This window comes from Lolium rigidum, chromosome 7, assembly GCF_022539505.1.
Source record: "Lolium rigidum isolate FL_2022 chromosome 7, APGP_CSIRO_Lrig_0.1, whole genome shotgun sequence".
NCBI lineage: Eukaryota > Viridiplantae > Streptophyta > Magnoliopsida > Poales > Poaceae > Lolium > Lolium rigidum.
In genome coordinates, this window is record NC_061514.1 from 50,742,076 (window position 1) to 50,814,164 (window position 72,089).

The 72,089-nt window shown below is 44.4% G+C and overlaps 2 protein-coding genes across 2 annotated transcripts; both read right to left on the minus strand.

Annotated features, from left to right (window-relative positions):
* Positions 1-10,348: 10,348 nt before the first annotated feature.
* LOC124671334 (probable LRR receptor-like serine/threonine-protein kinase At1g56140) lies at positions 10,349-15,366 on the minus strand. The gene is made up of 18 exons (XM_047207718.1): positions 15,193-15,366; positions 14,230-14,538; positions 14,052-14,131; positions 13,900-13,971; positions 13,733-13,804; positions 13,579-13,650; positions 13,406-13,477; positions 13,254-13,325; positions 12,617-12,688; positions 12,449-12,523; positions 12,282-12,356; positions 12,088-12,159; positions 11,947-11,982; positions 11,791-11,850; positions 11,376-11,420; positions 11,214-11,278; positions 10,720-11,099; positions 10,349-10,631 (listed from the first exon to the last, which is right to left on the minus strand). Exons 1-18 carry the CDS (start codon positions 15,364-15,366, stop codon positions 10,413-10,415), a joined length of 2,022 nt encoding a protein of 673 aa, XP_047063674.1. The 3' UTR covers positions 10,349-10,412.
* Positions 15,367-26,855: 11,489 nt separating this feature from the next.
* Positions 26,856-33,979, minus strand: LOC124678971 (probable LRR receptor-like serine/threonine-protein kinase At1g56130). Its single transcript, XM_047214810.1, has 24 exons — positions 33,783-33,979; positions 33,075-33,267; positions 32,912-32,983; positions 32,751-32,822; positions 32,574-32,645; positions 32,379-32,450; positions 32,185-32,256; positions 32,032-32,103; positions 31,362-31,433; positions 31,193-31,267; positions 31,015-31,089; positions 30,834-30,905; positions 30,676-30,741; positions 30,516-30,575; positions 30,138-30,182; positions 29,968-30,032; positions 29,488-29,867; positions 29,210-29,408; positions 28,827-28,988; positions 28,619-28,737; positions 28,137-28,347; positions 27,819-28,050; positions 27,589-27,736; positions 26,856-27,496 (listed from the first exon to the last, which is right to left on the minus strand). Exons 1-24 carry the CDS (start codon positions 33,874-33,876, stop codon positions 27,143-27,145), a joined length of 3,054 nt encoding a protein of 1,017 aa, XP_047070766.1. The 5' UTR covers positions 33,877-33,979; the 3' UTR covers positions 26,856-27,142.
* Positions 33,980-72,089: the final 38,110 nt, after the last annotated feature.

Below are 72,089 nucleotides of genomic sequence, written 5' to 3' on the forward strand. Positions count from 1 at the left end.
GTTCTACTACTTCTCCAAAAGCTTCGGCTTGGACTTCTTCCAACCTTTACACAAAATGCGTGTACTCGGTAAACGTGGGCTGTCTGGGTCATACGGGTAAAGAACACAAACCTCTCGAGAGTGAAAAATCTGAGTACTTAGCCGTGTCCCCGGTTACGGACAGTTTGAGCAATTAGACTTGGAGCTATGACAATTTCTCACTCATCCCTATTTCATAATTACTAAAATTTGTGGTTGAACAATTGGGTAGGAGCACCTGATGTCTATCAGCGTGTCCATGTTCTGGTTTTGAAAATAAAATTGTTTTATAAAATGATAGGATAAAACTATCGCTTTATGCAAATTTGCCTTGAACTCTACCTTGCCAAATAAGCACCCTTGCCAATACAATTCCAAAATGTATTGACCACTCGTGGCTGTAACCTTTTATGTTGCAGGTTATTATTCCGAGTGATCGACTAGGTCGCGAGTCTCCACTCAACTCGTTTCGCCTCGTGGCGCATTGAAGGATGGAGCCTCTTTTTACCGTATTTGCTTCCGTTGTTTTGATACTCTATTTGAGCTAGCTTTATGCTATGCAAAGTTGTAATAAATGAATATTCTAGATCATTCGTTAATTAATGATGCACTTGTTACTTTGATACCTATGGAAACTCGTGTGTGCCGGTGAACCGATCCAGGGATTAGCACTATACACAGAGACACTCAACCTTATCAGGTCGTGTCGCTTCGGATGGTATCGGAGCAGATGTGTTGACTCGTAGGATCGCGACCTTAGAAAAATGGAGTAGACATTAGGAATTGAAAAAAAATTCTATCTTCTCCACTTTCTTTTTCTTGTATGTAGTGTTCTCTATATCATTTTTCTCACACTCTCGTCTATTCAAATTAGTAGATGGTTATCCCCCATTCCAACTATGAAGTCTCAACCATGACGTATCAAACCATTTTGGACTACTTGCACCTTCGACTACTTCTTTCGGGAAAGACGAAGCATATATGAAGACATTGAAGATTGATGATGACCCTTAGAACCAAGATTCTAATACGCTTAGTGATAGATGCGTTGAATTGTTTGATTTGTGAGTTGTCTTCTTCCTCTTGTTTTCACGACAACTACAAATAAAACTTACTTCAAAATACAAATGTCTTGAACAAATTTTCGAAATTATTTGTACTCAATTTTCAAAGGGTATTTTAAGATGATTGGATTGCTTGTGTGATGATTTCTAAGTGTTCCTTTGATAGTGCTATGCATGGGTAGTATTTCCCTTAGTCCTTTTCCATCTATTCTCATCTATGCTAGCCAAACAGATGCCTCCTCGACGTGACCCGGAGATGCAACAGATGATGACCGCTCAAGCGCAGTCGATGCAAATGATGACACAGTTTATGGCCAACAACAACAACAACAATAATCCACCGCAACAAGACCGTTTGACTCGCTTTTTGAGGTTGAACCCCCAACCTTTTCAAGCACTTCGAGCCTATCGCGGCTGATGATTGGCTCCGTACTACCAACAAGAAGCTGGATACTGTCCAAGCCCGGGGAGCTGAGAGAGTGCGATTGGCCGCACATCAATTGGAAGGTTCTGCCGCTCGAATGGTGGGACAACTATCGAGTTTCTTATCCTGATATAGATGCTATTACTTGGGATCAATTCCAAGGAGCCTTCCGTACTGCTCATGTTGCTGCTGGAGCCATGACACTGAAGAGGCGTGAGTTTCGCGACCTATGCCAAGGAACACGCACGGTGAGCGAGTATGGCGATCTCTTCAACAAGTTGGCTCGTTACGCTCCTGATGATGTGGCTACCGATGCTAAGAGGCAGGATGAGTTCATGAGAGGGCTCAATGATGAAATATCCATCCAGCTTGTAGCCATAAGGTTCAACAGTTATCAAGAGTTGCTGGATAGGGCCGTTGTTGTAGAGTCTAAGCATAAGAGCATGGAGAACCGTAAGAGGAAACACGAACACAATGGCTACAACCGGGGACCACATCAAAGGACCCGCACTTCTAATGATGGCAAGGGAGATTCGGAACACAACAATAATGGAGGCAATGGACACAACAACCACAATGGACACAACCATAATGGCCGCAAAAGTGACAACCATCACAAATCGGAGAGAGGTAATGGCCATAACCATGGAGATACCAATGGGAGGAACAATAAGGAGTATATCAAAAGGGATCTTAGTCTCGTGGAGTGCTTCAAGTGCCACAAGAATGGACACTATGCCAACGATTGCCCTGAGAGGAAGAAGGATGAAGGGAACGAGACCACTCAGCTCCAGGAAGGACATGTGAACCACATCAACATGAGGGTGGCTAGTAAGTTTTGATCAACTCTTCACAACACAGTTACCTTCCAATACTAGTGCATTTTAGTCATTCATATCAAGATTAGTCCTGGATATAAGTAATATATATCGCATCAAAAGTGAGCCCCCTTGGAAGGTGTGATGAATAAACAAAAAACTGATGCAAGGCAGGAGACCCATGAAAAATGGAAATTGAAGAAGAGACCTAGCCAAAATCCTTTTAAGGGTGGTAGCACCGTAGTCATACCGAACCTAAACCCTTTCTTTCTAGCCTTCTCGAATCTCGAGGACGAGATTCCTTTTAAGGGTGGTAGTCTGTAACATCCCAGGTTTTAGATTTAGATTTTGCATCATGCATTCATGCATAATTTGAAGAAAAAAAATCATTCTTGCCAATTGAAATCTTTCAAATAGCTATTAAGGCAATAGCTTACAAAAAATATTTCTGAGTATTTACTTTCGACAGAGAAATAGTCTCACAACATTCTAAAATAATATTTGGGATTTTACAAATATGTATGTTTTTGTTTAAATCAAATCGGATTAGTAAATTAAATTTTATAAGAGAAAGTAGAATACGAAAAAAAGAGGAATAGAAAAAAAAAGAGGAATACGACCGGCCGGCCAACCGGCCGACCGCCGCACACACGCGCGTATGCGCCAGGCCAGCAAGGCAGCTAGCTGCGTAGCAGCAGCACGTGAATCCCACGCTGCTCCTTTCCCTTTCTCTTTCCTTTTCTTAATTTTTCTCTCTCTGACCGGTGGGGCCCTTACGTCAGCACGTACCTCAGCCAGAAATCAGATGAACACGAGTTCGTTCACAGTTCGTTTCAAGCCCGATTTTGCCCAGGAAAATCTCTCCGATTCGTTCTGTTTCTTGACCCCTCCGTCACGAAAATCCCCCTATAAATACCCCAGGACCTCCTCCTCCGAAACCCTCAAAACAATCTAGCAAAATCGCCCCAGGCTACCGGATTGCGATCTCAGTTCCGCCGCCATTGGAGCTTGGTGCGAGCTCGGTTCTGTCGATTTCGACCACCTCTGCCCCTAATTCTTGTCCCAAGCTCTTGCTATTGCAGTACACCGTCGCCCTGACCTTTTTCCCCATCTGTAGAGCACCGGAGTCGCTGGGATTTCTCGCCGGAGTTCCACCAAAGACCGACGTCTCCATCCATACCTCACCGACGTTCCGGGAAGCGGAAGACGACGACCAGGACGCTGACGTGATCGCCAAGAGGAGCTGAACACCGTCATCTACTTCGCCGCCTCGGGAGTTCGCTGGAACCACCGTCACCATCGACTTCCGATCGCCACAGCCACCGTCGCCGGACATCTCTGTCTTTTCCGGTGAGCCTCTCAGATTAGATCTCGTCCATCCGTTCTTTATTAGATCCAATGGTCTGTTTTTGCTGATCCGTGTGAAGGGGTACCGTCCAATAGCATTGCGCCACGTCGCTGTCTGGTTTTCAGTTAAAAACTCGAATTTTCGCATACACTAATCTGCTAGCTGTCCAGTATTCAAAAATTCATAGAAAAAGATCTATAGCTCCGTTTTTTGCAAATAAAATATCCACGGATTCAGAAAAACATGTAGAATTTTATTATGCAATAAAATTAGAAGTTTACTGTATATTTTATTTCGTGAATTTAAAACACTCCAATAGAGTATTTTTGACATAACTATAGTTTTATAAATCCGATTTAGTTGATTCTTTCTGCATTAGCTTCTAAATTTCGTTAGCTGTGCAGGGAACACAATTGTGAAATTGTTTAAGTTAATTTCAAAACCAATCTATGTAATTCGAATTTAACCCTTAGCACTCTATAAATTGCAATCTAATAATAATCCTTGCATTTAAATATTTTCCCATGCATCATATATATTTTAATAATCAGGAGACTATACTGATACCCTTTTGGTTTTTATCAAATAATCATGCATCATGTTGTTTGCATATGTTATGGTTGTTTTGTTATTGATTGCAATATGATTACTACGTGTAGACTGCGAGGAGTGCAACGTCTGCGATTGCAACGAGTGCGTGAACAACTTCAACAACTAAGGCAAGTGGTGTTCATAAAAGTCCTATTGTTTTCCTATGCATTGTAGATTGTTTTATGTAGTTTGCATGTGTAGGAAAATTGTTTTTCCGCTTTGCTTTGCTCCTATGTTGTGTCCCCTTGTGTCACTCCTTTATCGCCATCGTTGTAGAATTGCTTAGCTAGCTCAGTAAACGGGGTGGGAGTTCATCATCAAATTTATTGAGTTGTAGCTATACTTTTCTATAATTGAAAACAACTTTAATTAATGAACTACCTAGGCGGATTGGCATTGATTGGGTCATCGAGTGTTCGTCATGGTGGGGATTGCCGCCTAGGGTATAAGAGAAATAGATTGGTGACTTGTTTGAATGCTTACGTGTGTTACCGTATGTCTGTTGATATGGGCTATGACTGAGCTTAGTAGGTTGTGGTAGTTCAAATCCATCGTGGCCAGAGATGTAGAATAGTGTAGGTTGGTACGGCACGTGGGTGGTTTGTTCTACTACTTCTCCAAAAGCTTCGGCTTGGACTTCTTCCAACCTTTACACAAAATGCGTGTACTGGTAAACGTGGGCTGTCTGGGTCATACGGGTAAAGAACACAAACCTCTCGAGAGTGAAAAATCTGAGTACTTAGCCGTGTCCCCGGTTACGGACAGTTTGAGCAATTAGACTTGGAGCTATGACAATTTCTCACTCATCCCTATTTCATAATTACTAAAATTTGTGGTTGAACAATTGGGTAGGAGCACCTGATGTCTATCAGCGTGTCCATGTTCTGGTTTTGAAAATAAAATTGTTTTATAAAATGATAGGATAAAACTATCGCTTTATGCAAATTTGCCTTGAACTCTACCTTGCCAAATAAGCACCCTTGCCAATACAATTCCAAAATGTATTGACCACTCGTGGCTGTAACCTTTTATGTTGCGAGGTTATTATTCCGAGTGATCGACTAGGTCGCGAGTCTCCACTCAACTCGTTCGCTCGTGGCGCATTGAAGGATGGAGCCTCTTTTTACCGTATTTGCTTCCGTTGTTTTGATACTCTATTTGAGCTAGCTTTATGCTATGCAAAGTTGTAATAAATGAATATTCTAGATCATTCGTTAATTAATGATGCACTTGTTACTTTGATACCTATGGAAACTGTGTGTGCTGGTGAACCGATCCAGGGATTAGCACTATACACAGAGACACTCAACCTTATCAGGTCGTGTCGCTTCAGATGGTATCAGAGCAGTGTGTTGACTGTAGGATCGCGACCTTAGAAAAATGGAGTAGACATTAGGAATTGAAAAAAAATTCTATCTTCTCCACTTTCTTTTTCTTGTATGTAGTGTTCTCTATATCATTTTTCTCACACTCTCGTCTATTCAAATTAGTAGATGGTTATCCCCCATTCCAACTATGAAGTCTCAACCATGACGTATCAAACCATTTTGGACTACTTGCACCTTCGACTACTTCTTTCGGGAAAGACGAAGCATATATGAAGACATTGAAGATTGATGATGACCCTTAGAACCAAGATTCTAATACGCTTAGTGATAGATGCGTTGAATTGTTTGATTTGTGAGTTGTCTTCTTCCTCTTGTTTTCACGACAACTACAAATAAAACTTACTTCAAAATACAAATGTCTTGAACAAATTTTCGAAATTATTTGTACTCAATTTTCAAAGGGTATTTTAAGATGATTGGATTGCTTGTGTGATGATTTCTAAGTGTTCCTTTGATAGTGCTATGCATGGGTAGTATTTCCCTTAGTCCTTTTCCATCTATTCTCATCTATGCTAGCCAAACAGATGCCTCCTCGACGTGACCCGGAGATGCAACAGATGATGACCGCTCAAGCGCAGCTGATGCAAATGATGACACAGTTTATGGCCAACAACAACAACAACAATAATCCACCGCAGCAAGACCGTTTGACTCGCTTTTTGAGGTTGAACCCCCCAACCTTTTCAAGCACTTCTGAGCCTATCGCGGCTGATGATTGGCTCCGTACTACCAACAAGAAGCTGGATACTGTCCAAGCCCAGGGAGCTGAGAGAGTGCGATTGGCTGCACATCAATTGGAAGGTTCTGCTGCTGAATGGTGGGACAACTATCAGGTTTCTTATCCTGATATAGATGCTATTACTTGGGATCAATTCCAAGGAGCCTTCCGTACTGCTCATGTTGCTGCTGGAGCCATGACACTGAAGAGGCGTGAGTTTCGCGACCTATGCCAAGGAACACGCACGGTGAGCGAGTATGGCGATCTCTTCAACAAGTTGGCTCGTTACGCTCCTGATGATGTGGCTACTGATGCTAAGAGGCAGGATGAGTTCATGAGAGGGCTCAATGATGAAATATCCATCCAGCTTGTAGCCATAAGGTTCAACAGCTTATCAAGAGTTGCTGGATAGGGCCGTTGTTGTAGAGTCTAAGCATAAGAGCATGGAGAACCGTAAGAGGAAACACGAACACAATGGCTACAACCGGGGACCACATCAAAGGACCCGCACTTCTAATGATGGCAAGGGAGATTCGGAACACAACAATAATGGAGGCAATGGACACAACAACCACAATGGACACAACCATAATGGCCGCAAAAGTGACAACCATCACAAATCGGAGAGAGGTAATGGCCATAACCATGGAGATACCAATGGGAGGAACAATAAGGAGTATATCAAAAGGGATCTTAGTCTCGTGGAGTGCTTCAAGTGCCACAAGAATGGACACTATGCCAACGATTGCCCTGAGAGGAAGAAGGATGAAGGGAACGAGACCACTCAGCTCCAGGAAGGACATGTGAACCACATCAACATGAGGGTGGCTAGTAAGTTTTGATCAACTCTTCACAACACAGTTACCTTCCAATACTAGTGCATTTTAGTCATTCATATCAAGATTAGTCCTGGATATAAGTAATATATATCGCATCAAAAGTGAGCCCCTTGGAAGGTGTGATGAATAAACAAAAAACTGATGCAAGGCAGGAGACCCATGAAAAATGGAAATTGAAGAAGAGACCTAGCCAAAATCCTTTTAAGGGTGGTAGCACCGTAGTCATACCGAACCTAAACCCTTTCTTTCTAGCCTTCTCGAATCTCGAGGACGAGATTCCTTTTAAGGAGTGGTAGTCCGTAACATCCCAGGTTTTAGATTTAGATTTTGCATCATGCATTCATGCATAATTTGAAGAAAAAAAATCATTCTTGCCAATTGAAATCTTTCAAATAGCTATTAAGGCAATAGCTTACAAAAAATATTTCGAGTATTTACTTTCGACAGAGAAATAGTCTCACAACATTCTAAAATAATATTTGGGATTTTACAAATATGTATGTTTTTGTTTAAATCAAATCGGATTAGTAAATTAAATTTTATAAGAGAAAGTAGAATACGAAAAAAAGAGGAATAGAAAAAAAGAGGAATACGACCGGCCGGCCAACCGGCCGACCGCCGCACACACGCGCGTATGCGCCAGGCCAGCAAGGCAGCTAGCTGCGTAGCAGCAGCACGTGAATCCCACGCTGCTCCTTTCCCTTTCTCTTTCCTTTTCTTAATTTTTCTCTCTCTGACCGGTGGGGCCCTTACGTCAGCACGTACCTCAGCCAGAAATCAGATGAACACGAGTTCGTTCACAGTTCGTTTCAAGCCCGATTTTGCCCAGGAAAATCTCTCCGATTCGTTCTGTTTCTTGACCCCTCCGTCACGAAAATCCCCCTATAAATACCCCAGGACCTCCTCCTCCGAAACCCTCAAAACAATCTAGCAAAATCGCCCCAGGCTACCGGATTGCGATCTCAGTTCCGCCGCCATTGGAGCTTGGTGCGAGCTCGGTTCTGTCGATTTCGACCACCTCTGCCCCTAATTCTTGTCCCAAGCTCTTGCTATTGCAGTACACCGTCGCCCTGACCTTTTTCCCCATCTGTAGAGCACCGGAGTCGCTGGGATTTCTCGCCGGAGTTCCACCAAAGACCGACGTCTCCATCCATACCTCACCGACGTTCCGGGAAGCGGAAGACGACGACCAGGACGCTGACGTGATCGCCAAGAGGAGCTGAACACCGTCATCTACTTCGCCGCCTCGGGAGTTCGCTGGAACCACCGTCACCATCGACTTCCGATCGCCACAGCCACCGTCGCCGGACATCTCTGTCTTTTCCGGTGAGCCTCTCAGATTAGATCTCGTCCATCCGTTCTTTATTAGATCCAATGGTCTGTTTTTGCTGATCCGTGTGAAGGGGTACCGTCCAATAGCATTGCGCCACGTCGCTGTCTGGTTTTCAGTTAAAAACTCGAATTTTCGCATACACTAATCTGCTAGCTGTCCAGTATTCAAAAATTCATAGAAAAAGATCTATAGCTCCGTTTTTTGCAAATAAAATATCCACGGATTCAGAAAAACATGTAGAATTTTATTATGCAATAAAATTAGAAGTTTACTGTATATTTTATTTCGTGAATTTAAAACACTCCAATAGAGTATTTTTGACATAACTATAGTTTTATAAATCCGATTTAGTTGATTCTTTCTGCATTAGCTTCTAAATTTCGTTAGCTGTGCAGGGAACACAATTGTGAAATTGTTTAAGTTAATTTCAAAACCAATCTATGTAATTCGAATTTAACCCTTAGCACTCTATAAATTGCAATCTAATAATAATCCTTGCATTTAAATATTTTCCCATGCATCATATATATTTTAATAATCAGGAGACTATACTGATACCCTTTTGGTTTTTATCAAATAATCATGCATCATGTTGTTTGCATATGTTATGGTTGTTTTGTTATTGATTGCAATATGATTACTACGTGTAGACTGCGAGGAGTGCAACGTCTGCGATTGCAACGAGTGCGTGAACAACTTCAACAACTAAGGCAAGTGGTGTTCATAAAAGTCCTATTGTTTTCCTATGCATTGTAGATTGTTTTATGTAGTTTGCATGTGTAGGAAAATTGTTTTTCCGCTTTGCTTTGCTCCTATGTTGTGTCCCCTTGTGTCACTCCTTTATCGCCATCGTTGTAGAATTGCTTAGCTAGCTCAGTAAACGGGGTGGGAGTTCATCATCAAATTTATTGAGTTGTAGCTATACTTTTCTATAATTGAAAACAACTTTAATTAATGAACTACCTAGGCGGATTGGCATTGATTGGGTCATCGAGTGTTCGTCATGGTGGGGATTGCCGCCTAGGGTATAAGAGAAATAGATTGGTGACTTGTTTGAATGCTTACGTGTGTTACCGTATGTCTGTTGATATGGGCTATGACTGAGCTTAGTAGGTTGTGGTAGTTCAAATCCATCGTGGCCAGAGATGTAGAATAGTGTAGGTTGGTACGGCACGTGGGTGGTTTGTTCTACTACTTCTCCAAAAGCTTCGGCTTGGACTTCTTCCAACCTTTACACAAAATGCGTGTACTGGTAAACGTGGGCTGTCTGGGTCATACGGGTAAAGAACACAAACCTCTCGAGAGTGAAAAATCTGAGTACTTAGCCGTGTCCCCGGTTACGGACAGTTTGAGCAATTAGACTTGGAGCTATGACAATTTCTCACTCATCCCTATTTCATAATTACTAAAATTTGTGGTTGAACAATTGGGTAGGAGCACCTGATGTCTATCAGCGTGTCCATGTTCTGGTTTTGAAAATAAAATTGTTTTATAAAATGATAGGATAAAACTATCGCTTTATGCAAATTTGCCTTGAACTCTACCTTGCCAAATAAGCACCCTTGCCAATACAATTCCAAAATGTATTGACCACTCGTGGCTGTAACCTTTTATGTTGCAGGTTATTATTCTGAGTGATCGACTAGGTCGCGAGTCTCCACTCAACTCTGTTCGCCTGTGGCGCATTGAAGGATGGAGCCTCTTTTTACCGTATTTGCTTCCGTTGTTTTGATACTCTATTTGAGCTAGCTTTATGCTATGCAAAGTTGTAATAAATGAATATTCTAGATCATTCGTTAATTAATGATGCACTTGTTACTTTGATACCTATGGAAACTGTGTGTGCTGGTGAACCGATCCAGGGATTAGCACTATACACAGAGACACTCAACCTTATCAGGTCGTGTCGCTTCAAGATCGCAGGCCCATAGGCCTTGAGAAGGAATGCAGCAAGTGCCCTTGCCAGCCCAGAAGAGATGAATCTCAAGAAAGTTCTTCGTGACAGGAACAATGTACTGCTTCCTAACAGCAGTGTAAGATTTCCGGCCTGCCTCCTTCCTTATGTCAAAGTTCTGCTCTTTATGGACACCCTATAACAACAAAATCAACAATAAACATATTGACTGGGTTGTAAGCTAATAATACTGGCTACCACTTATCAGTGAAACAGGAACCTACTTGGATATATATATCGAAAACCCTTCTCCCTGTGCTCTTCCAAGACTGACCGTCTGGGAAGTCAAACTCTGCAAATTGAAGTGTTACTGTATAGTTTCCATTTTCGAGTCCAATACCGAAGTATCTTAAGGATGAAGGTGACATCCTTGCATTCCGGAACAGTTCTGTATCAAGTGTATTCTGAAACTGGTGTGAACTATAGATTATATAACTTCCATTCCGTGAATCCATGAACCTTCCAACGTTGCTAACACCCCATGTTGGCCCTCCTGTAACATAAAATGATGCAGGTCCAAGGCTGGCATCATCAGGTTCATACACAGAATTATCTGAGCCTGATACAGATCGCATACTACCACAGTCCACAGCGAAGGAAGAAGCTGCAAGCAGGTTAAATTATTTAATATTGATATTAGTTTAGTGAACCTTCAGTTGCGAGTGTATAGTTCCTCGAATAGGTACATGCTTAAAATTTCAAAATCCAGAAGTCTCACACTTTGGAGAACCAAGAAAACGTGGTGTACCACGCTGAAGGCAACCCCACCCCATAGGTAAGACACTGCAAATGTAACAAAGTGTTTTGAACCCGAAATAAAGCTGAGAGAACCACTAATCATACTTGAAGGTGTTTAGGAGATACTGAAATATGGACGAACCTGTTGCTGGAACTATCGGCCACGAAATTGTTTGTCACCAGATTCCTAAGTAGGATGAACAACCAGAATAATTTAGAATGCATTGTTCATACTTCATAGAATATTTAGAACTTCTGTCCTATAGCTTAAATAAAATAACTCAAGTTATACATAAATAGCTGACCGATTTTTTGGCTGTAAGACTAATATCTCACTTCATAAACACTAGAAGCCGTAGGCATCTTAATTTTTTTGTAAATACTTAAGATAGAGGCACCAAAAAAGCTTTTCAGATTACCAAATAGGAATCAAGCTTATTTCATGTGTACACATAGGAATAATAAGTCAGCCCAAGAGCCTAATTGAGACGAAACATGACCTTAGTTAGGCTGGATTTGATTCGCCAGTAATGCGAGTTTCAGAATTTGGAACTTACAATTGAGAATCTTTAGCCCAAGAAGGAACGCTTCCTGAGAGCTGGTTGTAGGGAAAATCTCTACAAAATGATAGAATGAAAGCACCATTAGAAAATAAATAAATACCAGCCTGCTTTTATTGTGTAAATAAAAATCAAACCGCATTACATACAAACTTTTTAGTAATGATCCTATTGAGCTTGGAAGGCTTCCTGAAAGGCCATTATTCCCAGTCACAAACAAAATTTAGAGATTAAGAACAATGATGAAAGTCTTCCTTCCATAGAAATACACTTTCAAGTCAAGAGAGTCCATACAGGAAGGTGAGGGAATTCAGATTCAACAAGGTTTGTGGTAGTTCTCCTGTGATATTATTGAAACTCAAATCCCTATAATAATAATATAACCAGAAGGAAAAGATGTCATCAGCTAGTGTATAATTCATAGTAATGCCAAGTATTTTGCATGAAATGAACTTGGTTGTAGTTTATCATCGCCACAAAATGCTTACAGCAAATTTAAACTCGTGAATTTCGAAAAGTCTGTTGATACGAGCTTATCAGATATCCTACAGTTCCTCAGAATCCTGCAAAGAAAACATGTTACATGTATTAGGACTGAACTTGTAGATTTACTACTGTAATTTGAGCCATTAACTGAATGACATGTTACACATACAGGGTGTTCAAAGATGTCAGGTTATTGAGGAATGTCAGTGAAGAAGAGCTCCCATTTAATATATCACCAATTCGTCTGCACCGCAGAAGTAAAATATTAATTCTCCCTGCTGCAACCTTCACATTAAACAATGACATTTAGCTCTTATCACCGGTATTAGGCACTTACAAGCTTGCCAGTAGGCCCAGATTGGAAAGAGTAGCTGGAATTGGACCCTGAAAAGAATTGCCTTGAAACCTCCTACAATTCCATTGTTCTAGTTAGTCATATGAAGCATCACTTCCTCATGAATGCAGCAACTTAGTAATGAAAGTACATAAGAAAGTGTTTATCTGATACTAGCAACCGCCTAATGGATAATTGGGGAAGGAGGATGCAATGTATATCGTGTATTGTTCAACAACTGAGACTTCAAATGGATTGTTTCTTCAGAGGCCACAGATGAAGATTCAGCACGTTCAAGAAAGGCTCAAGTACTGAAAATGATACCGCTTGCATTAAAATAGTTATTACATCCGTTCCAAAATATAAGCCTTTTTAGATAACAAACTTAGCTATCTAAAAGGCTTATATTTAGGAACGGAGGTACTACTATTTAAAATGAATCTCCCACTCCAACGGCAATTTATGTTTTGCACAAACTAAAGCTCAGCTTGTAGATAACTACAGAAAACTGCAATAATATTGTTTCAAACCTCACTGCAGATAAATATTCTTTGAAACTGTATAAACAACATATCCATATCATTTGCAGTATTTTTTTTAGAGATCAAACTGCTATAACTAAGATCAGAAGTGACCTTACAGATCTGTTAAACTACTCCAGCTCCCAATATAATCTGGTATTTGCCCAGTAAAATCATTATCTGATGCCCACCTGAACAAAGAGAAGAGAAGTACATAAGATTGAATGGTGTGGAACGTTATAATATATCAACATGTCAACTATAGGCATACAATTGTTTCATTTTCGTAAGCTTGGAAAGTGATGATGGTAGTGGTCCACTAACGCCAGCACTATCAATGTACCTGTAATTGAGAAATACAGAAACAACACACATTAGACAAGGATCCAAGCGAAAAGGCAACTGGCTTGGCAGAAGAAAACAGAGTCCCCAGAAAATACATACAGCTGCTCAAGTTTTGCCAGGTTTCCCAGTTCCGAAGGAAGCGAGCCACTAAAATTGTTTGAGCCAAAGCTTCTACAAATACACCACATATTTCAGGTTAGACATGCAAACTTCATATAAGGTTCTTATATTGCTATAAAGACTATTTTCTTACAGTACTATAAGATTCGTAAGGTTCCCGAGCTCCTTGGGTACAGGTCCAGATAATGCATTGATACCCAAACTCCTTATATGTTGAAAAGAGGAAGCGTGAGATTACATGCCAAAAAAAATAATGTATGCATTTGATGATGAAATCATGTTTTGAGTTGTGAATCTCACATGTACTCCATATTAGTCAACTCGCCCATGAAGGATGGTAAAGGCCCTGTTAAGTAATTTTGTGCTAAATTTCTGAAACAAAACCGATGCAGATATAAGAAATAACTGAACTTGGTACAGTTAGAGTATAGGACATAATGTGGGCTTCATACAGATTGGTCAAGGCTGTGAGCCTGTGAGGTTCCGCAGCTCTTCTGGTATGGGACCGACCGCGTCCAAGGCGTATATTTTCCTGCATCGCAAGGCATCCCCCATCAGCCAACAAAGAACTGGCATTCCGTCGAACAGGGTGAGCGCGGGTGCGGGGCCAGATTAAGAGGGGGCACTTACAGCTTGGTGATGCGGCATACGGAGGTGTTGCCGCCGGTGCAGACTTCGCATTTGATGGCCGGGTTGAAGTTGGGGATGCTGTCGATGTCGGTGTTGTCCGTGGCGGCGCCCGTGCAGGGGTCGCCGCTGATGTTCCATGACGTCCCCGCCTTCTGGCCGAGCTTGGCGAAGACCGCGTCCAGCGCCGCCGCTGCGAGACAAACGACACACCATCAAAATTTCATCGTCCGATGGTGATCCGACGGCCGACAGGAAGCAGGAAAGCTGGCTGGTTAGGAGCGAACAGCGTGGGGAACTCGAATCAACAATCTGGATTCAGGAAAGAAGATGAACTGAATTGGAGCTTATATGCTCACCGTCACCCGGATCGGTCCTGTTCATGAAGCTTTTGTTTAACTATTACTGACTGATATGTAAGGGTTATTAGTACAACTAAACATCTTTACTATTAAATGGGAGTTGGTCGTTTGACACTCAACGCACTTTGGTGGTCGTCATTGAAAGCATCCTGGCCGTCAAATCACCACTGCACCGTTAGATGAAGATTATTATTAGTCCACCCTCCTCCCGCATGTACAGGTCCCGTTAATTAATCAATCATCATCATAAATCTGAACTTTCCATCTTTCCTGCCCAACGGGCTCGTGAATCATTCCACACGTGAAGCACTTAAGGAAAGCAATCACATCTTTCAATCAAACTTTATGTTAAATTCCTCGTTCCAATAGCTAGCTTGCAGCAAACATCAATTTTGCTAAATTTGGAAGGCTATCACAAGGAAAGGAATTAACGTAGCTAAATATGTCCATCTTTAATTTCCTCGTTAATCTCGTACAATTCTATAGGAGAGCACAACTACAACAGATTTTTCTTCCGATTATTTCGTGATTCTCTTTCAATGCTCCAGGCTAACAGGCGGGATTTGATAGATTCTTTAGTTGCAACATCGATAGACCAACAAACAAACACGCGGTGGTGATCTTCACCACCACCATACGACCCCGGGGCCTCACGCCCTTGCCTGTCGTAGGCTGCCGCGCGAAGCAGAATGCAGAGGGCCCTCAAACATGGCGATGTCGTCATCCGCCAGGAGCGGTAATGCGGCAGCCGCCACAGGTCCTTGCCACTGGCTGGCATGGTCGGCAGTGCGTCCCCATGGACGTTTTTGTCAGATGCTTGTTTACAGACAGATCAAGAGCATTACGATCAACAAGTACGAAAGCTTGCAATCTCAGTATTCTGTCTCTTTCCCTTTCTTGGCACGTATTTTTTATTGTTTTCAGACCAATTATATTTCTCTCTCAATCAAGTGCTCATGTTCAGCTTCCTACAAGCTGAAGACAAGGTAGATTACTGATGATCATTATGGGCGTGGTGGTGGGGGTTTTCTCGGCAACGGACGTTGTTGGGCTCGCCGTCGTGTACGGTACGCGGCAGGCTGACTACTATGTGTGCCTCTAGCTCGTTTGTGCATGAGAAATCCCAAGTCCAAGCAAGCCAACCTGTCTTTTTTGCTCATTTTATTAGTTGTTGCAGACCAACAGGTTGATGAAATGTCAATAGGAGATACGTCCGTCATTTTCCATTAGTTCCATCGTTACATGAGCAAATCTTGCATTAAATTTAATGGGATCTCTTTAGATACGAATGAAACCTGTCTGATTTTCATACAATAGTAATCTGCCATACATGACGAGACAGTGGTTCAATCCAGCCATGCATGTCCATCGTCGAACAAAAATCGTACAAAAATGGTTGTACGCATAGCACGGCTCTAAATTTAATGATTTTAATTTATACTGATTGTTCATGTGAGTAGAGTCCCAGTTTTAACTGCAACTATTTGGCATTGAATGCCGGACAAATATCCGATCCATGACAATGCATTTACTTTTGGAATGTCTTTTTTACATCTTACCGTAGCTGATTTACAAGTGGTTCATGATCACACATTTTATTAGTTTATGCTGATCCTCAATTTACCGTGATGCATTGGGCCACCAGTATTTTCCACTTGTATTCTTATTAGCTTTGTCAAGTTAATCTTGGCATCATCATACATATTATTTGGTAAGAATTTTACAATCACTTCATTAAGGTTCTCTTTCACCTGCAAAATTTACCTAAGAGGTGTTACCACATACCACACTTTGCTGGTTTGGCCCCCATCCACCTCGTCGACCGCTATATATACGGGTGTTTTGGTGATTTGGGCTGCGGCATGGATACATTTTCCGGGCCAGACCACCGATGCGGGATCTGGTCTGGCCCAAAAAACGGCCACAATCCCCATATTGGCCCGCCGCCACGTATCCAGGTCGATATGGGGGATCTGCTAGAGTTGCTCTTATTGGCTTTGTTTCTGTTCTAGCTCATAACCAGTTGCTGAAATTTCTGCCTACTGAATTTCTAATGCTGTCACAGATTGTTCCAGATCCAGCAGACATAATGTCATTCCCCATTGTTGGTGATGCTGAAAATGACCACAACTCCCTGGATCTCCCGATAGCAACCAAGCATTATGTGTCAATGCCAAACTTTTGTATGCCAAGGTTAGTACTTTTGTTAAACCAGCTTTGAGGAAATAATCCCTAAGTATAATTCAGTGTTCCCGCTGTCTTTTTTGGCGAACCATCAAATAAAGAAAAACCACTGGAAACCATTGCTTACAGTTTGCTACAACTCCTGATTATATCATGCACCTTTTGCGCATTTAGTAAGCTTCCTGCAATATCTTTGTTCTGGTAATTGTATGACATGCCTCATTTTTAGTAGTGATAAAATGGTTGGAGTTAGTCTGTTTGCAAAGTAAGCTCATTTGGGACCACCTTCTATTTTGAGATAGAAGACAGACTGGAGTTGCTCTCAAGAAGCTTAGCTTTACTGGACAATGGTAAGTTGATAATTATTTGTAGTTTATTTTACTGATTTTTGCCATAGGATAAACTCAATTGGATGTACCATGCATTTGAACCATTACATTGTATGAATGCCTCTGCAGGTCATTAGGTAACACGTAAAAGGTATTCTCCTTTATATCACATCTATATTCATATCTATGTCATTAATTGCCAGTGTGTGCTTCCTGTTGATGGATTTTTTAATCATAAGCCTTGAAGTCTGTTGGTGTCAGAAGGATTCATGATCTCCATTTGTTAACTTGAACTTATTGCCAGCGCAATTCAACAAGCCAGCATAATTTATAACTCGATCTTCCACATTCAGATCTCCTCTAGAGCATTTGAAGTTAAGATATTTATAATAATTTCGGAAAACAACCACTATCACCACAAATATGTCAAAATACATAAGAGTTGTTTCAGATGCTCTTTATTTCAAGGAATTAGATACCGTCTTTTACTGGTGTTTCTAAGAATTTGAATGCATTCTTCAACTGCAGTTATTTTTTGTGCTAACATCCTGCTTTTATTTGGTATATCTTAATGTAAAGATATGATGTGTTCGACTTGACCAAATCGAATGCAACTATTTAAAGTTGTCGTTATTCCACAATATATGTTCTATGTTGTGAATGGACAACAAGATGGGCTGCACTATTCTTTGTGTGAAGTCACCTGCCAGAATGGATGCACGCGCGACTTTCAGTTGGACTTAACCATTGCAGATGCCTTAAGCGTGCTATGTAAGAATCGTGATGATGCATCTGCCACCGGAACCATATGCTATTTTACACTTTTACTCCTTGATGAGCATATGTTTCTATTAGTGTTCTTCTCGCACATATTATAATGGGGCAACTGATCATATTATTGGTTCTAGCAGGTCTAAAAATAATAGCATATCTCTGACGATAAAGTAGAAGGCAATGTTAGAAGTAGTGGGAATGTTGCAAATTCGGGAGAACCACATGCCAACATAAATATTCACAACGACTTGGAGAAACAACAATTTTGGTGTTCAAAACTGCAGGTGTTCACATTATAAACAAGGCGATGAAGCATGAGAAGAGTGCCAAGACAACATGGGTGGTGGTAGAGTCAAATTCTATCCATGGGTGGATCGGAATTAGCTTTAGCTTTATATTCTTGCAATGCGTGAGGGGAAAATGAGTGATGAAGACAATGAATCTTAATGTTTTTGTAATAATATGTAGCGTTTTTTCTATACATGGAAATTTTACATGCATTGTGTTTCTATGTGTGGCGAGTAAACGAACTTCAGGCGGCGCCGTAGCAACGCACATGGACATGGTAGCCGGGGGGGGGAAGAAGCAAAATAAACATGTTTATAAAGAAAACTCATGATGTAGTTGATGCATTTTATCTACGAGTTTATAAAAAAAACATGGTTCATCTTTCAACTTTGGAAATTACCAGATAGCATGTTTTCTTCCTGTTGAGCGATAGTAAAAACAAAAATTGTGAGATACAATGCACGGGCATTTAACTATAGAAGTTAAATCTTAATACTTTTGGAAAGTTTGTGATTTACTAAACCTAAATGTGCACGTGTATTACCTGGACATGTGGTCTTCAGTGACCGTAGCAACGCACGGGCATTCAACTAGTAAGCTTTATTTGTAAGTTTCCATTGCTGATGAATCGGTTTATGAAAGATCAGTGTCTAAATTGACATGGATCATGCACACGGGTACGAGGAGAGCGACACACCAGATGACAGTGATACCACTCTGGTGACCAAGGGAAACTCAGTGGCGTTAGGGCATGAGCAATGGAGGCAGCTGTCCAACTAGGCTTGGATAAAACTTTTGACATATGCATGCCATGTTATGGTCCCATTAATATGTCTTTCTCTCAAAAGCTGATTTGGTTTTTCTCTTTCTCTCTCACATTTTCCACTTTATGGCTGAAGAGGTTGCCTCCTGATGAAGAGGCTGCCTCCTCATCCGAACCTACTTTGGACCACCCGAACCTAGTTAAACGTGTGAGGCAACACCCCTAGGGCTATGCATTGGGCATGCCCTTATTTAGCACCGGCGCACAGCTATCCAGGCATGGCGGCGATAAGCCTAGCGGCTATAGGCCTTTCCCTGGTAGTGTTCTGTGGAGGCGTCGGGCCGTCTACTCCAGAACTCGCGGCCCCTCCCAAGACCATAGTTGCATTGCCAAACAGTTGTCCACTCATGCGGCTATCGCTAGTTAAGATACGAGCAGCTTGCTAAAGGCCTATACTACAACCGTGATGATAAATTTACCCTGGGCAACATTGCAAGCGTCTTTCTGCTTGTTGGATGGATTCTTCTGAATAGGAGGCACGTGATCCGCTGGAAACAAGCACCGATTTTTAATTCTTCTTGGGTAGGGAGTGATGTCACTCATGCCAAGCAATATAGCCGATTTAAACCTTCCTATCTTAGGATTAGTTATCTTTCGTTATTTTCATGTAATATTAGTTATCTAGAATCAGGAGTCTTAGTTGATTTACGTTTCTATCTCTAGTTGGTTGGCTCGTGTATATTTTTCTGATAAAGGTCGCATTATTACTCAAAAGTTTTAAACATTACACCCGACCTATGTAAAGCAGGAATGAACACATTTGCAAGGCATCACTAGCCACCACCAATTGACAGGCTCAACCAACGTCCATGGTGAAGGGGCTCCACAAACAATGCCTCCTATAAGAGGACCGACACCTGAGAACTCACATATCGTCGGCATCGATTGAGGATGCCACATGGTTTTCACCTGAAGCTCACCCATCCTGAAGCAACATCCGCTTGTCCGCCGAGCGTATGGTACACTCTGTTGTGCCATGGAAAAAGGTCATCCTTATATTGTTGTCTTGATCTATGTGAGAAATATATAATCTGCGATATATCGGTAATTAACATGAAAAACTAGTGTTTGGTGTTTCCTAACACTAATATAAAAAAATGAAACCGTGTCTAGGAGGAACTAGACACTTTTTGATATAGTAGAAGCGGGACTTGGCGTGACAGTTCCGAAATTCGTCCTGACAGGAATCAAACTCCGGTCATTGAGGTGCACCATCGATGTACATTGTAACGAACATAAACTAAGGAAAAATAAAATATGGATTTATTGCACCTTAGCACATGTGCTCTCCAAATTAAAATATGGGTCTATATAATTCACAACAATCTAAAAAACGAACTCTATTGTAGGATATCAGAATGAACTATATATCTCCAAAGTTTCATGAATTTGGTAGTTAGTGTATTCCAAAAAATAATACAGAGCAAAACAAATACTCCATTTTAGTTGCTTTAATTATTATTTTACATGCTAAAAAAGGCAAAAACACTCTGTACATATTATAAATTAATGAAATGGATGTTGCAGTATGCTTGTGTGACAGTATGTTATTCTTTTGCCCGCAAGTTGCGATCTTTTTTTCTTGCGAAACCTGCGAAATTTTGAACTGCTAGCTGGCTGGTTCCTATTTTTAATGACCACATGATAAATTAAACGTTGCAAAAACAACTCGACCTTTATCCAGCCGATCCAGACAATCTACCCAACATCTTGCACACAATGCACCGAACCAGCCAATGTGGAAGCAACCAGCTTCTGCGCTGATGTGACTTGAGTAGATATTCCAAGATTTAATGGTCAAGACAAACAACTAGTGGGCAAATGTTAAATAGATAACGTCAGAGACTCTGCGTCACCGATGTGTACGTGCTCAGTGTCAAGAAAACCTTGCTGTTGGTTAGTAACGGACGGCCGGGATGAGGCGTACCCCTTCGATGTAATCCGACGGCTGTAATTTAAATTCCCTTTTTGAAACCTGTGCGTGTTTGAATTCGAATCCTGGAACAATCGCGGCTCCCCGAGGACTCTATATAACCTGGGAGAGAGGGTGGATGGGTGGCGCGATAATGAAAACTCTTATTATGTCTTCCTTGTTATCTCTGTTCTTCCTTTATTATTAGCTAGTTATTACAGCAATTTATCAGTTCTCCCCTTATTTTCCGCATCCCTGTTTGAATCTCCACCCCGATTCCCATCGGGATCCTGACAATTGGTATCAGTCGCTTTTTTCCCCCGAGCGCTTGATCCTTCTATCTCCTGGCACGCAGATCTGGAGTGACGCCGCATAGATCTGCCAGATCGTGGGAAATTTCGCTCCGCGGAAGAGATCCTCTTACTCATGACGCATCGGAGAACCAGATCTCAAGAGAGGATGGCGGCGGCGGTCGAAGAAGCAGAGTTGCTGGCCGCAGCTCAACGCCAAGCCGAGGAAGAAGCTGAGATCCAGGGTCGCCTACCTCGTGAAGTCCTCAACCTGTCCAGACGCTTCGACCAACAGCAGCTGTCCATCGACACGTTGCAAGGTAACCTCTCCAAGCTCTCGGATATGGTAGCTCAGATTGCTATTGCGGTGAATGCTCATCCTTCCCCACCCACCTCCACCCCCATAGATCCACAACAACCAAATTTTTCTACACCTCCACCACCTCCACCGAATCTGAGTCCTATCATGGAGGGATCTACACCAAATTCCTCTGTGCAACCACCACCGGCACCAAACGCCCAGCCACACCCACCAAATCCTACACCTTTTTCCCAACCCGATCTGCACAAGGCAACAACTTCATCTTCCACACCCATTCAGACCAAACAAACTACTTCCCCACAATCACACCCACACCTATACAACCAACAGAATTCCACAGGATACAATTGCCCACCATACAATGTTTACAGCCCACCTCAGTACCCACCCAATAGCTACTATCCTCCTCCACAACAGCAACACCCATATCAACCTCCTCATCAAGGATACTATCACTACCCCCCACAAACAACACCATACACACCCCCTTATAACCACTATCCCATACATCATACTCCCTACTACTACCCACCACCTCCTACAACCAATACACCTACATACCAGCCACATACACCACACACCAACCCACAGCAACACCTGCAGCAAAACACCAACCAGGAACCTTATATTCGGACTCCTAGTGTGGAAATTCCCTTATTCTTTGGAGACAATGCTAAGAATTGGATTGATGAGTGCGAGGGCATCTTCACCTTAGCTGGTATCAGTAATGAAAGCAAAGTCAAGTGGGCTCATGCACACATCAGAGGCAAAGCAAAGACCTGGCTGACTGGCAGCAATATCAATATATATCTGCTCAATTGGCACCAATTCTGTGATCTCTTGTGTGAAAGATTCCCTGCAGCAGGTGAACATGAATCCATGGAGCAGTTTCAGCACTTGAAACAATCCACCTCAGTCAATCTTTATATTGACAGCTTTGAAGAATACATGATCAATATGCAGAGAGATCACTCCTATTTGACTGACAATTTCTTCTTGCTAAGATTCATCAGTGGACTGAAGGAAACTATCAAGCATGTGGTTAAGAGCCACAATCCCTCCACATTGAAGTCAGCTTACTGGCATGCAAGGCAACAAGAAATGGCATACCTGGCCACTACCAAGAAAATATCAGCTCCCCAGCAAAATCTGAGAATTCCAACACTTGCAGTTCCCAGACCTGCAGCTATCCAGAGAGACAACAAACCAAAACCATTTGTGGAAAAGACTAAGGATAGAGGGAAATGCTGGTACTGTCCTGAGCAATGGAATTATGGACATAAGTGCAACAACATGAAGAGTATTGTCCATGCAATACAACTCCAAGGACACAGTGAAGAGGATGAAGTGCTGTCACCTACTGATACTTATCATGATGCTGAGTGTACACCTCTGGAGCCCATACAAGTGACTACAGAAGATAGTGAGGCAGAGCACATTCCACCACAACCAGCAGACAAACTTATGCAAGTGTCTGCTGAAGCAATACATGGTATTCCTGGTGCTAACACCTTGTCAGTAACTGTAACCATTGGAGGACAGCAAGCAGTAGCTCTCATTGATACTGGCAGCACCAACACATTTTTGGATACTGATTTTGCAAAGAAGGCTAACATGAAGACCCAACACACAACTGCCCATACTGTGATAGTAGCAGGAGGAGGTGAACTGATTTCAGATGGACACATTCCTGGCTGTAACTTCATGATCAACAAAGTGCCATTTACCTATGATTTCAAAATTTTGCCTCTCAAGGGTTATGATATGGTATTGGGAGCAAATTGGTTAGCAAGTCATAATCCAAATTACTTCGATTGGGAAAAAAGAAGAATAGCTATCACAGTAGAAGGCAAATGGTGCAACCTCAAGGACAGAGCTGCTCCTTTGAGCAAGAAAACAATTTCAGCCAAAGCATGCTGCAAATTATTGAACAATGGAGCCCAAGCTTACCTCATCAGACTGCCAGCACCTGGCAAACAGGAGGACAACAATTCACAAACTCCTACAGTTGTACTAGTCCAAGTAGCAGATATTGTGGACAGATACAAGGATTTATTTGCTGAACCCTCTGGTCTACCTCCACATAGATCTTGTGATCACTCCATTCCCATTAAGGATGGATCCACTCCTCCTAATGTGAGACCATACAGAATGCCACACAAGCAGAAAAACATTGTGGAAGAACTGGTGAAAAACATGCTGAAAAACTCTGAAATAAGACCAAGCAGCAGTCCATATTCATCCCCGGCTATCCTAGTAAGGAAAAAGGACAAGACTTGGCACCTTTGTGTCGACTACAGACAACTCAACTCACTCACTATCAAAAATAAATATCCAATTCCTGTGATTGAAGACTTACTGGACGAATTGCAAGGTGCAACAATATTCTCCAAGTTAGATCTTCGCTCTGGTTATCACCAAATTAGAATGCAGGAAAATGACATTGCAAAAATTGCATTCTCAACACACATGGGTCATTATGAGTACTTGGTTATGCCTTTTGGCCTTACCAATGCCCCTGCTACATTTCAGCAACTGATGAACAATATCTTCTCTGCACACCTCAGAAAATTTGTTTTGGTGTTCTTTGATGATATCCTAATATACAGCAAAAGTCTAGCTGAGCACAGAACTCACTTGCAGCAAGTGTTACAGATTCTGAGAGTACACCAACTGAAGGCCAAGCTTTCAAAGTGCAGCTTCGCAGTAGACTCTGTTGATTATTTGGGACATGTTATCAATGGGCAGGGGGTAGCAACTGACCCCTCCAAGATCTCAGAAATTACCAATTGGAATCCTCCACAAAACATCAAGCAATTGAGGCAGTTCCTTGGTCTCACTGGTTATTACAGAAGATTTGTCAAAGGTTATGCTTCCATCTGCAAGCCTCTCCATGAAGCACTGAAAAAGGATTCTTTTATATGGACAGAATCTCAGCAATCAGCTTTCTCACAACTCAAAACAGTGATGTCCACACCACCTGTCTTGAGACTACCAAATTTTTCCCTGCCATTCCAACTAGAAACTGATGCTTCGGGTACAGGCCTGGGGGCAGTACTTATGCAGCAGGGCCAACCCATTGCTTTCTATAGCAAAGCTATTGGTGTGAAAGCAGCAGCTCTCTCCATTTATGAAAAGGAAGCCTTAGCAATTTTGGAGGCACTAAGGAAATGGAGGCACTACTTACTTGGTAACAAGCTTGTCATCAGGACTGATCAAAAAAGCTTAAAATACCTCTCTAGCCAGAGGCTACTGGAAGGCATTCAACACAAGCTAATGCTTAAATTGCTGGAATTTGACTTCCTGATTGAATACAAGAAAGGCTCAGAGAATTCAGTGGCAGATGCACTATCCAGGAAACATTCTGATCTTGAGATTGACTCATGCCAGGCCATTTCCACTGTTGTGCCTACATGGCTTACTGAAGTCATTATGAGCTATGAACAAGACCAGAAATGTATGCAACTATTACAAGAGCTGACTCTGAAAGAAGACTCCCACCCCAACTACAAGCTCACTTCTGGTATAATCAGATACAAAAACAGGATAGTCATTGGAGCAAGTACTGACTTGAAGGAGAAAATTTTCCAGACATTCCACTCCTCTGCACTTGGTGGCCATTCTGGAAACAGAGTCACTCACCATAGAATCAAGCAAATATTTTTCTGGCCTCAAATGAAGCAGTTCATTGCTGAAAAGATTGCACACTGCCCTGTTTGTCAGATTTCCAAGACAGAGAGGATACATTACCCTGGGTTGCTTGATCCACTCAACATTCCCAAGCTTAAATGGTCAGAAATTAGCATGGATTTCATAGAGGGCCTGCCTACATCCAAAGACAAGAATGTCATTCTTGTAGTAGTGGACAGACTCACTAAGTATGCACACTTCCTCACATTGGCACATCCATTCACAGCACAGACTGTTGCTAACCTATTCTTGGATAACATTGTGAAATTACATGGCCCCCCTCAGGTCATAGTCAGTGATAGAGATAAAATCTTCACCTCCAAGCTCTGGCAAGAAATGTTGTCTGCTTACAAGGTGGATCTACATTACAGCACAGCATATCACCCAGAATCTGATGGACAAACAGAGAGGGTAAATCAATGTCTGGAGCAATATCTCAGATGTATGGCTTTCAAGGAACCCAAGAAATGGGCAGAATGGCTACCTGCTGCTGAATGGTGGTATAATTCATCTTATCACACATCTCTCAAATCTACACCATTCGAAGCCTTGTATGGTTATGCCCCTCCACCAATACATGGGATTTCCATTCCATGTGATGTGACACCTGAAGTGGAAGTGACATTGCAAGAGAAAGACAGAATCATGAAATCTTTGCAACAGAACTTACTGCAAGCACAAAACAGAATGAAAAAGTATGCTGACCTCAAACGCACAGAGAGAACCTTCGAGATTGGTGACATGGTCTATCTCAAGATGCAACCTTATCGAGAAACTGCATTGGGATTGAGGAATTCACTCAAGCTCTCATCAAAATATTATGGCCCTTTCAGAGTACTCCAGAAAGTTGGGAAGCAAGCATACAAGCTACAGCTGCCAGAGGGAACACTAATCCATGATGTATTCCATGTGAATCAGTTGAAGAAACACATCGGTCCCAAGGCAGTTCCCAATCCCACCTTGCCTCTGGTAACACCTGATGGGAAGATCAAAATTGCTCCACTTGCAGTTTTACAGTATCGTCAAGTTCCCAGAAGTGCAGGCGACTATGATATTCCGGTTCCACAGTGGTTGATTCATTGGGAAAACTTGTCACCGGAGGAAGCAACCTGGGAGGACGCCAAATTCATCCAAGCAACCTTCCCAACATTCCAGCCTTGAAGTCTGGAGTTCGTCGCGGGAGTATTGTCAAGAACCTTGCTGTTGGTTAGTAACGGACGGCCGGGATGAGGCGTACCCCTTCGATGTAATCCGACGGCTGTAATTTAAATTCCCTTTTTGAAACCTGTGCGTGTTTGAATTCGAATCCTGGAACAATCGCGGCTCCCCGGGGACTCTATATAACCTGGGAGAGAGGGTGGATGGGCGGCGCGATAATGAAAACTCTTATTATGTCTTCCTTGTTATCTCTGTTCTTCCTTTATTATTAGCTAGTTATTACAGCAATTTATCAGTTCTCCCCTTATTTTCCGCATCCCTGTTTGAATCTCCACCCCAATTCCCATCGGGATCCTGACACTCAGCTCTGTTTCCTTGAAAAGGAGTCGAGAGGTCAGTGTGGAGACCAAGTAGCCATCACCTTCTTATGGTCCACTCCAAAATCTAGAAATAAACTGCTTAAAGAAAAGTGCCTTATCGGCATCACTAGATAGACATTCTTCACAAGCAGGCACGTGTTTCGCCTTCTTCAAAATTCAGATTCAAAAGCCAATTTTTTGCAAAATCTTATGCGCGTCCAAAGAGACCAAATAATACACATACAGCTCTTTACCTGATACTCCTAACTACTAGAGTGCTAGTTACACCGCCAATGCAACTATGAACCCTAGCAAATGAAATCAAATGTACACTTCCGCAAAAACTGACTGCACCGACACCATTCTCAACAAATCTGCGGCACAAGAAGCCGCCATGGACCGATCGACCGGCCACGATAATCATATCAACGGCCTTCGTAGAGGGCAGAGCTCATGATCTGAGACGAGCCACGCGCCGAGTCGGGGGCCCTCGGCGCCGAGCTTGACTGCCCGCTGACGTCAGAGCTCATGTAGCTGGTGTCGCCGCCACCCTTGATCTGCCACTCCGTGATGTAGCTGGGCTTGGTCACCACGTCAGGGGCCTCGACGTCGCCCGTCAGCATCGCCACCACCCTCGACATGGGCGGGCGCTGGTGGGGCGAGCCCTGGGTGCAGACGAGTGCCACTTTGATGGCCCGGAGCACCTCCTCGCTGTTGAACTCCTCGAGCCTCGGGTCGAGCATGTCCAGAGGGCGGTTGTCCTCGTAAAGTTCCCAGACCTGAAAGCATCGATCATGTTTTATTCTGGGAAATGACCTTTAAACCAAAAACAAAAAGATCACTAGAGCCTAGAGTTCCTCCTGGCGCTTACCCATTCAAATATATAAACCTTGTCTTCGTCCTTAGTGTAATAATTAGGCCTTCCAGCTAAAGTCTCCAACACCACAACGCCAAACGCAAACACATCAACCTTCTCTGTCATATGGCCTCTCATGGCATACTCAGGTGCGAGATAACCACTTGACAAATGAGAGGAAAATCGTCGTTAGCAATACCTATAGAAAACAAACGTAAAGATTAGCAAGATGGAAATGCACTTACAATGTGCCAGCAACTTTCGTGCTGACATGTGTCTCCTGATCATCATAAAGTTTTGCAAGCCCAAAATCGGAGATCTTAGGATTGAGATTGGCATCAAGTAAGATATTGCTGGCCTTTATGTCCCTGTGCACAACACGTATGGCAGATTCTTCATGAAGATAAGCCAGACCTCTTGCAACGCCTAAGCATATCTCAAAACGTGTTGGCCAGTCTAAGTGTGCACTCCCCTTTCCTGCAAATGTAGGTTTAAGTTTTTAGTTGTCTATACTAAGCCTGAATTTGTAGATATGCAGCTGCGTCAATCAACAGAATTTGTACCAAACAGAGCACGGTCCAGGCTTCCATTCTCCAAGTACTCATAAACCAGCAATGGCTTATTGCCCTCAAGGCAGCAACCATACAGCTTCACGAGATTACGATGTTGCACTCGAGATATAGTTTCTATTTCCGTCGCGAATTCTTTTTTCCCCTGACGAGATGCTTCAGACAGCTGCTTCACTGCCACAAACCTACCATCAGTTAACTTTCCCTGCAAAAAGATGACACTTTTCAGCAATGGAAGTTTCAGGTAACAAACTATCACTATTCACTCTAAAGACAATGAAATAGATCCCCGCTTCATTTTAGAAATTTTATGGACATGTACATGCAGAACAAATAATACAAAAATACAACCCGTATAAACAGGTTTGTCTTTTAAAGTTCTATAATGTTTACTTATACTACTAGCTTACCGGAAGCTCCTTCCAGAAATTTTTTTTTTAAGGAAATTCAAGACTATAAGTACAGAATGAACTGACCTTATAGACCGACCCATATCCTCCTTGACCAAGAAGGTTATTAGAACTGAAATTTTCAGTAGCTGACCTCAGTTCACTATAACTGAGGACATTAGGTCTTCCCACAATACTGTACAACTCTGCAAGACATCACAAAAGATATAAAAAACTTACTTCGACTACTCCTTTCCTCAGTTAGAATACAAATTGATCCTAGTATATCCCATACCTTCTTGCTCCAGTGATAGTTTTCGCCTTTTCTGTATCCAAAAAATGATTCCGGCAAGTGCTGCCAATCCTAAAACTGCCACACCAACTACAACTCCCACAATCACACCTGTTTTACTACCTTTCTTCTTTGCCGCAGCACTACGTACTGTAGGGGTGAAATCTGACAGAAAGTTCACTTGTTAGAAATATGATGTCAACAGAGTCAATATATTTCAAGTGAGGTTGAATTAAAGGTTCTACTATCTGTATAGTATCAACCCTCATTTTATATTAATGCTCTAGTATTTTCGTTTGCTTTTATTTGCAACTGCTCAGGATAGCATCAGCATGGACTGGTAGTCAGAATTAAAATCATTAATTATTTCAAGTTAAGGGGAGTACTTGGCGTTGCACTCAAAGCTGATATTGCAGGCCCGTAGTATCCTTGATCAGGAATGCAGCAAGTGCCCTTTCCAGCCCAGAAGAGATGAATCTCAAGAAAGTTCTTGGTAACAGGAACAGTGTACTGCTTCCTAACTGCAGTGTAAGATTTCCCTCCTGCCGCCTTCTTTATGTCAAAGTTCTGCTCCTTACGCTCACCCTATACAAACAAGAAGAACGAAAATATGACTGGCTGATAAGCTAACAGTACTGCTTATCGCTTACCAGTGAGAACCTACCTGGACATATATATCGAAAACCCTTCTACCTCGGCTCTTCCAAGATTGAGTGTCTGGGAAGTCAAACTCTGCAAATTGAAGTGTAACTGTATAGTTTCCATTCTCAAGTCCAATACCAAAGTATCTTAAAGACGACGGCGACATCCTTGCATTCCGGAACAGTTCTGTATCTAGTGTATTCTGAAACTGCTGCGAACTGTAGATTATATAACTTCCATTTGATGCATCCATGAACCTTCCAACATTGCTAACACCCCATGTTGGTGCTCCTGTAACATAATATGACGCAGGTCCAAGACTGGCATCATCAGGTTCATACAAAGAACCATCTGAGCCTGATATGGATCGAACACTACCAGAGTCCACAGCAAAGGAAGAAGCTGCAAGCAAGTTAAATTATTTAATAGTTCTATTAGTTTTTGCAGGCTTACAGTTCCTCAAGTAGGCATATGCTTAAAATTGCAAACGCAGAAGCCTCACACTGTGGAGAACCAAGAAAACATGGTGTATCACGCTGAAGGCACGTCCACCCCGTAGGTAAGACACTGCAAATGTAATAGACTGACATTTTGAACACAAAATACAAGCTGAGAGAACTTACTAGCTATCTATTCGGGTCTTGAGAAGATATTATTAAAGTATGGACAAACCTGTTGCTGGAACTGTCCGCAGTGAAATTGTTGCTCACCAGATTCCTAAGAGAATGAATAATAAGCAACAATTAGAATGCACTGTTCATACTTCACAGCATATTTAGGGTTTATTTGATATAGCTTAAATAAGACAACTTTAGTGAGGCTTAAATAACTGGCTCGATTAGTGCCAGGCTGTAAGATTAATGTCTAACTTCCCAAACAATAGGCATCCTACACAATTTTATAAACGCTTAAGACAGATGCACAAAAACAGACTTTCATATTTATCAAATATGATTCTTACTTATTTCATGTGTACACTATAAGCCTAATAAGCCTTACTTGGGCGGATTGGTTCAGCCAGTAATGGGAGTTTCGTAACTTGGAACTTACAACTGTGAATTTCTAGCCCAAGAAGGAACGCTTCCTGATAGCTGATTGTAAGAAAAATCTCTACATAATAAGAATATGAAAGCACCATTAGAAATTAAATAAACATCTCCATGCTTTTATTATGTAAATACTGTAAATAAAACTGAACCACATTGCATACAAATTTTTAAGTGAAGATCCTATTGAGCTTGGAAGGCTTCCTGAAAGGCTATTGTTCCCAAGAAATCTAGTCACAACAAAATTTATAAAGATTAGCGAGAAGAATGATGAAAGTTTTCCTTCCACAGAAATATGCTTTGCAGTCAAGAGAGTCCATACAAGAAGTTGAGTGAGCTCAGGTTAAACAAAGTTTGTGGTACTTGGCCTGTGATATTGTTGAAACTCAAGTCCCTGTAAAAAAGAAAGACGGGAAAGATGTCATACACCAATATGCAATCCATAGCAATGCACTTACGTATCTTGCACAAATGGCACTTGGCTGTCGAAATAAAATGCTTACAATAAACTTAATTTCGTGAAGTTCGAAAAGTCTATTGATACAAGCCTATCAGATATCCTACAGTTCCTCAAAACCCTGCAAAAAGAACATAATACAAGTTTTAGGATAACAAGTCGATGAATTACAACAAATTGGAACTGTAATTTGAGCCAATAACTGAATAACAAGTAATGCATACAGGGTGGTCAAAGATGTCATATTAGTGATGAATGCCAGTGAAGAAGAACTTCCATTTACTATATCACCGATTCGTCTGCACAACAGAAGTATATTATTAAATTTTATCTGCTGCAACCTTGACATTTAAGAATGATACTTGGCTCTTATCACTGGTAATAGGAACTTACAAGCTTGTCAACTGGCCAAGATTGGAAAGAGTAGCTGGAAGCGGACCTTGAAAAGAATTGCCTTGAAACCTCCTACAATTCCATAGCTCAAGTTAGTCATTGAAAGAATCCCCTTCTCGATGGATGGAGCAACCTAGTAGTAAAAGAGGAGAGAGATCTATCCTTCCGACATCAAAAGAAAGCGAATCTATGCAGCTAGAACCTAGAAGTACAACTTATTATAGAAGAAAATACAGGGTATTTCTAGTGATTCAATACTTACTGATACATCACTCTATCTGAAACTAGCAGCCATAAGTTTGGATAGTGGGGGAAGGAGGATGCAATGTTTTGTAAGATGCCACATACAGAGATCAGCGTGGTCAATAAAGGCTCTAGGACCAAAAATGATATCTCTGGGACAAAAGCAGTTATTTATTTTAACTGAATCTCCAACTTCCACACCTACTTATGTTTTGCACAATCTAAAGCTTAGCTTGTATATGTTCCTCAAAAAAAAAAAAAAAAAAAAAAGCTTAGCTTGCAAATAACTACAGAAAACTGCACAGGTATCTTTCAAAGCTCCTTGCAAAAAATATTCACTGAAACGTGTAAACAACATATCCCATATTATTTGCAGCAATTTAATTTTTTAGAGAATTACTATGACTGAGATCAGAAGCAATCTTACAGGTCTGTTAAATTAGTCCAGCTCCCAATATAATCAGGTATTAGCCCAGTAAAATCATTATCTGACGCCCACCTAAACATAGAGGAGAAAAGTACATAAGATTGAATGGTGTGGAACATTATAATGTCAACAACACGTTGAGTATAGACATACAGTGTTTTCATATTCGTGAGCCTGGAAAGCGAGGATGGTAGTGGACCAGTAAGGCCAGCACTGTCAATGTACCTGTTATTGATTGAGAAGTAGAGAAACAATACAAATTAGACGTGCAACTGACTAGTCCATGCGAAAAGACAACTAGCTTGGCAGAAGAAAAACTGATTCTCGAGAATTCAGTAAATACATACAGTTGCTCAAGTTTTGGCAGGTTTCCCAGTTCCGAAGGAAGCGAGCCGCTAAAGTTGTTTGAGCTAATGCTCCTGTAAATACACCAAAAACTTGAGGTTAAACATGTATGTTGTAAAAAAAACATGAAGCCTATCAGAATAGTTACCATTGAAAAAGAATTTAACTCTAAATTTGTAGTTACAAAAAATCCTTACAGTGATACAAGATTTGTAAGGTTCCCGAGCTCCTTTGGTACAGGTCCAGATAGCGCGTTGATGCCAAGAGACCTTATTTGTCCAAAGAGAGAAAGCGTGAGATTAAATGCAAAGAATTCGAAAGTAATATGTGTTCATCTCATCTCACGAAATCATGATTAGAGTTGTGAATCTCACATGTACTGCATAGCAGTCAAACCCCCGATGAGCGATGATAAAGGTCCTGTTAAGTAATTTTGCCCCAAATCCCTGAAACAACATCGAATCAGATACAATACAATGATAAATCGGGACTTGGTGCAGGAGAGTGGAACAGAGTTTCGGTTTCGAGCCCATACAGATTGGTGAGGGCAGTGAGGTTCCACAGCTCTTCCGGTATCGGTCCGATGGCGTCCAAGGCGTATATTTTCCTGCATGACAAGTGTCTCGTCGTCAGATGTGGCATTCCGTCGAACACCCTATGGGCGCGGAGGGGAGAGCGAGTACACTGGCGGCACTTACAGCCTTGTGATGCGGCAGACGGAGGTGTTGCCGGTGCCGGTGCAGCGTTCGCACTTGATGGCCGGGTTGAAGGGCGGGTTGTTGTCGATGTTGGTGTTGTCCGTGGCGGCGCCGGTGCAGGGGTCGCCGCTGATGTTCCATGTCGACAACGCCTTCTTGCCGAGCTTGGCGAACACCGCGTTCAGCGCCGCCGCTGCGAGACAAGAGAGCCGGGTCAAAAACAGACGCCCACCCAACCGTCCGATGGGGATCCGACGGACGAAAAGCACTAGAAGAAAAACCGCCAAATGAAACCGGACATGGTTTCTGACTTTCTGCCCGGAGGAGCAAATGTCAAAACAGAGACGTCGACGTGCGTCGATGGCTGGATTGACCTTCCGACGGAGACATCCGGAACACGCTGGTTTGTTGGAACGGCAAGATCATGCGTTCATACTCTTGCAGATCATGGGGAATTGGGATCGAGCCGAGGAGGGAGACGATGGAATGAAAATTCAGGAGAAACAAGCAGAGTAGCATGCATACAAAACAGAGAGCCTCTGCTGGCTTTTCATCAGCAGCAGTTGATCGGAGAAGATAGCAAAGCTGAGGCGAATCACTGGGTAATTGATCACGGGCAGCGAAAACTAGCTGCCGATGGTACATCAACGAACAGCTTGGCGAAACGAGCACTTGAGATTCAGGAAAGACGAAGTCGAGCATGCTCACCGTCGCCGGGATCGGTCCTCGCCGTCTGTTGAGCATGGGCAACCGCTGCAAGAAGCAGCAGCGAGAGCGCCGCTCCATGGAGGAACCGCCTCATCTCCCCTCCCTCCCTTGCTCAGTTGTTCTGTTTGTAACTCGGTCTTGCTCTAGCTTAGGATATCTCGGCCTCCTGTGTACTCGGAGAGGGGAGAGGGGTGTGGTGGGGTGAACGATGAGAGCGGGACAATAAGAAGAAACTTGGGAAAGGGACATGAGTATGGTGGGGCTCCCGGAGGCATGCTCACACGGCGACGACTACAATGGTCAATGATATTCCTAACATATACCCTTCTACATATTGTCAATGCTAAATATATCCTCCCTAAAATCAATTGTAAAAATATACAGGCTAAAGTGAAAAATGTGAACGTGTCATCCCGCCAAATGAGGTGGCGGGAAGTACATCCCACCACTCGGAGTGGTTGAAGAAAGTTTCTTCTTTCGGTTTTGCTAATTCTCATTAAACTCAGATTTACCATAGAGCTCAGCAAAATCTGCAGTCGTTGAAATCGCGCCAAGATTCGTGTACCGTCTTCTACCTTGCACACACCGAGCGGGAGGAGGGCAGAGGGAGGGGCAGGGAAACGTCCACCGAGGCGAAGTTGTGATGGCGTAGGCGAGGATGGACATTAGGGTTTAGAGTGCGGGTCCAGGGTGTCGGTGCCAGAGAAGAAGGGGTGAGGCTTAGAGGGATGGTGGACCGGTGGAGGGGGTAGCTTAGGGCGGGCGGCGAGGTGCGCGGCAGCGCGACAGCCACAGGCAGGGGTGGATGGCGGTTCGACCGATGGTGGTTGCGGGGGAAGCCAAAGGTGGAGAAGAATGTTACTGAGAGTTGTAACTCTCACTTAATTGAGCCCTAGATATACCCTTTTTCTTTTGTTTGAGAGATGAGTGACGATGAGATGAGCTAGTGCGGCCAACGTATAGACACTTCCGACCATTGAGGATGGCGAAAAGATCCATCCCACCACCCTCTATGGCCGGAAGTGTCATGTGTCACTTTTTCCACTTTCCGCCAAATATTTAAACAATCAATTTCAGAGGGGCCATATTTAACATTAAAAATATGAAGAGGGGTATAGTTGTAAAAATATGAATCATTTTTTTTAAAAAAAAGTCGATGGTCGATTGATTCATGTAGCAAGCCAGGTGCAGCCACCCTAGTACAATGTTAAGACCCAACTTGATTTTTCATTCCCACAACCACAAGTGGAGCAACTAGATTAAGGGCCACTTGATTAGCTAGTTGATCCACCACGTGTGGCTCACGTTATAAAATGACTATAGCTTCGGGATGTTGGATTGGAATTGGATGGTAGCCGCCGTCACCGGTCCCACATGCCCCGACGCGACCGTTGCAAACATGATGGGGAGGAAGGAAGCTTGCCAAGCTGCACCGACGTACAGCTTTGACAATTCGCCTAGCACGCCGCGGAAGAAGAATATTATCCTTGCTTATATATCCTCGTAGCGAAATTGCTTTCCCTGCGCGTGCGTGTCTATGACGAGTTCTTCGTTAGACATGGAAAGGAACTTGGTTGACTCCTTCTCGCGGTTAGCTGAGACAGACTGGTGCTGCCATAATATGGACGGATGCCAGACTGCCGACATTTCAAACTTACATCCGTACGCTTGAAAGAATGGTTTAGAGAAACTTGTACGGACGGACTGTTTCATGTTTGACCACCCACAAAAGAATATCGGTTTTGCTAATTCTAAGTAAACTGAGATTTAGGTTAGAGCTCAGTAGAATCTGCAGCCGTTGAATCATATCAAAATTTGTGCGTCGTCTTCTACCTTGAGCACGTCGAGCGGGAGGAGGGACGGGGCGGGGAACGTCCGCCGAGCCGGAGCGGGTGACGGTGTGGCTGGCCGCGTCGGAGACAGCGATGGCGAGGATGGATCTTACGATTTAGGGTGCGGGGTGTGGTGTGTCGGCGCTAGAGAAGAAGATGACGGGGCTTAGAGGGATGGTCGGGGCGGCAGTGGACCGGCGGAGGGGGAAGCTTGGGGCAGGGCGGGGCGGCAACGTGCGCGGCAGCGCGCCGACCGCGCGCAGGGTGGACGGCGGTCCGGCCGACGGTGGTTACGGGGGAGGCCGGATGTGGAGAAGAAGGCCGATCTACTGAGACACTAGTAGAATACAAGGCCGTCGTCCAGCACCCCTGGGAGCTTTAGTTCCGGTTTAAAAACGAACCGAGATTAATGGGGGGCATTGGTCTCGGTTCAACCTAGAAAGCCTTTACTCCCGGTTCGTTTGGAACCTTTAGTCCCGGTTGGTATTACGAACCGGGACTAAAGGGGTGGCGGCGGGCTGCCTCCGGGGCAAAAGACTTTAGTTCCGATTGGTATTACCAACCGGGACTAAAGGTCTACCACCTTTAGTCCCGGTTCGCTTTACCAACCGGGATTAACCTTTAGTCCTGGTTCGCTTTACCAACCGGGACTAATGGATTTCTAGGGTTTTTGGCTCCCCACGCAAAATTCAAAAATAAAATCTTTTGAGATTCGTGTATGTTATGCAACCTACTATCACCGAAAATTAATAAATTTGAGTTTCAACTTTTTTTGCAAAAAAAGTTTAGAAAAAAGGTAAAACAGCATTAACTTTTGTGTATGACTTCGGAAAAAAAAGTATAATATATCAAAATGATCGTGAGAGAAAGTTACATCCGAATCCACCAGGATTTACCCGGTTAGCCAATTTTTAGATTCTCAAAATTCCAAAGGAAAATATGAAAGTAGGAAGATTTTAATTTTTGCCAGAAATTCAGTATTTTATATTTTTAAACTTGAAATTAATAATTGCATCTGCATAAAGATTACTATTACTTAACCATAGTTAACCAATTTTTAGATTTTCAAATTTTCAGGTTTTAGGTTTGGCAAAAAAAATATTAAAAGAATTAAAATTTAATTTTTAAATTATAATACTATATTTGAAAGGTTAATATTTATTTATTTATTCAAGTTATTGTTACATTATTACTTTTGAATTTCATTATTGCAGTATCTGGGAGTGGTGTTTTGAAACATGGGTGCATATGGTCCCTATATTTTGAAATGCATCTTACACATGTTTTAAATTTCAAAAAAATTGAAACAAAAAATCCTCACGTACATCTTTACCTGCTACACGCTCACAAAGTTGTTTCATAAAAAAATCGACTTATCATGTGACGTGTGTAAAAAAGAAAAAATTTAGTGCTAAAAATAATGCTTTTCACAAGATAAACTTTCTCCTTTTTACATAGATCACAAAAAAATTGGTTTTTCGTGAAACTTGACAAACATTCATATAATATGGAGATGTACATGTAACAAATTTTGTTCAAATTTTTTGACATTTTAAAATATGATTTTTTGGTAGAGGGAGCATACGCACCCGGGAGCCGAATTGAATTTCCGTTACTTTACGGTTGAATAAATCACAAAATAAAAAAGGCCTAAAGTTAAAGATTTATCAATGGGTAATGTTGCTCCAATACCCAACCAAAGAGCTACTGCAGTACCAATTAAAAAAACGGTCGTAGCTACTGGGCGGCGAAAGGGATTTTGGAATTTATTGACATTCTCTAGAAAGGGTACTGTCAATAAGCCTGTTGGCACAGAAACCATTAATTTTGTTTATTAAAATAATTCTTTAGACTTATCCTGGCTCATTAATTTTTTTTCTTTTACTTTTTCCTGTGCGTGCGTGTCTTGGACGAGTTCTTGTTTAGACATGAATGATCTTGGCTGACTTCTTTTCGTGGTTAATAACTGAGACAGACGGGTGCTTGCATGACATGGATGGCGCCTTGACGATGCAAGACAGCCGACATTTCAGACGTGTGATGGACTGTTTCAGGTTTTGCCAGAGAAACCACGCGCAAAAATAAGCAACGGATAGAGGATAGCGCCGTGGAGGTAGTGGAGGCATGGGGCTTGCTCGAACTCATCCACGGTTTACTCGTTTTATAGTTATAAGAGATTACCACCTTTTAGAGGTTATATGACATGCTTCATTCGATCAAATCTTGTGTTAAATAATTTGGTTTTGCTACTAATTATTAGTTCGCCGAGAATTGAACTATGACTTTGTAGGTTACCGGCCGTTAGATTTGCATCGTGATTCGTGCTACGTGAGTAACTTAGATTTTTTTGAGTTACGAATGGGTTATAACTGAAACAAAAATAGATTACATAAAAAATATGTTATCACTAAGAATTTTTACTTGCAAGTGAGATTTTCTCAATTGCATGATTTGTTTTACTTACAAGTGGATTACAACTGAGAAATATTGATACGGTAAATAAAGGTTCACTTAATCTAAAATGATAAGATAAAATTAATCATGGCATGACATCACTTGAGAACTAAACCGATTATAATACTAATTAGCTTTAAAGAATAATAGTGTTTCAGCGCCGCTGCTCGGAGAGAAATAACCGAGTCAAAAAGATGAAAAGACCGATGACATCCAACGGCCTAGAAACAACAGGAGCTCGCCAGCGATATCAGTTCTTATGTGAGGAGGGCCAAAAGTTTTTTTTAGACGGAAGGCTCGAAATGAGTCCGGCTTTGAATTAACGAACCCAACAACTGGCTAGAAGTTACACCAAGAGTTACAATACACACGCGCAAAGCGCACAACCCAAACCACAATAAAAGACAACACAGAAAAGCAAGCTGAAACGCCATTGATCTATGAAGAGCTTGAGGAACCAAAGGAGGGAGGGTCTTGCGGCGACGCCTCCAAGAAGGTGAATGGCACAAGAATGTGTCATCGTCGTCGGCAGAGAAGGACCTGCAAACTTTTCACCCAGACCCGAGAACCACCACCCATGGAGCTCGGGCTAGGTCCGGACCAAACACACAACATCATCCCCTAGCATTGGGATAGGCACACCGGCAAGAGCTACGACCAGACGCCGACCTAGCAAAGCCCCCCAAGGCGCTAGGAAGGAAATCAGCTACCGCAACAAACCGTGTAAAACAAGCCAGGCCAACGTTGCAGGAGGGCTGAGACACCAGCGAGAGGACACACGGTGCTCCACAAGACACTACCAAAGAAGCTACACGAAGTGAGGCCTCCAAGAGGAGCAGATTGACGCGGAGGGATGGAATCCATCATTTCGAACAGGAGGGCCATCATCGGGACGCCTTCAACAAGGGAACGACACCTGCAGGTGACGCCGTCGCCGGCACAGGCCAGAGCCATGCGCTTCTTTCGCCGAGGTCCGAACCTATATAGAAATTCCGGACGCCGTCGCGAGGACATAGAGCGAACAAGGCGAAGATCACCGCCGCGCCTCCAACCTAAGTCACACTATGAGCTAACCCAAACTCGACTCATCCGCAGGAAACACGTGCTGGCTGGTAGAGGTTTCGGCCAGACCCAGATCTAGACGTCCAAGACCCAAGATTGGCGGCACCACGATGTCCACCATCCCCAGCGCGCGAACACACCTGCACAAGCACGACCAAATTGGTCGGAGGGAGAACAGACCGCAGCCACCGGAGTAGCTCCAGTACTGAGCCGGCCCAAGAACCTCGTCCCAGATAGCTAGCAAGGACGTCGCCCCAGCGACTCCAGAACGGCGGGATGTCACCCCAATGATGCCCCACCGCCGGAAGCTCAACCGAGCTCCGACAAGCCCGAGCGGGCAGATCGCCAAAACCAGCGCCGCCGGTCTAGTCCGAGCACGACACCAGCCGCGACGGATGGTGGTCGAGGAGGTCTCTGCGTGCAGCACACCAACAGAGAACAACCCAAGACGATCGGGCCCACCAGGCCCAGATCTAGGCCCGCGGGCCCAGATCGGCCGCCGCCACCAGGGGACGCAGGAGCTCCGGCTGACGAGGCGGAGGGCACCACCGCCGCGACCGCTCGACTCGCCGCCAGCCACGGCGGGATCTTCGCTGGCCTGGGCCGGAGCCGGCGCCCTCCAACGCCGTCTGGTCAAGCCCGCCCCGTCGGGCCTCCCAAGCGCACGGGAGCGAAGGAAACCACCGCCGCCAGCACCGCGGGGGAAGGAGGGAGGAGGGGGGAGTAGGGATGGCAACGGGGACCGTTTACCCGAAACCCGACGGGGTTTTCCTCTATTAGGGGCCGGGTGTGGTATCTAACTTATCCCCATGGGGGTATTAACGGCAAGACATGCTCCCCGATGGAGAAAGCGGGGCGGGGGGTGTTCTAGCAGTCCCATACCCGAACCCCGCGGAGCCCCGCACGTATCGGTAATATCCCACAAATTTAGCTTGTCCTGCTTAATTTCAGCTAACACGTATTTACGCACGTCACTAATGCTTGCTTACCTTCTGGTAATCACGTGATTCGGTGGTGTCATCGTGTGAACTATGTGAGTCAAACATAAGTACTCGTTATGTCTTATGTGTGTCAGTGTGTGGTTGTGTGACTCTGCAGTCTGCACGTATTAAGTTATTTTTGAGCTTGAATTGCTGAGATATTTTCATGATTTGTCTACTATTTGTGATGGGGGTGGGGAACCCGTGGGTCTGCTATACCCGGTGGGTGATGGGGACAGGGAAAAATAGTCCCCAAGGTGAGAAATGGGGATGGGGATGGGGGAATTTCATAAACGCGGGGACGGGGAAGAAAAGGCAATCTCCGCGCGGGTGCAGACCCGTTGCCATTCCTAGGGGGGAGAGGGTGGGGAGGACGGGGACGCCCCGGTCGCCCATGGGGGAGGCGACGGGAGCCGTTTTCTCAAGAAGCTTGGTTTTCTATAGTGCCCTAACCTCTCCGAGGGCTAAAAGTCAAACGCCAAAATATCACAGTCATTCTGTATATTGACTTTGGAGCTGAGGCATGTGGAGTGAGCTCTTTAGAATGACGGCTAGCTAGATCACGTGCTAGTTCGTTCGAGATTATGAAATTTGTGGAAGCAACGAAACCAGGACAAATGGATGTCGAGCTCTAGGGTTTTTATTTTCAACATTTGAAAATCATATTTATATTTTTTAAAAGTTCTAAAAAGATTGAATGTACTCAATGTTGTATCTGATGAGTGTCAAAATCTTAATGAGTTTTTTTTTTTGTATTTTAAGCTACATGAAATGGCAAAAAAAAAATCTAACAATTTTATAGTTTTGAAATGTGCACTATTTAACCATACTCAGATCCCCACTTTTGCTATTGTTGTGTAGCCATGCAAACAATAAAATATTTCAAATTAAAATTGTGCGATGATATAGCATCCACCATTAACTACATCTTTTTTCCAGACTTTCTGAAACTTTGAAATATGTGCCTTGATTTTTTTGAATGAAACGTACCTTGGAGCTCGGTCTCCATCTGGAGTTTCCATGAAACAAAGGGAAATATTAAGGAGAAGCTAGTTTCTCAGGTTTTCTCCGCAGCATTTGATGGAACATAGCAAATATTAAGGAGAAGCTAGTTTTTCATGCTTTGTCGGCATCATTTGATGGAAGGTGTTCTTGATCCTAATGGCACTTCTACAAACTCCATACCACGTTTGGTTTCTCCCAAAACTTAAAACTTCTATGGCCCTTATAGTCGCATCATGTTAGCGAGCTTAATTGAAATGGAGGTCACGCCACTTTGGTTGACAAGTATTTTCGAAATTTATGCTAAAAATGACTAAGTAATTTCAATATAGGTATACCAAATGGCGTGATCTACCTGTTTTCTTACCCAGAGGGTCCAAAAACAATCTCAAATGGTCTAAAATCTTTGCAAACTAGTCAAGCTAAGTGGCGTGACCTGACTATTTTGGGACCAAAAACGGCTAAGTCATTTCAGTCTAGCCAGCATAACTGGCATATCATGTACTTCAGTTAAGTCATCCAACATGGTGTAATGAAAAGAAGCTGTAGAATTCTTTAAGTTTTTGAAAGAGCTAGAAGTGAATTAAAATTTGCTGGAGATCCATTTAGGTGAAAGAAGTCAACAGAGAGGGGGGGGGGGGGAGGCCAAAGGTTCAAGACAATTCAGGTCCCATCACCATCAGTTTTGAGCAACGAAGAGAACGGGAAACCAACAGCTGAGATTCATGAAAGATGAAATGTAAGCATGCTCACCGTCAGCTGGATCGGTCCTTCTCCTTGTCCTTGGCGCCGCCCGCTGAGCATTGGCAACCGCCGCAAGCAGCAGCAGCGAGAGCGCCGCGCCATGGAGAAGCTGCCTCATCTCCCTTCCTCCCTAAATCGGCCCCCTTCTGAGATAGCGATAGCTGAGAGGTGAGAGGAGATAAAACCACGGAAAGGGACGTGTGTGTATGTATAGTAGATTGGAGAGTGGCGCTCCTGGAGGCAACTTGGCTGCTAGATTAAGGGCCACTTGATCACCTCGATGAGCCCAGCATGTGTGTCTTAGGGAAGGATGACTATAATCTCGGATGTTGGAACTGGATGGCCGCTGCAAAGTCAGCCTTGATCGCATGACGACTTGACGAGCATCCATGGATGCGTCATATGTGGTCACCAGTCAGGCACATCCAGCCGTACAAGGTTACGATCGAGAACCAACTTGTTGCTTGTTCCCGACTGGAACCCCACTAGATTAAGGGCCACTTGAACACCTCGATTAGCACAGCACATGTGGCTTCGGTTATTATAGTTGGAGTATAATTCCGGATGTTGGATTGGAATTGGATGACCGCTGCAAAGTCAGACCTCCTGAATGTGCCCACATGCCCTCACGACGCCGACCGTTGCGAACAGGAGGGGAGGAAGGTAGGTTGCCGAGCTGGACGTACATAGTCAAGGCCGTTGTTGGCTGGTGAGCCTAGCCAGCGTTTAGTCTAATCTCCAGTAAGTCTCCCCTCACTTACAAGGCTAATATTAGCTTATAAGAGAGAGTAATTCTTCACTTTTCAGTTTGGATTTTTTGTAGGGAGTGGACTCCTGATCGCTTGTAACCGGCCGTATCAGCTTTGACATTTGACGTCGCCGCTTTTCTAAAAAAAAAAGTTTGACCTCGCTCGCCGCGAACGAGAAAATGCCTCGTCCTTGCTTGGTTTCCTTTTCGACTTGTCCTCGCTGATATTTTCATGGGTGCGCGCATCTTGGACGAGTTCTTCATGAGACAGGAAGGATCTTAATAGTTGACTTATAATTTTCTGGTGAATTATAATTGGGAAAGGTACCGGCATGACATGAACAGAGACCAACTTATTTGGACGTGTCCGTCTACTTGGAGTAATAATACTGACCGATTGATTCATGTTTTACTAGCAGAAAACCGCTTTAAAATGGAACAAGTAGATAGAGAATGGCGCCATGGAGCAGCCATCCAATCTTTTTCATGCCCGCTAAACTCCAGGTATGTAACTCGTCAATGACTAGCGCCTGCAGGATGTCCTCTTCAGAGCGGGACAATGGAGTTGAAAACCCGGTTGTTTCCTTCCTCCCAAATGGTCTAGGATGAAAGCATGGACAAGGACCTTCTGTTTCTCATGAGACTGGGAGGGAAGAATCTGGAGGCCTATTCGCCACTAGTCCAAGATCAGGAGCAGTTCTGGGAGGCTGTGCGTGTCGCCGGAATAGCAAAGCGATACTGAATTTTCTTCCACACCCCGGCAGTTGAAAAGCAGTGCACCGGTCGGTCAACACCGCCGGGCAAGCCGTTTTGTGGTGTGGGCACACGCGGCGGCCATATTAGGGGAGTCAATAGCATAAAACTATCACATTTTTTTGATAAAGAGTATATATTTATATAAAAAAGATACCAATTACAACGCAATACTCTAATAGCATTACGGATGCACACAGCCAAAAAAATAAAGAAGAAATACATAAAAGAAAAGTCCCGCTACGGTATTCCAGCACTAGCAACAGTGGTACATCCTCCATCAAGACAACACCTGAACTCCAGGCTCTCCAAAAGCAACGCCTCCAAAAAGGTAACAGTGCACAAACACTATCGTCGCCCGATCAGAAGACCTTAGGTTTTCACCCTGAAGATAGTCCCCGCTTTCAAAGCAATGCCTTTAAAAAGATCATTGTCAGTCACAACCAGTTAAGACCAGGCCTTGGATTTTTATCCTGAAAGGTAAGACTCTGAATTTCACCTGTATTGCCGCCCCCTCTTGCATACCGCTGTTACGAAACCCAGAATACCAACCAAGCCCCTCAATAGCGCTAAAAAACTTGAACCTCCATAGCAAAAATCTACCACATTTGTACGAAATATTCGAAAATCTACCACTTTACGTTCGCGTAGCAAAAATCTACCACTAGTAGCAAGTTTTTTTTGCAATATGCACTCAAACCAAAATTAAAACAGATTGATATAGAAAAACTACCACTTTCCAGCGATGGGCCTCGCTTTGCTCGTTAAAAGTTAGCCCCCTTTAATATAAATTTAGATCACAACATAACATAACAATATACATCCACAATATTATTGCCTCCATTGGTTAAACTTGCCCTCTATACTAACCAAATAAATGCCCTACGTGTCACTTTTGAATCTTGCATTGTTGCTTAGAAAATTAGAACTATAAATTGGTTACTCGTAGTTGGATCCTAACTAAGCGTATCATCTTCTTTTACTTGCAGGCAAACAAATATGCAGCTTCCTATTTTTTTTTCTTGAACCGGGAAAAGCCCAATGGACCTAGAAGCTGCTATAATTATCTGGGGTGGGGGTACAAATTACATAAGGAATATCAACAAGCAAAGAAAATATATAACAGTCCCTAACTTTTGCAGAAAAGACCCTACACAAAATCTAGAAAAAGCCACCGGTGACATAGGCATCCCCAATGGACCTGCCGAAGATAGTACCCGGGTTTACTGAAGGCCCATGACTCGAAGAATAAGAAGAATCGGAAGCCCAAGTTGTTACTAAGAAAAGCTAGAGTTGTATTAGGAGATAATATTTGTAATCTTGCGGGATGAGTTGAAAACCCTCCCGGACTCTGTAACTTGTACAATACGAATCCCTCGGCTCCACCTCCTATATAAGGGGGAGTCGAGGGACAAAGAAAGCATCGAATCATTGTCTCACAAACCCTAGTTTTCGTAATCGTCGAGTACTTTTCGGCTGAAACCTTCGAGATCTACTTGCCCTCTACTTCCAACTAAACCCTAGTCTACAACCCGTAGGCATTGACAAGTTAATACCTTATCAATTGGCGCCGTCTGTGGGAATTAGAGGCGTCAAGGATCTGATCTCGATGGCACGTTCAAGATCGTCGACTTCGTCAACAGCAAGCAACGCAATGGATCGAGGTAAACAGATCGCAACTGGTCCTGTCGATTTTGTTCCTCACCCGCCCTCCCGTTTGGATGCATATGTGTATCTGGAGGAGCCTATGGAGATGACGTTCGGAATATTCCACTTTCGCGTCGAGAAAGAAGGAGCGTATCGTCTCGAAATTTCGATCTCGTCGGGATTGTCGGCGGTTGATTCCGATTTTTCAAGCTCAACATCGTCAATCGAGTCAAGCGAAGAGGAGACTTCATCGCCACGCTTCATCAGCACCAGGGCAAGCGAAAAGCTCGCCAAGATCTTCAGCGACATGTCCTTTGAGTCATCCGCGGACTCCTATATAAGCGATGACTCGAGCAGTGTCGACAGCTTCAACTTCATCGACAAATCCACTACAGTGGGCAAGGTCTTCACCAATCTCTATGATGGTGTCACCAAACCCAACAAAGATCTGAATACAAAATATCATCAGATTTACGCCATCGGAGAGCCAAGCCGCGATCCGGAGGAAACGTCTGAGGCTTTCGACGATTTGGGAAATCCATACGTTGATCCCTCTGATTTACGATGAGATCTAGGCAGCAAATATGTCGGACCTACGCCTCGTGTTAGAGTTTAACTCCCACAAGCAGCATGGGATAGAGCCGCGAGAGCTATGGATGGCTCAGAACCAATGGAAACAACAGCCACGCCCGAAGAATTGCAGGCATATCAATATAGGCTCGCGCGAGCCGCGAGGGAATTGGAAAAACAGACAGCTGCTATGAACAGAAGAAGGGAGGCAGCCTCTGCATCAAGCAGACGAAGGGCAGAGCTGAGTCGACAATCTGGAACTTCGGGAGATAGCCACAGGGAAGCTCGGAATAGAGCAAGATCAAGGTTGCAAAACATACCTGAAGGAGAAAGAGAGCACTTGGTTCAAAACCTCGACATATCTTTCATGTCAATAGACACGAGAGGGAATATTATCCCCAAGACACCAGAGGCTGGGTATATGGCGACACAGGCCTTTATCCTTGCATCCAGGCCACCTCCAGGAGATCCAAGGGAGGCACTGTACAACATGGCAATGGCAGGAGTCGGAGCCATGGGAACGGCGTTTGCATCAACACCTCCCGAAGGAACAGCAAGGCAAAATAGTCCACGACCTGCAGCAGCAGCAGCACCTCCCGAAGGAACAAGTGGAGCAAGAGACACAGCAGCGCAAGCAAGGGTGGACATAGCGAGGCAAAGTAGAAGGGAACATCGGCATTCCCCAGAACTAAACGACGAGGATATGTGCGGTTTACCATGCTTCACGAGGAGAGTCCGAAAAACTCGAGTCCCTTCAGGATTCAAATTGCCTGATAACTTCAAGAAATTCGACGGCCTACAAGATCCAAAGGATTGGCTAGTGGATTATCTCGAGACGGTGAAGCTCACAGGAGGAACCAGAGCAACAGCTATGCAAAGCATCCAAGTGCATTTAAGTGGAGCCGCGCGATCTTGGATAAAGAAGCTTCCTCCAGGATCTATCGACAGCTGGGATAGTTTCGAGGACGTGTTCGTCAAAAATTTCCGGTCCACCTGCAAAAAACCTGCATCGCTAGAAGAATTGAGGGCGTGTCGACAAAAGCCAGACGAACCAATGAGAAAATACATCCAAAGGTGGAAAATCATTAAAACTCGGCAGAGAATATATCTGACGAGAGAGCAATAGATGCGTTTGTCGCAGGAATCAGGCGAGGAGATTTTATCGAGGATTTGGGGAGGACCAATCCAAAGACAGTATCAGCATTAATGGAGATAGCAAACAGATGGGCAGATGGAGAAGATGCTGTTCACAACAAACGGCATAGGTCACCAGAGGAGGACCGCGGCCGAAATTATCAAAGTAGGCGACGTTTTCCTCGGCGGTACTCGAGTTTTGATGCTCCCGGGAAAATTTCGGGCTGGCTTCCGAGCAAGCGCCGGAGGAAACAACAGAGATGATTACCAGAGGAGCAACGAGCAGCGAGGCGACAATAGAGATGACTCTCGAAACAACAGGCAAAATACCGGGTCAAGGTTCCAGAGACCTTTTGTGTCCCCGGAAGAGATGATGAACGGGCCGTGTCAGATGCATTTTTATCTCGACAATAACGGAAAAAGACAGTCAAGACACTTGCAGAAGGATTGCCGAAATTTCCAAGCAATGCTAAGGTGGGCAGGACACGCCAATGCTCAGGCAGCACACAGAAATCCTCAGGGACCCAGGAGTGAGATCCACTTGCCACCTCCTCCCGCAATTACGGACAAAAATCGACATCAGCTTAGAATAGCGGCAGCACCTGCTCCACCACCTTATGTTGATCCCAATTCTAACGGAGCGGTCTCGATGATTCAGAAAGGCAGACCATCCAATAGAGCTCAGAAAGTAATCTCGCGACAGGTGTTCATGGCAGAAAAGTTGCCTCCACCAACGGTCGAGTACCTTAACTGGTCAGGACAAGATATTGGCTTCACAATAGCTGATCATCCACAACAAGTTCCTCGACCAGGGCAGTCAGCACTCATCTTACCAGCAGTAATCGTAGGATTCGATGTATCTCGCGTGTTCATAGATGGCGGCAGCAGTTTAAACCTTATGTATGCAGATACATTAAGGAAGATGAACATATCCCTAGCAAACCTGAAACCAACCGATACGCGATTTCACGGTATTACACCAGAGAAGCCGAGTTATCCGCTGGGGAAGATCAATCTCGACGTTCAGTTTGGGACCCGAGAAAACTACAGAATAGAGAGGCTGGAGTTTGAAGTCGTGGATTTCCCATCACAGTATCACGCTTTGTTGGGACGACCAGCATATGCTAGGTTTATGGCGGTACCACATTACACGTACCTGTTGTGGAGGATGCCTGGACCTAAGGGACCAATCACAGTCAAAGGAAGCTTTGCGCTAGCCGATAAGTGTGATAAGGATTTTCATCGACTATCAGAAACTTTCGGGATGCAAGCAGAATACATGGCGTCAAGGCTCACAACTGATTATGATGTGTTGCCAGATGTAGGAAGGCCAAACAAAGAATCAACTTTTAACACCGAGAAAAATTCTAAGGAGGTGCAGATTCACCCGACAGATCCGAAAAAGACGACATCCATTGCGACAGACATGGACCTCGCATAGGAAAGCGCGCTCGTCGAGTTCCTCCGTGAGCACTGGAAAATCTTCGCATGGTGTCCAGCTGACATGCCAGGAGTACCGAGGGAACTTGCCGAGCACCACCTAAACTTGGATCCACTAGCGAGACCAATCAAACAACCTTTGCGGCGTTTTTCGGAACCAAACCGCAAAGCTGGGAAATCGATCGACTAAGAGAAGCTGGTTTTATCAAGGAACTGCATACAGAGGCCACATGGGTAGCAAATCCAGTGTTGGTGCCGAAGAAAAACACTAAAGTCCTTCGCATGTGCGTCGATTTTACGTGTATCAATAAACATTGTCCAAAGGATCACTTTCCCCTCCCGAGGATCGATCAAATTCTCGACTCCACGGCAGGATGCGAACGTCTTTCCTTCCTGGATGCATATTCTGGTTATAACCAGATCAGATTGAAAGAAGAAGATGAGGTCAAAACAGCGTTCATCACACCTTATGGCGTGTTTTGCTATAGAACAATGTCTTTTGGTCTGAAAAACGCGGGAGCAACATACCAGAGGATGATGCAGAAGTGCTTAGCAACACAGATTGGGAAAAACGTACAAGTATACATCGACGATGTCGTCATAACATCAAAAAAGGGGATGACGTTAATTGAGGATCTGAAGGAAACCTTCGACAACCTCGACAAGTTCTGCCTCAAGTTGAACCCGACGAAGTGTTCCTTTGGCATCCCTGCAGGAGAACTTGTTGGGTTTCTAGTTTCAGCAAGAGGGATTGAAGCAAATCCCGAAAAAATTCAAGCTATCGTAACAATGAGGAAGCCAACAAAGTTGAAGGAAATACAGCAGCTAACTGGGCGAGTCGCAGCTTTAAGCAGATTTGTCGCCAGGTTGGGAGAAAAAGCGTTACCGTTCTCTGCTTTAATCAAGCAAGAAGAGAAATTCTAGTGGAATGAAGAGGCCGATAGAGCCTTCGAGGATTTGAAGCGTACAATTTCGACACCACCAATCTTGGTGGCACCGAAAGAGAAGGAACCTCTCCTGCTATACATCGCAGCCACACCTCAGGTGGTTAGCACGGCGCTAGTCGTTGAAAGAGAGGAAGAAGGAAAACTCCATGGAGTGCAAAGGCCGGTATATTTCATCAGTGAAGTTTTATCGCCTTCCAAACAGCGGTACCCGCAGTATCATAAATTAGCATATGGAGTGATCACAACAGCAAGAAAATTGCGCCACTATTTTTCGGCACACCCGATAATAGTGGTCAATGACGCACCTCTATCAAACATACTGAACAATCCAGAAGCTACAGGGCGTGTCTCCCTTTGGGGAATAGAACTTTCCCCTCGGGACATCACATATGAAAAAAGAAAGGCAATCAAGTCGCAAATTTTGCCAGACTTCATTGCAGAGTGGATGGAGTTGCAAAATACGGGACCCCCAGATTTGTCGAGAACCTGGACCATGAACTTCGATGGATCCAAGAGAGTAGAAGGAGGCTGGTGCAGGGGTGATACTCATATCACCTGAAGGCGACAAATTGAAGTATGTCCTACGGATGACGTTCCCAAACGCATCTAACAATGAAGCAGAATATGAAGCTCTTATATACGGGATGAAGATGGCGAAAGCTTGCGGTGCAACTCGACTAAAAATCTTTGGCGACTCACAATTGGTAGCTCAGCAGGTTATGAACCAATGTGATGCAGTCAATGACAGCATGGTGGCATACAAAGAAGTGTACAACGAGCTTGAGAAGTTGTTTGATGGATGCGAAGTACATCATATTAGCAGGCTGAGCAATGATGAAGCCGACGTTCTAGCAAACATCGGATCGCAGTGCCTTGCAATTCCGCCAGGCGTGTTTTGGGAAGAGATAACTGAAAGGTCCACCAAACCAAAGAAGGCGCAGAAGAAGAAGAAGGAGAAGGAGGAAAAAACTACGATTGACATAGGCATCCCCAATGGGCCTGCCGAAGAAGGTACCCGGGGTTTACTGAAGGCCCACTACTCGAAGAATAAGAAGATTCGGAAGCCTAAGATATTGTTAAGGAAAGCTAGAGTTGTAATAGGAAGCATTATTTGTAATCTTGCGGGATGAGTTAGAAACCTTCCCGGACTCTGTAACTTGTACAATACGAATCCCTCGGCTCCGCCTCCTATATAAGGGGGAGTCGAGGGACAAAGAAAGCATCGAATCATTAACTCTCAAACCCTAGTTTTCATAATCGTCGAGTACTTTTCGGCTGAAACCTTCGAGATCTACTTGCCCTCTACTTCCAACTAAACCCTAGTCTACAATCTGTAGGCATTGACAAGTTGATACCTTGTCAATTGGCGCCGTCTGTGGGAAATAGAGGCGTCAAGGATCCGATCTCGATGGCACGTTCAAGATCGTCGACTTCATCAACCGCAAGCAACGCGATGGATCGAGGTAAACAGATCGCAAGCCGGTCCTGTCGATTTTGTTCCTCACCCGCCCTCCCGTTTGGATGCATATGCATATCTGGAGGAGCCTATGGAGATGATGTTCGGAAGATTTCACTTTCGCGTCGAGAAAGAGGGATCGTATCGTGTCGAAATTCCGATTTCGTCAGGATTGTCGGAGGTCGATTCCGATTTTTCAAACTCTACATCGTCAATCGAGTCAGGAGAGGAAGAAACTTCGTCGTCACGCTTCATCAGCACCAGGGCAAGAGAAAAACTTGCCAAGATCTTCAGCGACATGTCGTTTGAGTCATCTGCGGACTCCTATATAAGCGATGACTCAAGCAGTGTCCGACGACTTCAACTTCATCGACAAATCCACTACGGTGGGCAAGGTCTTCGCCAATCTTCATGATGGTGTCACCAAACCCAGCATAGATCTGAATACAAAGTATCATCAGATTTATGTCATCGGAGAAGCCAAGCCGTGACCGGAGGAAACATACGAGGCTTTCGACGATTTGGGAAATCCATACGGCGATCCCTACGATTTGCGACGAGGCCTAGGCAATAAATATATCGGGCCACAGCCGCGAGATAGAGTCCAACTTCCGCAAGCAGCATGGGATAGAGCCGCAAGAGCTATGGATGGCTCAGAACCAATGGCCACCACAGCCACGCCAGAAGAGTTACAAGCATATCAATATAGGCTCGCACGAGTTGCAAGGGAATTGGAAAAACAGGACAGCTGAGTTAAACAGAAGAAAGGAGGCAGCCTCTGCATCAAGTAGGCGAAGGGCAGAGCTGAGTCGACAGTCTAGAACTTCGGGTGATAGCCACAGGGAAGCTCGGAACAGAGCAAGATCAAGGTTGCAAAACGTATCTGAAGGAGAAAGAGAGCACTTGGTTCGAAACCTCGACATGTCTTTTATGTCGATAGACACAAGAGGGAACATCATCCCCAAGACACCAGAAGCCGGGTATATGGCGACACAAGCTTTCATCCTTGCATCCAGACCACCCCCAGGAGATCCAAGGGAGGCATTGTATAACATGGCAATGGCAGGAGTTAGAGCCATGGGAACGGCGTTTGTATCAACACCTCCCGAAGGAACAGCAAGGCAAAATAGTCCACGACCTGCGGCAGCAACAGCAGCAGTTCCCGAAGGACCAAGTGGAGCAAGAGACACGGCAGCCCAAGCAAGGGTCGACAGAGCGCGACAAAGTAGAAGGGAACATCGGCAGTCCCCAGAGCTAAATGACGAGGATATGTGTGGTTTGCCATGCTTTACAAGGAGAGTTCGAAAAACTCGAGTCCCTTCGGGATTCAAGTTACCTGATAACTTTAAGAAATTCGACGGCCTTCAAGATCCAGAGGATTGGCTAGTTGATTATCTCGAGACGGTGAAGCTCACAGGAGGAACCAGAGCAACAGCTATGCAAAGCATCCAGGTGCATTTGAGTGGAGCCGCACGATCTTGGATAAAGAAACTTCCTCCAGGATCTATGACAGCTGGGATAGCTTCGAGGACGTGTTCGTCAAGAACTTCCGGTCCACATGTAAAAAACCTGCGTCATTAGAGGAACTGAGAGCGTGTCGACAAAAGCCAGATGAGCCAATGAGAAAGTATATCCAAAGGTGGAATATCATCAAAAACTCGGCAGAAAATATATCTGACGAGAGAGCAATAGATGCGTTTGTTGCAGGAATCAGGCGTGGAGATTTTGTCGAGGATTTGGGGAGGACCAATCCAAAGACAGTATCCGCATTAATGGAAATAGCAAACAGATGGGCAGATGGAGAAGATGTTGTTCACAACAAATGGCACAGGTCGCCAGAGGAAGACCGCGGTCGAAATTATCAACCAAGGCGACGATTTCCTCGGCAGTACTCGAGCTATGATGCTCCAGGACAAATCTCGGCTGGCTTCCGAGCAAACGCTGGAGGAAACAACAGAGATGATTACCAGAGAAGCAATGAGCAATGAGGCGTCAATAGAGATGACTCTCGAAACAATAGGCAAAATAGCGGGCCAAGGTTCCAGAGGCCTTTCGTGTCTCCCGAAGAGATGATGAACGGGCCGTGTCAGATGCATTTTTTCCTCGACAGCAACGGAAAAAGACAGTCAGGACATCTGCAGAAGGATTGTCGAAATTTCTAGACAATGCTAAGGTATGCAGGGCATGCTAATGCTCAGGCAGCACAGAGAAATCCTCGAGAACCTAGGAGTGAGATTCACTTGCCACCTCCTCCCGCGATTACGGATGACAATCGACATCAGCTCAGAATAGCGGCAGCACCTGCACCACCGCCTTATGTTGATCCTAATTCTAACGGAGCGGTCTCGATGATTCAGAAGGGAAGGCCATCCAATAGAGCTCAGAAAGTAATCTCGCGACAGGTGTTCATGGCAGAAAAAATGCCTCCACCAACAGTCGAGTATCTTAATTGGTCAGGGCAAGACATTGGCTTCACCATAGCGGATCATCCACAGCAAGTTCCTCGACCAGGGCGGTCGGCACTTATACTACCGGCGATCATCGCAGGGTTCGATGTATCTCGCGTGTTCATAGATGGCGGCAGCAGCTTAAACCTTATGTATGCAGATACATTAAGGAAGATGAACATATCCCTAGCAAACCTGAAACCAACGGACACGAGATTCCATGGTATCACACCAGAGAAGCCAAGTTATCCGCTGGGAAAGATTAATCTCGACGTTCAGTTTGGGACCCGCGAAAATTACAGAATCGAGAAGTTAGAGTTTGAAGTCGTAGATTTCCCATCACAGTACCACGCTTTGTTGGGACGACCAGCGTATGCTAGATTTATGGCGGTACCACACTACACGTACCTGTTGTGGAGGATGCCTGGACCTAAGGGACCAATTACAGTCAAAGGAAGCTTTGCCTTAGCCGATAAGTGTGATAAGGATTTTCATCGAATATCAGAAACTTTCGGGATGCAAGCTGAGTATTTGGCGGCAAGGCTTATGACTGACTACGACGTGCTGCCAGACGTCGGAAAGCCAAATAAAGAGTCAACTTTCAACACTGAGAAAAATTCTAAGGAGGTGCAGATTCACCCGATGGATCCAAAAAAGACGACATCCATCGCAAATGACATGGACCTCGTATAGGAAAGCGCGCTCGTCGAGTTCCTCCGTGAGAACTGGAAAATCTTCGCATGGTGTCCAGCTGACATGCCAGGAGTACCCAGGGAACTTGCCGAGCACCACCTAAACTTGGATCCACTAGCGAGACCAATCAAACAACCTTTGCGATGTTTTTCGGAACCAAACCGCAAGGCTATGCTGTCAGAAATTGATCGACTAAGAGAAGTTGGTTTTATCAAGGAGCTGCACACAGAGGCCACATGGGTAGCAAATCCAGTGTTGGTGCCGAAGAAAAACACTAAGGTCCTTCGCATGTGCGTCGACTTTACGTGTCTCAATAAACATTGTCCAAAGGATCACTTTCCCCTCCCGAGGATCGACCAAATTATCGACTCCACGGCAGGATGTGAACGTCTTTCCTTCTTGGACGCATATTCTGGTTATAACCAAATTAGATTAAAAGAAGAAGATGAAGTAGAAACAGCGTTCATCACACCTTACGGCGTGTTTTGCTATAAAACAATGCCCTTTGGTCTGAAAAACGCGGGAGCAACATATCAGAGGATGATGCAGAAGTGTTTGGCGACGCAGATTGGAAAAAATGTGCAAGTGTACATCGACGATGTCGTCATAACGTCAAAAAAGGGGATGACGCTGATCGAGGATCTCAAGGAAACCTTCGACAACCTCGACAAATTCTGCCTCAAGCTGAACCCGACGAAGTGCTCCTTCGGCGTCCCAGCAGGAGAACTTCTTGGGTTCCTAGTTTCAGCAAGAGGGATTGAAGCAAATCCCGACAAAATACAAGCTATCGTAACAATGAGGAAGCCAACAAAGTTGAAAGAAATACAGCAACTAACTGGGCGAGTCGCGGCTTTAAGCGGATTCGTCGCCGAGCTGGGAGAAAAAGCGTTACCGTTCTACGCTTTAATAAAGCAAGGGTAGAAACGAAGAAGCCGATAGAGCTTTCGAGGATCTGAAACGCACAATCTCGACACCACCAGTCTTGGTGGCGCCGAAGGAAAAGGAACCTCTCCTGCTGTACATCGCAGCCACACCCCAGGTGGTTAGCACGGTGCTAGTCATCGAAAGAGAAGAAGAAGGAAAACTCCATGGATTGCAAAGGCCGGTATATTTCATCAGCGAAGTTTTATCGCCTTCCAAACAGCGGTACCCGTAGTACCAAAAGCTAGCATATGGAGTAATTACAACGGCAAGAAAGTTGCGCCACTATTTTTCGGCACACCCGATAATAGTAGTCAATGAAGCACCTCTTTCAAATATACTGAATAATCCAGAAGCTACAGGGTGTGTCTCCCTTTGGGGAATAGAACTTTCCCCTCGGGACATCACGTATGAAAAAAGAGAGGCAATCAAGTCGCAAGTTTTGCCAGATTTCATTGCAGAGTGGATGGAGCTGCAAAACACGGGACCCCCAGATTTGTCGAGAACTTGGACCATGAACTTTGATGGATCCAAGAGAGTAGAAGGAGCTGGCGTAGGAGTGATACTTATATCACCCGAAGGCGGCAAGTTAAAGTATATCCTACGGATGACGTTCCCAAACGCATCCAACAATGAAGCAGAATACGAAGCCCTCATACACGGGATGAAGATGGCGAAAGCTTGCGGCGCAACTCGACTAAAAATCTTTGGCGACTCGCAATTGGTGGCTCAGCAAGTTATGAACCAATGTGATGCAGTCAATGATAGCATGATAGCATATAAGGAGGTATACAATGAGCTTGAGAAGCTGTTTGATGGATGCGAGGTAAATCACATCAGTAGGTTGAGCAATGATGAAGCCGACATTCTCGCAAACATCGGGTCGCAGTGCCTTCCAATCCCGCCAGGTGTATTTTGGGAAGAAATAGCGGAGAGATCCACAAAGCCGAAGAAGGCGCAGAAAAAAGCAAAGGAGGAAAAAACTTCGGCGCCCCTCAAAGAAGCCGTGGATGACGAAGAGGACCAAAAGCTTGTGATGATGGTAGAAGTTCCTTGGATGCAAGCGTACATATCGTATATCCTTAGGAAAGAAATACCCGACGATCCAGTTGTGGCAAGGCGAATTATTCGACGATCCAAAGCTTTCACAGTGGTCAAAGGGGAGTTATACAAGCGAAGTATTTCAGGCGTCCTGCAAAGGTGCGTCACACCCGAAGAAGGAAGAATAATCCTAAAGGATGTGCATGAAGGAATATGTGGTCACCACGCGAGCAGCCGAGCTATTGCAGCCATGGTTTTTCGGGCAGGATTTTACTGGTTGACAGCAATCGAAGATGCAAAAGAGATAGTACAAACCTGCGATGCGTGCCAGAGATTCGCCGCAAAACCTCACTCTCCGGCGGCAGAGCTGATGCCAATACCATTGTCGTGGCCCTTTGCCCAATGGGGACTTGATATGGTGGGCAAGTTGCACAAAGCTTCGCCAGGAGGATACGAGTACCCGTTGGTTACTGTCGACAAATTCACCAAGTGGGTAGAAGCGAAGCCAATAAATTCACCAGATGCAGCGTCGGCAATAAAGTTTGTGAAGGGCCTCATTTTTCGGTTTGGAGTGCCTCATAGCATTGTCACAGACAACGGCACTAACTTCACAGCTAAGGAGTTCAAGGCATACTGCGCAGAAGTAGGCATAAAATTGCACTTTGCGTCAGTTGGACACCCGCAAACCAATGGTCAAGTCGAAAAAGCCAATGGTATCATCTGCAACGGCATTAAAAAGCGCCTACTAGGACCGCTTGAAAAAGCTCGACATACTTGGCCAGAAGAATTGCCAAGTGTTTTGTGGAGCATCCGAACAACACCAAATACGGTGACACAGGAAACTCCGTTTTTTCTCGTCCACGGAGCCGAAGCAGTACTACCAATTGAAATAGAGCATGATTCTCCAAGAGTGACAGAGTACGACGAGGAAACATCACGAAAAGCTCGGGAGGACGATGTGGATGCACTCGATGAAGCTCGAGATGAAGTACTATCACGAGTTACCAAGTACCAGCAGGACTTGAAAAACTACCACAGTCGACGATTGCGGCCATGATCTTTCCAGGTCGGCGATTTGGTCCTACGGCTCAACCAGCAAAGTACCGAAAAGCTCGAGTCACCATGGTTGGTACCTTACGTCGTCACGGAAGTCATCGACGGAGGAGCATACAGGATCAAGGACAAGAAGACAGGGGTTCCCGAGAAAAACCCCTGGAACGTGACGCAGCTCAGGCGGTTCTACGCTTAGAGTCGAAATATAGTCCTCCTCTGTAAAAATACAATGTACTGAAACGCCCGCGAGTTTTCAGACGCACTCTTTTCCTTTTCAGGGCACCGAGTGGGGCTGGAAAGGTTTTTAATGAGGCGGGCTCGCGGTGCTGCAATATAATAAAGATAGTGGAGATATACTTCTTATTCTTCGACACGCTCGGGGGCTAAACGCCTTCAAATTACGAAATATACACAATATAGATGAACTAGACTTACCGAAATATTTCGCTTTGGTACAAAAATACCTCGCAAAATAGAACATCGGGGGCTAACAACTATAAATATAGTGTACTCGTCAAAATTCTATTGCTTTGGTCTGAAAACCTCGCAACAAAAATATAGAACTTTGCCACCAAGACACTCGGGGGCTCATAACCCATCGACAGCAAAATATATATATTTTCTTGCAACAAGAGAAAAATCTTCGAGATAACAAAACAGTATAAACTCCAGCCAAAGGCTCGGGGGCTTCAACAAATATAGGCCACTTAACAATATAAACAAATTCTTCGGAACAAAAAGAGTTCGACAAGATATAGACATAATTTCTCGCAATAAAGTACAGCTCAGTTAAGGCCTAAAATACTATCTATGGATAAACCTCTGGTTGTTTTGTGTTCAGCATAGGTCCCCTTGACGAAGAATTCTGAATCCATCCGAAGAAGTTCATCCATCATCGACTCGGCCACAGGAGTCACCATGTTATTGATTGTGTCAATATCATTTTTTCGCCGCGATTTCTTCGCCAAGCAATCAGCAACAATCTTCGTCAGGTCCAATTTGGGATGGCAAATGTGTATCATAATCATGGCGAACCTTGCTCCAGCAGTTAATTGAGCTCGCACAAAGTTATGAATACGAGGGGCATCTCTAAATTTCTCCATCAGTCCAAGAAGAGTTTCGGGAGCCTCATCTCGAGGAAATAAAGTCTTGTAAACAAGGGTTAAGGTTCTCGTGCAGAAATTAAGAAATTCGCGCACCTGACAAGCGCGATCTTGGAACTCCGACAATCTGTCTGGGTTCGCTCAGGAGTGGCCCGGAACGTACGACCATGGTTAAGAGAAAGATTGACGAGGAGATTCGTTCTGACATTCACTCTTTCATCTTCAGCGGCAGCGTCAAGAACCGAGCCTATCAAGCGACAAAGCAAGAAATCTAAGGGGAGGCACAGTAAAAAGAAGAATCAGTGTGAGGTTGGAAAAACATACCTAGCATATCCACGCTAGCTTCAGACATTAGCTCGAGCATGCTATTTTCTCGAATAGTGGCTTTCTCAGCTTCCGACACAGTAGCATCCTTGGCAGCTATGGCCTCTTTGGCTTGTTGGAGAGCAATCTTCTCTCTTTCGGATGCTTTTCGAGATTGTTCTATCATTGCCAGAGTTTGTTTTTTCATGTATTGAAGTTGTTGGCGAAGTTCTTGCAAATCTTGCGACAAATGTCGGCTTGAAGAACCTTCGATGAGGTTATCATAGACCAGTGTTTTCTTCGAGAAGGAGGAAGCAGGAGAAGTATCGGCAGTATGAGGATTGGCAGAGTAGTTATCAAATATCAACTGGAAAAGAAAATTTCAATATCAAATGATTGCACAAGACAGAATTCCATTGATCTTCAGGACATTTACATGGATATTACAGAAGGAGTTCTTCAAAGGGACTACTAAGGTAATTGTCGCCAAAGCTAATATGGCGACAATAGCAAAAGAAACAGAAAAAACAAAGAAAGAAAAAGAAGGGGCATTCAACTAGAACTCCGGCTTCGACGAGCTAGGAGTCGAAGTTGGCTTGATTCCAAGATAGGCAAGAATCTTCTTCGTGTTAGGCTTTGCTGCCCTGATCAGTGCTCGCCACTTCGTGGTCTCCATCTCTTCTGTGTCGCCAACCTTCGTCCAGTCAATAGTTTGCTGGCTGTCGGCGACCAAGGCAACATTGCTTTCGACAGCAATCTTCATGTTTTCTTGGCGCATCTTCAGTCCAAGATCTTCTGGTGGATTGAAGTCCTTGGCAAGAGCAAGGAAAGTCTTGGGTTCCATTTTCTTCGGGAAGAAATAGGGGAACAGCCATGACAATCCTGCGTCAGCCTGTTCAATGCCTTCGCGAGCTTCGGTTCCATGAAATTCAACGACAGAGAGTGCGTCGAGAAGAGGATCGTTGTCGGGATCTTCAAGCTCAAATTCTTGGTTTGTTTTACCTGACGCAGAAAATATATGTTGGTCGACAGCAAGTAAAGAAAAGCAAGTCTAAAAAAGATAGAATGGATCGACAAAATTACCGACAAAGCGCCGATTCTGCGAGTTCAAGCGCTTGATGATCGCCTTTTCACGAGTAGCCTGCGCGGCTTTATGCTCGTTCAAAGAAGTTTCGGCGTCATGAAGTCTTTTCTGCAGATCTTCGACGCCAGCGGCTTCTGCCTTGGCTTTATCAGCCTCTGCTTTAGCTTTGCCAGCATCAAGTTCAGCCTTCTTGCGAGCCGTTTCACTTTGCTCTAATTTCTGAGCAAGCGAGTCGACAAGTTTGTTGGTTTCCGCAAGTTTTTATGTCAAAATAGTTAAAAATAGTCAAATTTGCGACACAACAAGAGCAAAAAGTTATGAACAAGGGTAAGCAAAGAGTCATTACCTTCGGTCTTGCTGGCATACTCGCGGTACCCAATGAATTGGGCACCTATGCGAATAAGCTCTTTGATCATAGGCTATCAACAAGGATAAAAAAAAGAAAAGCGTCGGTACGGGAAAAACATGATGATGCAAAGAAGCAAACAAGAGAAAATATGGACAATGATAGCGAGAAATTAAAAGACTTACATCATCCAAAAGAGGACTCGAGGAGCTACCCAACTGTAGGGCAGGCTCCGTGATTGTTTCCACCCTTGTCCTTTTTGGTGAAGGGATAAGGGGGCTTGAAGGAGGAGTAGGAGCATTGAGGTTTTGTTGAGGAGGCGAAGATTCTTCTCCTTCAATTTGCGCCCCAGAAACAACTATAGTATGCGACGTACTCGTTCGAGCAGTCGCATCAAAAGCTGGTATTTCTTCCTCATCGCCACTACGATTAAATGACGGTAGCGTAAAAAGCAAGATAGACAAAAAACTTCGAGTACAAAAATAAGGGGAAATAAGAGGTGACTTACGAGCTGATGAGGGCGTCAAGGTATGGATCAAAAGCTGCCTTCGAACGAGAAGGAACAGCTTCTTCGGCTTTGGAGGTGCCGGAATCTTCGACATCAGCCCTTTTCCTTTTGTTCCTTGGAGAAACAGCAGGAGGAGGAGATTGTGCCGATGCAGTACCTTCAGAGGCAGCCTCCTTTTCAGAAGATCCCGCAGATTTTTGAGAATCTGCGGGTTCATTCTCAAAAGAGGGGGCATCTTGGTTGTCGTCGGTGAAAACAGCCCTTTCATCGACTTCTCCACCTTCAGGAAGGGGAGGAAGCGAGACAAGATTTGGATGGTTCTATACAAAAAACAGGGGGAGATGTCAATAAAGGAGTTACAAAAAAGATGGCAAGGCAATAACAAATTAATCGACAAATGTTACCTTGGGAAGCGCATTGGTGGCGCTATATGGTTTTACACGGCAAGAAGAAGGGACAGGATCTTTTTTGCTGAGAGAGGAGATTTTTCGGACAAGCTTCTCTAAGTCCTTGACCTCTAAATCCGCCGACAACCGATCTGTGTCCTTGTCGCCAGCATACTTCCAGAGAGGGTATTTGCGAGCCTGAAGAGGCTGCACTCTGGTTCTAAGAAAATACGCCGTGATTTGGATACCTGACAGCTCTTTGCCGTGAGTATTCTGCAACTCATGGATGCGAGTCATCAGGGCTTCTGTCGATAATTTTTCTTCCTCGGTAGCCTCTGCATCCCAGGAGCGGCGGCGAAAGATTTTCTCGGCACCATCGAAAGGAGGGATGTTGTCTTCAGCACATCCATGGTTTTCCTCCTGAATGTACAACCACTTCTTGCGCCACCCTTGAACTGAATCAGGGAATTTGACGTCGAAGTAATCGACTTCGGGGCGAACGGTGATAACAACGCCGCCTATTTGATAGGCGACATTGGGAGAGCCATTACGGCGACAAAAGAAAATGCGCTTCCATAGCGCCCAGTTAGGCTGGACGCCAAGGAAGGCTTCGCAGAGGGTGATGAAAATAGAAATGTGGAGGATAGAATTGGGCGTGAGGTGGTGAAGTTGCAGACCATAAACAAACAGCAATCCGCGGAGGAAAGGATGAATGGGGGCGGAAAGACCGCGGATGAGATGGTCGACGAAACTTACCCGATACCCCATTGGAGGGGTTGGGTAGCTTTCTTCACTAGGGAAGCGCAGCGCCTTGGGCTTCTTGCTGATCCCCAGCTTCTTCAAGAGGTTGATGTCCTGGGTGGAAATTTTGGACCTTTCCCACTCCGCGCTTCCCAGATCTACGGCAGCCATTGACGATTCCGGCGTGCTGTGTTTGATCAACCTACGCGGTGGCATCAACAATGGCGCAGGAATGCAGCTTGGAGAAGATGAGCTCAGGGAGTTGTGGGGCGCAGGAGGAAGTTTTGCAGAGGAGAGCAGGAGATCGGCGCGAGCGGAAGTGCTCGAGGAAGAAGAAGGAGATCTTATATAGAGGTGCGGCGAAGCGGCAGACCGTTGGATGGAAAAACTGTGCGGCAGATGATAACCACGTGGAATAGGGGTAAAAAAGTATTTTAACCCTGGAGAAGTTACGGTACGTGCGCCAGGAAAAGCGGAGGACGTGTGTCCCCCACTTGCACGACGTGTCAAGATAATGGGTAATTTGGGCCCGCAAGGTAGCGGGAGAAGACTTCTCACGATTTCCGGACTTGCAATCGTGGCTATCGTCAGCAATAATGTCACTTTGGCAGGAGAAAAATTTGACTCAACAGCTTCATAAAAAGGTGACATGGAAAAATATTGAAGAGCCTTTGATCAAATACAAGTTTTTGATCAAATGCTCAGGGGCTACTTTGAAAAAATGAAAAGATCAAGAAAGACAAAATAGAAATGGCGTGAGCCTATGATCAAATATAAATATTTGCTCATAGCCTCGGGGGCTACTCCCATCGGGAGCGCTGTTCGCGCACCCGAGAAATTATAAAACTTCGGGAGAGAAAGAAAATATAGCAGCATAAGGCGTGGAGCCTACACCCAAGCACAAGTCCTTGGCTGTAGCCTCGGGGGCTACTTCCATCGGGAACGCTGTTCGCGTGCCCGATGAAAATAAAAAAAAAATGAATGATGAGGAAAGATAGAAAAGCAAAAAAAGTATATTTCGAGTTATAAATAACTCTGCATATACTCCCATCGGGAGAGCAATATAAGTCATCCGTTGACTCAATAAAATGTGCCATTCCAACAGCCGAATAAGCACTCGACAATATATTCTCGAACGCCAAAGTTGCGATCAATTTCTGAATGCCGCAAAACTTTGCGAAGGTAAGACCCCGGATCCGTTCCGTGTGGCGTGGCGCCGTCTCGACGTCGGTTTGCTACTTTTATCCGTATCAACAGATACGAAGAAAAATCCTAACGGACGCGTTAGGTACCCGATAAATATGACCGGGACTCGACGGAATGGTAAGACCTTAAGCGGCACCTGTCGAAGTTTACACCGAGTATCCCGAGATCATGTCCAGGGACGTTATCTTGAAGTAGGTTTTTGCGGATTGCCACTAGAGCAGTTAACTAGTACCTGATCCGTCAGATGAACTAGCCCCAACTACCATTATCCATGTACAATATAGAAATTTATGTGAAGAAATATAGAGAAGTTTAAAGTTGTCGAGTAAAAATAAATAGTGGAGATTTTCCCTGACTCTACGATTCAAGCAAAATCTCGGGGGCTACTGACATAGGCATCCCCAATGGGCCTGCCGAAGAAGGTACCCGGGGTTTACTGAAGGCCCACTACTCGAAGAATAAGAAGATTCGGAAGCCTAAGATATTGTTAAGGAAAGCTAGAGTTGTAATAGGAAGCATTATTTGTAATCTTGCGGGATGAGTTAGAAACCTTCCCGGACTCTGTAACTTGTACAATACGAATCCCTCGGCTCCGCCTCCTATATAAGGGGGAGTCGAGGGACAAAGAAAGCATCGAATCATTGTCTCTCAAACCCTAGTTTTCATAATCGTCGAGTACTTTTCGGCTGAAACCTTCAAGATCTACTTGCCCTCTACTTCCAACTAAACCCTAGTCTACAATCTGTAGGCATTGACAAGTTGATACCTTGTCAACGATAGTTAAAGCACAAGAAGAAGAAGAAGAAGAAGAAGAAGAAGAAGAAGAAGAAGAAGAGGACCAGGAGCTGGTGATGATGGTGGAAGTCCCTTGGATGCAAGCGTACATATCGTATATCCTAAGGAAAGAACTACCCGACGATCCAGTTGAAGCAAGGCGAGTTATTCGACGATACAAAGCCTTCACAGTAGTCAAAGGGGAGCTATACAAGCGAAGTATTTCGGGCGTGCTGCAAAGGTGCGTTACACCCGAAGAAGGAAGGAAAATCTTAAAGGATGTACATGAAGGAATATGTGGTCACCACGCGAGCAGTCGAGCTATTGCGGCCAAGTTTTTTCGGGCTGGGTTTTACTGGTTGACAGCAATCGAGGATGCAAAAGAGATAGTGCAAACCTGCGACGCGTGCGAAAGATTCGCCGCAAGACCTCACTCTCCGGCAGCAGAGCTGGCGCCAATACCATTGTCCTGGCCCTTTGCCCAATGGGGTCTCGATATGGTGGGAAATTGCATAAGGCCTCTCCAGGAGGATACGAGTACATGTTGGTTGCTGTCGACAAATTCACCAAGTGGGTAGAAGCAAGGCCGATAAATTCACCAGATGCAGCGATAGCAATAAAATTTGTGAAGGACATCATCTTTCGCTTTGGAGTACCTCACAGCATCGTTACAGACAATGGTAGCAACTTCACGTCCAAGGAATTCAAGGCATACTGCGCAGAAGTAGGCATCAAATTGCACTTTGCGTCAGTTGGGCACCCGCAAACCAATGGTCAAGTCGAGAAAGCCAATGGTATCATCTGCAATGGTATTAAAAAGCGCCTGCTAGGACCGCTTGAAAAGGCTCGACATACCTGGCCAGAAGAATTGCCAAGTGTCCTGTGGAGTATTCGAACAACACCAAATACGGCGACACAAGAAACTCCGTTCTTTTTAGTCCACGGAGCTGAGGCAGTACTACCAATTGAAATAGAGTATGATTCCCCAAGAGTCACAGAGTATGACGAAGAAACTTCAAGAAGAGCTTTGGAGGACGATGTGGATGCACTCGACGAAGCTCGAGATGAAGTACTCTCGCGAGTTACCAAGTACCAGCAAGATCAAAAAACTACCACAGTCGACGATTGCGGCCAAGATCTTTTCAGGTCGGAGATTTGGTCCTACGGCTCAATCAACAAAGTACTGAAAAGCTCGAGTCACCATGGCTGGGCCCTTACGTCGTCACAGAAGTAATCGAAGGAGGAGCATACAGGATCAAGGACAAGAAGACAGGGGTTCCCGAGAAAAACCCCTGGAACGTGGCGCAGCTCAGGCGTTTCTACGCTTAGAGCCGAAATATAGTCCTCCTTTGTAAAAATACAATGTACTGAAACGCCCGCGAGTTTTCAGACGCACTCTTTTCCTTTTCAGGGCACCGAGTGGGACTGGAAAGGTTTTTAATGAGGCGGGCTCGCGGTGCTGCAATATAATAAAAATAGTGGTGATATACTTCTTGTTCTTTGACACGCTCGGGGGCTAACGCCTTCGAGGTTACAAAATATACACAGCATAGATGAACTCAACTTGCAAAAAATATTTCGCCGTGGTACAAAACACCTCGCCAAATAAAAAGAAGATCAGGGGTTAACACCCATAAATATAGTGTACTCGTTACAATTCGATTGCCTTGGTTTAAAACATCGCAAAAAACAATATAGAAAGTCGCCACCAAAACACTCGGGGGCTTGACAATCAAAAATAAAAAATACATATACATGTTTGGCGGCTTTACAATATAGATTATGCTCACAACATACAAGAAGCAACAATGGAGAAAGTACAGCAAGATAAAAGAAAAACCCTCAGTGGATGCCTAGCACACATGATCTATGGTTATTCGCTCATGTGTAGCACGAGTACTATGCTCATTATAGCTACCCTTCACGAAGAATTCAGCGTCCATCCGAAGAAGTTCATCCATCATATCTTCTGCTACAGGAGTCACAATGTCGTCAATTTTGCCCATGTTTCTTTTCTTCTTCGACATCTTGGCCAGGCACTTGGAAACAATTTGATTCATGGGCAATTTTCGATAGCAAATTTTTATCATCATCATAGCAAATCTTGCGCCAGCAGATAGTTGGGCCCGCACAAAGCCATGGATTCGAGGGGCATCTCGAAATTTCTCCATCAAAGCAGGAAGAGTTTCTGGCATCTTGTTGCGCGGGAACATGGTCCCATAAACTAAAAACAAGGTCCTTGTACAGAAGTCGAGGAAATCACGGACCTGAGCCGTGCGATCTTGGAATCTAACAATTTGGCGGGTACGCTCAGGCGTAACCCAAAAGTTAGAACCATGTTCTGCAGCAAGTCTGAGCAGTACATTGGCTCGAGCTTCAACGCGTTGATCTTCGGCAGCAGTATCCAAAAATGAGCCTGTTTCAGCGGAGAAATTATTAAGGAAGGAAAAATAACAGGAACGACATCAAGCATAGTTATATGCATGAAGCATACCTGTCATATCCAGGCTGGCGTCATTCATCAGTTGAAGCATATAATTTTCTCGAGAAGAAGCTTCGGTAGCCTCAGCAACCGCGGCATCCTTCACAGCCATAGCATCTTGAGCCTGTCGAAGAGCAGCTTTTTCCCTCTCCGAAGACCTTCGAGACTGTTCCATTAGTACAAGCATTTGTTTTTTCATGGATTGAAGTTGTTGGCGAAGGTCTTGCAAATCTTGCGAGGAGTGTTTACTCGAAGAACCTTCGATAAGGTTATCATCGACAAGTGTTTTCTTCGAGAAGGAAGAAGCAGGAGAAGTATTGGCAGGATGAGGATTGACGGAGTAGTTATCAAATATCAACTGGAAAAGAAAATTTCAGTATCAATGATCACGCAAAATAGAATTCCATTGATCTTCGGGAAATTTACACAGATATTACAGAAGGGGTCTTCAAAAGGATTACTACGACATTTGTCGCCAAAGCTATTATGGCGACAACATCAAAAGAAACAGTAAAAATGAAAACAGAAAAGATAGGGCATTCAACTAGACCTCCGGTTTCGACGAGCTAGGAGTAGAAGTTGGCTTGCATCCAAGATAAGCAAGGATCTTCTTGGAGTTGGGCTTTGAAGCCCTGATCAGCGATTGCCACTTCGTGGTCTCCATCTCTTGCGTGTCGCCAACTTTGGTCCAGTCGATAGTTTGCTGGCTGTCAGCAACCAGAGCAATAGTGCTTTCCACGGTGACCTTCATATTTTCTTGGCGAAGCTTTAATCCAAGATCTTTTTCGGGATTGAAGCACTTGGCAAGAGCAAGAAAGGTTGCGGGCTCCTTTTTCTTCGGGAAGAAGTAAGGGTAGAGCCGCGACAATCCTTCCTTGGCCTGATCAATGCCGTCGCGTGCTTCTGTTCCGTGAAACTCAAGGAAAGCAAGTGCGTCGAGAAGGGGATCATCGTCAGGATCTTCAAGTTCATATTCTTGGTTTGTTTTCCCTGTCGAGGCAAAAATGTGTTGGTCAACAAACGAGTAAAGAAAAGCAAGTCTAAAGAATGCAAAATAGATCGGGCACTTACTGACAAAGCGACGGTTTTGTGAATCCAAGCGCTTGATAACTGCCTCTTCACGAGGAGCTTGTGCGGTCTTATGCTCGCTCAAAGCAGTCTCGGCGTCATGAAGCCTCTTCTGAAGTTCTTCGATACCAGCAGCTTCTGCTTTGGCCTTGTCAGCCTCTGCCCTAGCCTTACTAGCATCTAATTCGGCCTTCTTACGAGCCTCCTCACTTTGCTCTAATTTCTGAGCAAGTGTGTCGGCACGTTTGTTGGCCTCCGCAAGTTTTTCTGCCAAAATAGTCAAAAATAGTCAAAATCAAAACAAGAAAGGAGTGAGAAGGGAAGGGTAAAGAGAAGCAAAAAGACATTACCTTCAGCTTTGCTAGCATACTCGCGGTACCCAACGAATTGGGCACCGAAGCGGATGAATTCCTTAATCAAAGGCTGTTAAAGAAAGATAGAGAAAGAAAGCGTCGGTAGGGGAAAAAGTGCGATAGCACAAAATGAAAAGAAGCAAACAGTGAAAACATCGACAGCATCAGAAAGCATTCAAGGACTTACATCATCCAGAAGAGGAGTCGAGGAGCTACCCAATTCTAAGGTAGGCTCTGTGATTGATTCAACCCTCGCCCTTTTTGGTGAAGAGGCAAGAGGGCTTGCAGGAGGAGTAGGCGCGTCAGTGTTTTGTTGAGGAGGCGAAGATTCTTCTCCTTCAACTTGCACCTCAGAAACAACTAGAGTATGCGACGTACTCGTTCGAGCAGTCGCATCAATAGCTGGCATTTCTTCCTCGTCACCACTACGGTTAAATGGCGACAGCATAAGAAGCAAGATAGACAAAACCTTTCAAGAATCAAAATAGCGAGAGTCAAGGAGTAACTTACGAACTGACGAGGGCGTCAAGGTATGGATCGAAAGCTGCCTTCCGACGTGAAGGAGCAGCTTCTTCGGCTTTGGAGGTGCCGGAATCTTCGACGTCTGTCCTCTTCCTTTTGTTCTTTGGAGAAACAGCAGGAGGAGGAGACTGTGCCGATGTGGTAGCCTCAGAGGCAGCCTCCTTTTCAGAGGATCCCGCAGATTTTCGAGAACCTGCGGGTTCATTCTCAGGGCAAGGAGCATCTTGGTTGTCATCAGTGACAACGGCTCGTTCTTCGACTTCTCCACCTTCAGGAAGGGGAGGAAGCGAGACAAGATCTGGATGGTTCTATACAAAAACAAGGGGAGATGTCAATAAAAGAGTTACGTAAAGGATGTCAAACAAAAATGAGCAAGTCGACAAAGGTTACCTTGGGAAGCACATTGGTGGCGCTATATGGTTTTACGCGACAAGAAGAAGGGACAGGATCTTTCTTGCTGAGGGAGGAGATTTTCCGGACAAGTTTTTCTAAATCCTTGACCGACAAATCCACCGACAGCCGATCCACATCATTGTCGCCAGCATACTTCCAGAGGGGATTTTTGCGAGCCTGCAGAGGCTGCACTCTGATCCTAAGGAAATACGCCGTGATTTGGATACCCGACAGTTCTTTACCGCGGGTGCTTTGGAGCTCGTGGAGGCGGGTCATCAGTGCTTCCGTCGCCGTTTTTTCTTCCTCGGTAGCCTCTGCATCCCAGGAGCGGCGGCGATAGATTTTCTCGGCACCATCAAAAGGAGGGATGTTGTCTTCAGCACATCCGTGATTCTCCTCATGGATGTACAGCCACTTCTTGCGCCACCCTTGAACTGAGTCAGGGAATTTGACATCGAAGTACTCGACATCAGGGCGAACGCAGATAACAACGCCGCCTATGTTATAGGCGACATTGGGAGAGCCATTGCGGCGACAGAAAAAGATACGCTTCCACAACACCCGCTTAGGGCCGGACGCCGAGGAAGGACTCGCAAAGGGTGATGAAGATGGAAATGTGGAGGATAGAGTTGGGAGTGAGGTGATGAAGTTGCAGTCCATAAACAAAAAGCAACCCCCGAAGAAAAGGGTGAATGGGGGCAGAGAGGCCGCAGATGAGATGATCGACGAAACTAACCCGATACTCCATTGGAGGGGTTGGGTAGCTCTCTTCGCTGGGGAAGCACAGCACCTTTGGCTTCTTGCTGATCCCCAGTTTCTTCAGGAGGTTGATATCTTGGGCAGAGATTTTGGATCTCTCCCACTCAGCGCTCCCCAGATCCGTGGAAGCCATCTTTTATTCCGGAGTGCTGTGCCTGATCAATCTGCGCGGTGGCATCAACAATGGCGCAGGAGTGCAGCTCGAGAGTAGTTGAGCTCAAGGAACTATGGGGCGCAAGAGGAGATTTTTGCAGAGGAGAGCAGAGGAGCGGCGCGAGCAAAAGTGCTGGAGGAAGAAGATGGAGACCTTAAATAGAGGTGCGGCGAAGCGGCGTACCGTTGGATGGAAAAAGTATGCGGCAGATGATGTACATGTGGGACAGGGGTAAAAAAGTAATTTCATCCTGGAGGAGTTACAGTGCGTGCGCCAGGAAAAGCGGAGGACGTGTGTCCCCCACTTGCACGACGTGTCAATACAATGCGTAATTTGGGCCCGCAAGGCAGCGAGAGAGAACTTCTCGCAATTTCTGGGAACAATGGTCGTGGCTATCGTCAGCAATGATGTCATCTTAGCAAGAGAAAATTTCGACTCAACAGTTTCATAAAAAGGGCGACAACAAAAGATATCGGAGAGCCTTTGATCCATGATACGCGTACAGCACACGTCCGTTGGGAACCCCAAGAGGAAGGTGTGATGCGTACAGCGGCAAGTTTTCCCTCAGTATGAAACCAAGGTTTATCGAACCAGTAGGAGCCAAGAAGCACGTTGAAGGTTGATGGCGGTGAGATGTAGTGCGGCGCAACACCAGGGATTCCGGCGCCAACGTGGAACCTGCACAACACAAACCAAGTACTTTGCCCCAACGTAACAGCGAGGTTGTCAATCTCACCGGCTTGCTGTAACAAAGGATTAGATGTATAGTGTGGATGACGATTGTTTGCGTAAAACAGTAGAACAAGTATTGCAAGTAGATTGTATTTCAAGATAGAGAATTGGACCGGGGTCCACAGCTCACTAGAGGTGTCTCTCCCATAAGATAAACAACATGTTGGGTGAACAAATTACAGGTTGGGCAATTGACAAATAGAGAGGGCATGACCATGCACATACATATTATGATGAGTATTGTGAGATTTAATTGGGCATTACGACAAAGTACATAGACCGCTATCCAACATGCATCTATGCCTAAAAAGTCCACCTTCAGGTTATCATCCGAACCCCTTCCGCATTAAGTTGCTAACAACGGACAATTGCATTAAGTATTGCGCATAATGTAATCAGTAACTACATCCTCGAACATAGAACCAATGTTTTATCCCTAGTGGCAACAAGCACATCCATAATCTTAGAGGTTTCGTCACTCCCCGCATTCACGGAGACATGAACCCACTATCGAGCATAAATACTCCCTCTTGGAGTTACAAGCATCTACTTGGCCGTAGCATCTACTAGTAACGGAGAGCATGCAAGATCATAAACAACACATAGACATGAATTGATAATCAACATAACAAGTATTCTCTATTCATCGGATCCCAACAAACACAACATATAGAATTACAGATAGATGATCTTGATCATGTTCGGCAGCTCACAAGACCCGACAATTAAGCACAATGAGGAGAAGACAACCATCTAGCTACTGCTATGGACCCATAGTCCAGGGGTAGACTACTCACACATCACTCCGGAGGCGACCATGGCGGTGTAGAGTCCTTCGGGAGATGATTCCCCTCTCCGGCAGGGTGCCAGAGGCGATCTCCTGAATCCCCCGAGATGGGATTGGCGGCGGCGGCGTCTCTGGAAGGTTTTCCGTATCGTGGCTCTCGGTACCGGGGGTTTCGCGACGGAGGCTATTTGTAGGCGGAAGGGCAGGTCGAGGGGCGTCACGAGGGGCCCACACCCTAGGTCGGCGCGGCCGAGGCTTGGGCCGCGCCGCCCTGTGGTTTGGCCACCTCGTGGCCCCACTTCGTCTCCTCTTCGGTCTTCTGGAAGCTTCGTGGCAAAATAGGACCCTGGGTGTTGATTTCGTCCAATTCCGAGAATATTTCCATACTAGGATTTCTGAAACCAAAAACAGCAGAAAACAACAACTGGCACTTCGGCATCTTGTTAATAGGTTAGTTCAAGAAAATGCACGAATATGACATAAAGTGTGCATAAAACATGTAGCTATCATCAATAATGTGGCATGGAACATAAGAAATTATCGATACGTCGGAGACGTATCAGCATCCCCAAGCTTAGTTCCTGCTCGTCCCGAGCGAGTAAACGATAAACAAAGATAATTTCTGGAGTGACATGCCATCATAACCTTGATCATACTATTTGTAAGCATATGTAGTGAATGCAGCGATCAAAAACAATGTATATGACATGAGTAAACAAGTGAATCATATAGCAAAGACTTTTCATGAATAGTACTTAAAGACAAGCATCAATAAGTCTTGCATAAGAGTTAACTCATAAAGCAATAATTCATAGTAAAGGTATTGAAGCAACACATAGGAAGATTAAGTTTCAGCGGTTGCTTTCAACTTATAACATCTATATCTCATGGATATTGTCAACATAGAGTAATATAATAAGTGCAATATGCAAGTATGTAGGAATCAATGCACAGCTTCACACAAGTGTTTGCTTCTTGAGGTGGAGAGAAATAGGTGAACTGACTCAACATAAAAGTAAAAGAATGGTCCTTCAAAGAGGAAAGCATCGATTGCTATATTTGTGCTAGAGCTTTGATTTTGAAAACAAGAAACAATTTTGTCAACGGTAGTAATAAAGCATATGTATCATGTAAATTATATCTTACAAGTTGCAAGCCTCATGCATAGTATACTAATAGTGCCCGCACCTTGTCCTAATTAGCTTGGACTACCGGGATCATCGCAATGCACATGTTTTAACCAAGTGTCACAAAGGGGTACCTCTATGCCGCCTCGTACAAAGGTCTAAGGAGAAAGCTCGCATTGGATTTCTCGCTTTGATTATTCTCAACTTAGACATCCATACCGGGACAACATAGACAACAGATAATGGACTCCTCTTTTATGCATAAGCATGTAACAACAATTAATTTTCTCATTTGAGATTGAGGATATATGTCCAAAATCGAAACTTCCACCATGGATCATGGCTTTAATTAGCGGCCCAATGTTCTTCTCTAACAATATGCATGCTCCAACCATAAGGTGGTAGATCGCTCTTACTTCGTACAAGACGAACATGCATAGCAACTCACATGAAATTCAACAAAGAGTAGTTGACGGCGTCCCCGGTGAACATGGTTATCGCACAACAAGCAACTTAATAAGAGATAAAGTGCATAAGTACATATTCAATACCACA

What these genes read in the sequence shown, in the direction of transcription:
- LOC124678971 (XM_047214810.1), bottom strand. Translation starts at nt 33,876, where the DNA reads ATGAGGCGGTTCCTCCATGGAGCGGCGCTCTCGCTGCTGCTTCTTGCA. An exon ending in CTCACGAATATGAAAACACT is followed by an intron (nt 32,104 to 32,184) that starts GTATGTCTATAC and finishes CTCTATGTTTAG; the next exon opens with GTGGGCGTCAGATAATGATT. An exon ending in CCTGGACCGTGCTCTGTTTG is followed by an intron (nt 28,051 to 28,136) that starts GTACAAATTCTG and finishes CTACATTTGCAG; the next exon opens with GAAAGGGGAGTGCACACTTA.
- LOC124671334 (XM_047207718.1), bottom strand. Translation starts at nt 15,366, where the DNA reads ATGCCAGCCAGTGGCAAGGACCTGTGGCGGCTGCCGCATTACCGCTCC. An exon ending in AAGATCACCACCGCGTGTTT is followed by an intron (nt 14,539 to 15,192) that starts GTTTGTTGGTCT and finishes TCCTGAATCCAG; the next exon opens with ATTGTTGATTCGAGTTCCCC. An exon ending in CTTACGAATCTTATAGTACT is followed by an intron (nt 13,651 to 13,732) that starts GTAAGAAAATAG and finishes GTGTATTTGTAG; the next exon opens with AAGCTTTGGCTCAAACAATT.